This window comes from Poeciliopsis prolifica, unplaced genomic scaffold (assembly GCF_027474105.1).
Source record: "Poeciliopsis prolifica strain line A6 unplaced genomic scaffold, Auburn_PproV2 SCAFFOLD166, whole genome shotgun sequence".
Lineage (NCBI taxonomy): Eukaryota > Metazoa > Chordata > Actinopteri > Cyprinodontiformes > Poeciliidae > Poeciliopsis > Poeciliopsis prolifica.
The window spans coordinates 316648-382456 of record NW_026562541.1 but is presented as its reverse complement, the minus strand read 5'-3'; the positions used below and the strand labels follow the sequence as shown (position 1 = coordinate 382456).

At 46.8% G+C, this 65809-nt stretch overlaps 2 protein-coding genes across 3 annotated transcripts; one reads left to right on the top strand and one right to left on the bottom strand.

Annotated features, from left to right (window-relative positions):
• Positions 1-8154: 8154 nt before the first annotated feature.
• Positions 8155-30888, top strand: si:ch211-137a8.4 (neurofilament heavy polypeptide). Its single transcript, XM_055025941.1, is given in 6 exon segments — positions 8155-8285; positions 21257-21877; positions 21880-22738; positions 24729-24773; positions 25456-25923; positions 30084-30888. Coding segments are annotated over 5 exon segments (1869 nt in total). The 5' UTR covers positions 8155-8285; positions 21257-21403; the 3' UTR covers positions 30107-30888.
• Positions 30889-37068: 6180 nt separating this feature from the next.
• On the bottom strand, positions 37069-47006 carry zgc:162698 (Transmembrane protein 87A-like). Of its 2 annotated transcripts, none has more exons than XM_055025929.1 (21): positions 46806-47006; positions 46328-46397; positions 46168-46259; positions 45128-45238; positions 44979-45053; positions 44103-44150; positions 43977-44000; positions 43802-43898; positions 43603-43664; positions 42541-42724; positions 42253-42352; positions 41724-41817; positions 41509-41586; positions 39607-39715; positions 39482-39540; positions 39309-39412; positions 39161-39237; positions 38455-38516; positions 38316-38368; positions 38170-38200; positions 37069-37556 (listed from the first exon to the last, which is right to left on the bottom strand). In XM_055025929.1, the coding sequence occupies exons 1-21, from the start codon at positions 46938-46940 to the stop codon at positions 37515-37517; spliced, it is 1707 nt and encodes a 568-aa protein (XP_054881904.1). In that variant the 5' UTR covers positions 46941-47006; the 3' UTR covers positions 37069-37514. The 2 variants fall into 2 exon arrangements, with proteins under 2 accessions (XP_054881904.1, XP_054881905.1); XM_055025930.1 differs by lacking the exon at positions 41509-41586 and adding an exon at positions 41195-41263.
• Positions 47007-65809: the final 18803 nt, after the last annotated feature.

Sequence of the window (65809 nt, the reverse complement as noted above, 5' to 3'; positions counted from 1 at the left end):
GGTACCGACCTGTTGGTACTGACCCACTGGTACCGACCCACTGGTACCGACCCACTGGTACCGACTCACTGGTACCGACCCACTGGTACCGACCCACTAATACCAATCCGTTGGTACCGACCCACTGGTACCGACCCGTTGGTACCGACCAACTGGTACCGACCAACTGGTACCGACCCACTGGTACCGACCCACTGGTACTAACCTGTTGGTACCGACCCACTGGTACCGACCCACTGGTACCGATCCATTGGTACCGACCCGCTGGTACCGACCTGTTGGTACCGACCTGTTGGTACCGATCCACTGGTACCGACCCACTGGTACCGACCTACTGGTACCGACCTGTTGGTACCGACCCACTGGTACCGACCCACTGGTACCGTTCCGTTGGTACCGACCCACTGGTACCGATCCTCTGGTACCGACCCACTGGTACCGACCCACTGGTACCGACCTACTGGTACCGACCTGTTGGTACTGACCCACTGGTACCGACCACTGGTACCAACCCACTGGTACCGACCCACTGGTACCGACCCGTTGGTACCGATGATGGGTTGATGATGCACCAACCCCACTGGTACCGACCCGTTGGTACTGACCCACTGGTACCGACCCACTGGTACCGACCCACTGGTACCGACCCGTTGGTACCGACCCACTGGTACTGACCCGTTGGTACCGACCCACTGGTACCGACCCACTGGTACCGACCCACTGGTACCGACCCGTTGGTACCGATCCGTTGGTACCGACCCACTGGTACCGACCTGTTGGTACCGACCTGTTGGTACTGACCCACTGGTACCGACCCGTTGGTACCGACCCACTGGTACCGACCTGTTGGTACCGACCCACTGATACCGACCCACTGGTACCGACCCACTGGTACCGACCCACTGGTACCGATCCGTTGGTACCGACCCACTGGTACCAACCTGTTGGTACCGACCCACTGGTACCGACCCGCTGGTACCGACCCACTGGTACCGACCCACTGGTACCGATCCGTTGGTAGACCCACTGGTACCAACCTGTTGGTACCGACCCACTGGTACCAACCACTGGTACCGACCTACTGGTACCGACCCGTTGGTACCGACCCACTGGTACCGACCCACTGGTACCGACCCACTGGTACCGACCCGTTGGTACCGACCCACTGGTACCGATCCGTTGGTACCGACCAACTGGTACTGACCCACTGGTACCGACCCGTTGGTACCGACTCACTGGTACCGACCTGTGGTACCGACCCGTTGGTACCGACCAACTGGTACCGACCCACTGGTACCAACCTGTTGGTACCGACCCACTGGTACCGGTCCATTGGTACCGACCCGCTGGTACCGATCTGTTGGTACCGACCCACTGGTACCGACCCGCTGGTACCGACCTGTTGGTACCGACCTGTTGGTACCGACCCACTGGTACCGACCCACTGGTACCAAACTGTTGGTACCGACCCACTGGTACCGACCCACTGGTACCGATCCGTTGGTACCGACCCACTGGTACCGATCCGTTGGTACCGACCCACTGGTACCGACGCACTGGTACCGACCCGTTGGTACCGACCCACTGGTACCGACCTACTGGTACCGACCTGTTGGTACTGACCCACTGGTACCGACCCACTGGTACCGACCCACTGGTACCGACTCACTGGTACCGACCCACTGGTACCGACCCACTAATACCAATCCGTTGGTACCGACCCACTGGTACCGACCCGTTGGTACCGACCAACTGGTACCGACCAACTGGTACCGACCCACTGGTACCGACCCACTGGTACTAACCTGTTGGTACCGACCCACTGGTACCGACCCACTGGTACCGATCCATTGGTACCGACCCGCTGGTACCGACCTGTTTGGTACCGACCTGTTGGTACCGATCCACTGGTACCGACCCACTGGTACCGACCTACTGGTACCGACCTGTTGGTACCGACCCACTGGTACCGACCCACTGGTACCGTTCCGTTGGTACCGACCCACTGGTACCGATCCTCTGGTACCGACCCACTGGTACCGACCCACTGGTACCGACCTACTGGTACCGACCTGTTGGTACTGACCCACTGGTACCGACCCACTGGTACCAACCCACTGGTACCGACCCACTGGTACCGACCCGTTGGTACCGATGATGGGTTGATGATGCACCAACCCACTGGTACCGACCCGTTGGTACTGACCCACTGGTACCGACCCACTGGTACCGACCCACTGGTACCGACCCGTTGGTACCGACCCACTGGTACTGACCCGTTGGTACCGACCCACTGGTACCGACCCACTGGTACCGACCCACTGGTACCGACCCGTTGGTACCGATCCGTTGGTACCGACCCACTGGTACCGACCCGTTGGTACCGACCCACTGGTACCGTACCTCTGGTACCGACCCACTGGTACCGACCCACTGGTACCGACCCTCTGGTACCGACCCACTGGTACCGACCCACTGGTACCGACCCGTTGGTACCGACCCACTAACCCTAACCCCACTGCTGCAGTCACATTAATGCTTTAATTATTTAAACACACGTAAAGATGGCGGCTGCTATGAATCAATCTCAACCCAGAGTTTTCTTTAATGAGGTTTAATAATTCGTCCATTGGGTGTCAGTCATGAACCATAACTGGTCCCAGTCATTTCCAGTCCATCTGATGGTCCTACTGCAGTTCTGCTGGATTACTGGGCCGTCTTGGCGAAACGGCTAAATCTGTTCAAGCAGCAGAGAACCAGCACACATTTACCACTACCAGATTGGATCAGAGTGACCTTTGACCTCACGACTCCAGCTGACCCAGATCTTGTTGGATCACTCATCAACTGAAGGCTGACTGGGCAGTCCAGCCAGCCGGTTCTGGTTTGGCCTCCAGAACCGTCTGGAGACGTTTTTCCTTCAGTCCAGAGTAAAGGTGGCGCCTGATAGAGAAACATCAAAACCTCCCGGTTCCCCTCATCCACTTCCTGTTTGTGGTCCACTTCCTGTTTCATGTCCTTCTTTCACACTGATCCCCTTTTTCAGCTTTTCTGGAATCCAATTAGAGGAGATTCTTCCCAGCAACTGAGAACCTTAATCCCAGCTCCTCCAATAGAGGTGAGAAGGAAGATAAGTGAGGATCAGAAGCTTCACTGCTTCAGAGGATGGACACGAAAACATGGCTTCAGCTAGCGGCTTCAACTAGCGGCTTCAGCTAGCAGCTTCAACTAGCGGCTTCAGCTAGCAGCTTCAACTAATGTCAGCTTGTGGTATGAGTTAGCGGCTTTAGCGACGTTAGCTAACAGCCTTGGCCAGAGGCTTCGGCTCATGTTTTCAGCTAGCAGTCCTGTTCCTGGAATAGTCAATAGTCTATTGAGCAGCGTATTGGTAGATAATGTGCTGTTGTTAGACATTTTAATAAAACTTGCAGTGTAAGCAATCATGCTAGTGTAAGTCAACATGATGATGACAGCATTGAAGCCAGCATTATCTTTTTAGCTAATTTTGACTAAAAGGCAAAGTTAACTAATTAAACTGATTAAGTTAGTTTCTCAGCATGTTAGTGTCATTCAACATGATTATGATAGCATTTAAGCTAATATTAGCATTTAGCTAATTTTTTACATTATGATGCAGTATGATACTGACTTGCAAAAATTGCTCACTCTGCATGGAGTGTTACTGCAGATGCTGTACAGATGCTATTTTAGCTAGCTTTAGATTGTTATCTAATTTCACTTTTCAATGTTTTTTCTGCACTACATGGAGTATGTTGCTGTAGAGAACATCAGTAGTCTAGATGTTATTGTTAGCATGTCAGCTAGCTTTAGCTTCTAGTAATCACTGTTCTGCACCAGTTTCTGATAATCTTTTGGGTGGAACTTTTACATTGACTGAAAGTTTTTGCTCCAACTGTTTTTCTTTACACAATGTGCATCCTTTTGATTTCTTACATTTCTGCAAGTCTTCCAGAGACTTCAAATGCTTCTGCCATTTTCACCAAAATCTTTCAGCTTACAGCATTCACACTACTTTTAGTTTATGTTGCTGTCCTTCATCTTTAACTTAGCTGAGCTTCGTTTATCTCAAGTAGGACTTGCCTAGCTTCTGATCTGAGCAAATCAGAGGAATGAAAAAAATGCATCATCAGCAAGAAATATCCTGGAAAATCAGTAGTTTCCAAGTGAAGCTGCTGCTATTCAAACAGAACAGAGAACAACAGAAGCCCATCAAATCAGTCAACCAATTGTGCTGCAGCCGTCTTGAAGAAATTTCTCTGTACAGCTCAGCAGCAGGGCGGGTCGAAGCGCTTTACACAACAAAACCAGAAAATTAAAATTGATGAAGAAAACAACTGAACAAACATTACAGTTTGATGAGCGACATCATCGAAACCACCGACATCACCACACAAGACGCCAAGTCCATCCACCATCAGACTGAAGGAGCAACGATCTGCTGCCAGGAGGCGGGGCTACAGGGGGCGGGGCTACAGGAGGCGGGGCTACAGGAGGCGTAGCAACAGGAGGCGGGGCTACAGGGGCGGGCCTACAGGGGGCGGGTCTACAGGAGGCGGGGCTACAGGAGGCGGGGCTACAGGGGGCGGAGCTACAGGGGGCGGGTTTACAGAGGGCGGGGCTACAGGGGGCTTCTCCTCTCCTCTGTGTCTCCACCTTCACGGCGTCCTGAAGATGATTGTCCTGAGCGCTGAAGCACACGAGACCTGGAGCTCCCATGATCCTCTTTGGTTTGGGAGGAAAGCCACGTTATAAATGTAGGAACGGGAGCAACGCTAACTGTTCTAGCAGAGCTAGCGGACAACAGGACAGCAGATATTATTACATCTTTACAGAGATTCTCAACAAACATCTGCTATAGGCTTCAAGGAAACAATAAAACACCAAAAGAACTGTTTTGGTGCTGATATTATGATTTATCTTCCTTTGGTTCACTCTATGTCAGCTAATTTGGTTTAGCTAGCTAAGCTAGCTAATTTAGCTAGGGTAAATAGGGCACCTTAGCTAGCTAAGGTAGCTTAGCTTATTTTCTCCTGCCTTTAATCAGATTAGGTTAGCTGAGTTCATCTTATCATTTGTTATATTAATTTCTGTAGCTTACCTTCTGGTGATAACATAAAATGAGCTGATGTTGCTGTACGTTACCTTAGCTCAGTGTAGCTAACTGTTGTTAGCAGAGGAGGATTGTGGGTCATCAGAGCAGAATAAACTCCGGCTGAGTCAGGAGACAGAAGAGCAGCAAACGTTTCATTTGCTTTATTCTGTCTAAAACAAGGATGTTTTCAGCTCTGCAACTGCGGAACGCTGCGTGAATGCACAGGATGTGACGTGAAACAGGAAACAAGAAAATAAAAGCTTCTCCACCAAAATAAAATTTAATTCATAAACCTAGAAAAACAAATATAGATAGACAATGCAGATGGAGTGAAATATAAACATTATTGCCTACTTTAGCTGCATTTATTTCACCTTCACATCATGAGCTGAATGTTTTGTAGTTTATCTTCCTGTGGTTCATGTTAACTTAATTTATCATTAGCTTCATTTAGATTTGATGATTGTAATTAACTCCAGCTTTATTTCTCCTGCAGTTTATGACCTCATTGCTACATAATCCAGTTTATGTTTCTGCAGCTTAGCTAACTAGCTTATCGTTGCTGTTTTTCCAGTGAGTGATGAGCTGCAGCCTGTTGATGCTCCATGTTTCTGTTTTCCTTCCTGCTGTGGATGAGAAGTCAGAGGCCGAGCGATGGAGCGCCGCATGAATCAGCAGCATGGGACACGGAGGGACACGGAGGGACGGGTCAGATGGACGGGTCCAGATTGACTGCAGAATGATCTGGTGTCTCCTGAGTTTAACGCTGAGCTGGAGGTTCATTGAAACATGAATAAATATTTAGACTCTAAATATAATCCAGAGTTGGATCCAGTTCAGTTCAGATATTTAATTGGCTTCCATGAACATCACATTAATGCTGTGATGAATCTTCTTCCTCTTTCCTGGGATTTTGTGACCTGCTGGATGCCTCATGGCGACTCATTCCTGATTTCTGTGGAAAGATGGCGGAAAGATGGCAGCGTGAACCCAGAAACATCCCAGCAAACAGCAGAAGAAGAAGAAGTGACATCAGGAAGGATGTGACACCAGAGACCCTGAGGAAGGGGATCAACAGCAGATCACTGTGAGCTGTGGCAGCGCCGGCCGTTCAGGCAGACAGGAAGTGTTAGCAGGCTGCAGGGAAAACGCTGATCAGCCTCATTCTGCCAACATAACAAGAAATAAAATATTTACCTTTACAGCTAAACTACAGATGGGTTACATAAAGACTCTCTGTTGCGTAACACTGAAGAGATTAGCTTCAGGTTGGATGGAACAACAGCCGCAGCACGATGGTTCTGATCCGGTTCCGAGGCTCCGGCGCGGCCGGGTGACGACGGAATGACGGAAAATGAGGAGTGAGCGAGGAAGAGGAGATGAGGTGGAGGAAGGAGACGGTAATAACAATGATCCGGATCAATGAGCCCAGAAGCATGACGGCGGCATGATGCTGCCATCAGCCCAGAACTTTTCATGGTTCTGTTTCATAGAACCAGTCACTGGGTCCTTGACGAACTTAAAGGAACATTACAAACATCAAAGGGTTCAGCAGCTTCCAGGAGATCCAAACATTCTGGTTCTGGTTCCGGAGGCCAGTCCACTCAGATTCATGGCCGGGTGTGAGGATAACTGGACCAACAAAGTGGCTAACAGCTAGCATGGCAAGGCTGGTCACCCAGGGGTGAGTCAGACTCTCAATCAGAAGCCAACTTCAGCTCTGCATTCAACATGTTTGCGCCGCGTCTCCAAAGCTAATGCTGGCTAGCACTCGGCTTGTCATTGGCTCACGTGTTGCTAAGTGTCCTAGTGCCAGCCAATCAGAATGGACACCACTTCAGAGGAGGAAGATCTGAAACCTTCTCACTTGGATGACCTCTGACCTCCCTCCCTTCACAAGCCGTCTGCAGGGATTAATCATCCATCCACTTGGATGTTTTGCCCAACCTGTGAAGTTGGAATCAAACCTACAACCTTTGGAGTGAGCCCCAGTCTGCTATCCAGTCCAACTGGTCCAACTGGGACGGGTGACTGGTTCCAGACGGGTCAGCAGCTCCGGTTCCTCGAATCCATGTGACTCAGTGCTGAGGTCACGGCTTCCTGTCAGGCTCTTGTTCATCTGGAATAGTTAACAACTGAGCTAGCTAGAGAGTTAGCCAGCTGTTAGCCAGCTGTTAGCCAGGTGTTAGCCAGCTGTTAGCCAGCTGTTAGCCAGGTGTCAGCCAGGTGTTAGCCAGCTGTTAGCCAGGTGTCAGCCAGGTGTTAGCCAGGTGTCAGCCAGGTGTTAGCCAGCTGTTAGCCAGGTGTTAGCCAGCTGTTAGCCAGGTGTCAGCCAGGTGTTAGCCAGGTGTTAGCCAGATGTTAGCCAGATGTTAGCCAGGTGTTAGCCAGCTGTTAGCCAGGTGTTAGCCAGCTGTTAGCCAGGTGTCAGCCAGGTGTTAGCCAGGTGTTAGCCACCGCTCCTGGCTATCCTGGTCGGGTCCAGTCCAGGATCCGTGGATCTACTGCAGGAACACTGAGGGCTTTACTGGACCAGAACAAAACTCTTTGGGTTTTTCCAACTGAAGATGGGTCACACCCCCACCCTCCGTCTGCCCCCCCCCCTCCTTCTGCCCTATTGTTCCTGCCCCTCACCCCCACATGGGGCAGAACAAAGCGGGCTCCACAGGGGCACTAAGCTGTTGGCGCTTCGAGTATCTGCTGCTGGTTGCCTTTGTTACCCCCTCCTATACCCTCCTGCCCCCTTCACCCCCACCCCCATTGCCCTCCCTCATCTTGTTGTAAACTTGAAGCTTCCCTCCATTTCTCCTGTACATTTAACCCCTTCACGCCTCCCCAAAGCGGGAGGGGGGAAGGGGGGGGTGTTAAGTGTGGTGGGGGGGAGACCTTGATGGTTGCTAGGGGCAACCATACGCCAGGACGTCTGGTACGCGTGCGCGAGCGTTAAGGGACCTGCCATCATCCCGCCAATTTCGAGTCACACAATTGGCTGAGAGAGAAACAGAGAGGACGACGCACGCGCACGTGAGCGCGCAGGAGAGAGCAGATCAGAGAGGGGGAGGGGGGCGGGGGGAGGATTTAGCGCCAGCAGCGTCTTTTTGCGTCCAACACAACAAGCTCATTACCGAGCTGTGCGCGTCTGGAGACGGATTTACGCACCGAGCAGAAGGAGGTTGGTTCCGTTTTCTTCATCTATTCATCCATTCATTCATCCATCCATCATCCAACCATCCGCTCATCCATCCTGTCTGCGGCTCTTTGTTTGCGGCTCTGCGCGCGGCGGGCTGCAGGTTGACGCGGGTAATCAGCCGCTAACGGTGCGGCGGACCCGCTGCGGCGGTTCGGGGTCTCTGTCGGGTCGGTTCCACAGGTTCTGCAGGTTCCGGTCCAGCGGTTCGGCGCGCGGCTGCTCCGTGATGTGGAGCAACAGAGTCACGTGCACGCGCTCATCGGGAATATTTAGGAATATTTGTCCAGAAACCTGCCTCAGCTGGCGAGCCCGCGCGCGTGCACGTGCCGTCTGGAGAATGGGAGCCGAACCCCACGGCACCTGCGTGAAGTTGTTTACGTGCGTGGACAGAAACAATAACACCAATAACCAGGAGAACCGGGAGCGACGCGCGCGCGTGAAACCCGGAGGCGCGTGCAAGAAACACGCACGTGGCGGGATCCAACCCGGTCTGCCGGAAAGGAGGTCAGCCTGGAGCAGCGCGAGCGGCTGGGACCCGAACCGAGCCGAGCCGAGCCGAGCCTTGCCCTCCATCCGGGGATGGCGGGAATCAGAACCAGATGATGGTTTTATTTTCTAGTTATTGTTTCCGGGTGAAAACATGTCGCCATATTAGGAGGTTCCTCACCCCGAGGGGGGCGGGGGGCGGGGGGGTCATTAGCAATGCAGATTAGCTTCTGCTGAAGCACCTGCTGTGTGGCGCATGCGCTCTGGCGGCCCCCCCTGCTGGCATCGTTCATTCATCCCCCCCCCCCCCCCCCATTCCGCTGTGACGTAAATAAACAAACAAACAGAAAAATAAATAAACAAAGGACAGGAGGACCAATCACAACCTTCCTGGTGCAGGCTGCTCCAGGTTTCTCTGTGAACTTTGATCTTTGAGTCCAGATGACCCAAAAGATGAAACTCGAAGTTTCATCTGAGAAAAACGACGATAAACGTCAGACGACTCGCTGCGTTGGTGGAGGAGGTGGCATGATGTGGGCCCTGCAGACGGCGGGGGTTTGTAGAGCCTGTGGGTCCCTGAGGGCCCCGGCTGCTGCTCCTTGCTCAGATTACACATTATGACATCACTTCCAGGCAGATTAAATGTCTCTTTGCCACGGCAGGGTCACAGCCGGGTCACAGCCGGGTCACAGCCGGGTCACAGCCGGGTCAGAACTCGTCGTTTTTTCAGATCGGTTCCTATTGGAGCGAAATGAATCGTTTGTCCTTCAGTCGATCCATAAACTCCATATTGTTGCTTTCTGACACAGATGCACTCGATTCTCATCTCCTTCAGTTCTCTCTGGGATTTCTCCCATTGAGCTGGATTTCTCTGTGGGTTTCGACCGGCCAATCACAGAACAGCAGCAGGAGAACGATGGTTGCAGCATCAGAGGAAGAGAACGCAGTCGTTCAGTCGGTGTTGGCCGCATTTTCCTCCAGGCAGAGAAGTCGGGTTGTTCAACTTCCTGTTAGCTTGGTAGCCTCTCCATGCGTCACGGCTAAACGTTAGCAACAGAGGCCACGCCCCCAGGACGCAGCGGTGCGTCGAGCCGGCGCCGGTTTCAGATCCAGATGGTCTGCAGCAAGACACGTTCAGGTCGGAACCATCCAGACCCCTCAGGTCAAAGGTCAAGGCCTGGAGTCTGATTGTTAATGTAGTTTCTTGTTTTATTGTGGAGAATGAATGTGATTAGAAAAATAAACTTGCTGTGATTTCCATTTAGCATCGGAGAAGAGAAAAGGTCCCAGTGAATTCTGGGATGTTTTGTTGTAGCGATGTGTGGCCGTCTGACCTCTGACCTCTGGCAGCAAACCCTAACTGGCCTGTTGTGGATTATTTCTCCTGAACATTTGACATGAGAAAACGGGTCTAATTTCCAGCCGGTTGCAGGACGTCGCTGTCCCAGTTTGTCCAGTTTCTGGTTCTGGTTCTGATTGGCCCGGTTAATGGGCCGAAGCAGAAATGAAGACATGATGTGGGGAAAGGAAGGACAGGGAGGATGAGGACAGAGACGGGAAAACGCGGAGGATGGACAGACCAATAATTGGAAAATATGGAAAACTCGTGGAAAGGACGAAATGTGCAGCACAAGGGCCGGATTGTTGCTGTTTTCTCATCACATGTGGATCATGAGGGTCTCCTTAAATTTGCAGGTTTATCGCTGTGAGCAGGAATGTGAACTTCCAGAGGTCAGCCGTGTTTTCCTGACACGATCAGATACACAGCAGCCCACAATGATCCTCAGATTACCAGCTTACATAATCTGATCATATTTTTATCACATCAGTCACAGCGCTGGACTGAACACAGATCGATGAGTGTGATGCTCATCAGCACGGATTCAAACCGGCAACCCAGCCGATTTGTTGCTGCAGCATCATTTCTGTTGATGGCCACTCGTAATGTCTGTAATGTCTGTCAGGGAACCGGATGCTTCACTGGTCCCTGAATCAGGTTCCATGGTGGTGGCAGCATCATGATGTGGGGATGTCTGTTTGCTTTAATGGCATCTGATCTGAGCGTGCTCAGTTGGTCCAGAAAACATTTCAGTCACAAACAGTGACTTCAATGTAGATGAGCAGAAACATGACTATGGAGCGCCCACCTGTACAGGTGACCCCCGAGGTCAGCACAGGGTCACCTGGGGTCAGCACAGGGTCACCTGGGGTCAGCACAGGGTCACCTGGGGTCAGCACAGGGTCACCTGGGGTCAGCCGGACAGGCAGCAGCTCCACTCCTGACCCAAACGGACGGAAAACGACCTGCTGTTGATTTTACTCTGCTGATTGATCAACACTCAGTGCTGATGCTAGCTAGTTAGCTTGGTTAGCTCGCCTGCAGAGAGGCTGTGAACATGCTAACCTCGGAACCAGTAACCAACCAGTTAATGACCGGTTCTGACCCGGCCGGTTCTGACCCGACCGGTTCTGACCCGACCGGTTCTGACCCGGCCGGTTCGTTTCTTGGATCTCCAGAAAGTTCGATCTAAACTGATTTCTATTCAGTCTGATGTGAAGAAACAAAAACTCCAAAATGAATCTTGTTCATAATCTTCCAGCTGAAAAGAGGAAATAAATCCTGAAATACAGAGTTCAGTTCATTTTGGTTTTAGGATTATTTATCTTGAGAGAAATAATCCCAGATGCAAAACAGGAAGAAAAATGAACTTTAACCCTGTTAGTTATTGTCCTCTAAAATATGACACATTTATAACAGAAACAAGCTTTAAAAGATGTCAGTGAATTGTTCAGTCGTTCATAGAGACGCCTGCCTGATCCAGCACAGTTTGCTGGATGCGCCGCGGCGCCGTCGTTAAATTCATCTGCAATGTTTCTTTGGTTTCTTCGGGTTTTGCTCCAGATCTCTGGACGTTTATCCAGTGGTTCTGATCGCTGCTGTCAGTCAGCAGTTGCTCTGTTAGCTGGAGAAGAATTCAGGTTCATCTCTGTGGAGATGCTGCAGCCGGACGCATTTCTGAGCCAAACCTCTGCAGAACGACTTAAGAGATAACATCAAATCAGCGTTAAGCCACGGCCAGGCGACGCGGCGGCCAGGCGACGCGGCGGCCAGGCGACGCGGCGGCCAGGCGACGCGGCGGCCAGGCGACGCGGCGGCCAGGCGACGCGGCGGCCAGGCGACGCCGCGCATGCTGCGAGCCGCGAACGCAGGGAAAGCGGGTCAGGCTCAGAGCCGAGCACATGATGGCAGATAAAGGCCCGACTGTGAGCGTGAGGAGGAGGAGGGCAGCGTGATGAAGGGGCCTCTGTTGGACCCTGATAATGACGCCACTATGGAGGAAAACACTGTTCCTTTAAACTGGGCCTGATGGGAACACTGGAGCGCCGCTAATTGGTAAAAACAGGAGGAAAACAGGTGAGGGTCAAAGTTCAGAGCCACAAGCAGGAAGTGTGACAGAAAACTCTGCGCTGAATATTCAGAGTGTAATCTGGCCTAATCCAATCCCAGAGTTTTCACCATCATGTGGAAGAAGCAGTAAATTAAATGGACTGAACTTTTCCAGTCATTTTCATCACTCAAATGCTTTACACTGGAGTCACATTGACCCATTCATTCACACACAGAGACGCAGACCAGTAGGCAGTGTGGGGTTAAGTGCCTTGCCCAGAGGCACATCGACATATGGCAGGAGGAAGCTGGAATCGAACCTACAACCTTCTAATTGCAAGACGACAACGCTGACACAGAAGAGGAAATAAAGAGATTCATTTAAACTAAATAAAAACATTGAGTAAAAATCACAAGTTAAGGAAACTAATGCAGAACGAACAACGGACCCAACAGAACCTGGTCATCCGGAACCAGCAGAGATAATGGATCCCAGCGAGTCCAAAACAATCGGAACCAAAACAATCGCTGCTAAACGACAGGCTGGCCAAACCCCGTGCTCCGGAACGAGCCGGACTGGAGGCCGGACCGAACCGGACCGAACTGGACCGGACTCATCTGGACCGGACTGGACCAAACTGAACTGGACCGGACCGGACCGGACTGAACTGGACCGGACCGGACTGAACTGGACCGGACCGGACTCCGGTCATACAGGGACCCGACAGCTCGGTTCCCCAAGGGACACAGTCCAACACCGGACATTTAGCTTTACAGTCCACAAGAAGACCGGTTGGGCGAACTCCCAGAACCCTCCAGGATCCTCCAGAACCCTCCAGGATCCTCCAGAACCCTCCAGGATCCTCCAGAACCCTCCAGGATCCTCCAGAACCCTCCAGGATCCTCCAGAACCCTCCAGGATCCTCCAGAACCCTCCAGGGTCCTCCAGGAGGACCCTCCAGGATCCTCCAGGAGGATCCTCCAGGGTCCTCCAGGAGGATCCTCCAGGGTCCTCCAGGAGGACCCTCCAGGAGGACCCTGGAGGGGTCCTGGAGGGTCCTCCTGGAGGACCCTCCTCCTGGAGGGTCCTCCAGGAGGACCCTCCAGGATCCTCCAGGAGGACCCTCCAGGATCCTCCAGGAGGACCCTCCAGGATCCTCCAGGAGGACCCTCCAGGATCCTCCAGGAGGACCCTCCAGGATCCTCCAGGAGGACCCTCCAGGATCCTCCAGGAGGACCCTCCAGGATCCTCCAGGAGGACCCTCCAGGATCCTCCAGGAGGACCCTCCAGGATCCTCCAGAACCCTGCTTGTGTTTATACTGTTTTCATGATAATTTTATGATGATTTTTCTGCTCCTGTTGTTAAATCAGAACCTGAAAGAAATGTCAGATTAATTTCTAAGTTTAAAAGAGTTTTAATCTGAAATTTATCCAAAACATCTAATGAGGAGAAGAACATGAGAAGATCACATCTGGCTAACAGCTGGCGGCTAATAGCTGGCGGCTAACAGTTAAAGACGAGTCCCAATTTTGTGGCTTGATCTAAATCATGCTTGGCTGTATCTGTATCGACAGCACCTTTTTCTTCTATTAGCTTCTGTTAGCTTCTTGGCACAGCTCCGTTCTCCTGCCACTCTTTGCTTCACCGCATCAGGTCAGCGTTACAGCGGCTCACGGCCTTGTTGCTGTGATTCCAGACAGGTCAGGTGTCTGTTTTTCAAATATTACATTAATTATATCCCAAATTCAGAAGATTTGCCTTTACCTCTGCAGAGCTCTGGTTCCTCCCATCAGTCTGCAGTTTCGCATAGTGATGTCATCAAACCAAATTTCAGATCCACCATAACTGACTGACAGCTGCTGGCCTCAGGATTACAACCAGCTTCTGACTGAGAAACCAGCAACCTGCTGAAACCAGTAACCTGCTGAAACCAGTGACCTACTGAACCAGTAACCTGTTGAAACCAGTAACCTACTGAAACCAGTAACCTATTGAAACCAGTAACCTACTGAAACCAGTAACCTGCTGAAACCAGTAACCTGTTGAAACCAGTAACCTGTTGAAACCAGTAACCTGCTGAAACCAGTAACCTACTGAAACCAGTAACCTACTGAAACCAGTAACCTGTTGAAACCAGTAACCTACTGAAACCAGTAACCTGTTGAAACCAGTAACCTATTGAAACCAGTAACCTGCTGAAACCAGTAACCTGTTGAAACCAGTAACCTGCTGAAACCAGTAACCTACTGAAACCAGTAGCCTACTGAAACCAGTAACCTATTGAAACCAATAACCTGCTGAAACCAGTAACCTGCTGAAACCAGTAACCTATTGAAACCAATAACCTGCTGAAACCAGTGACCTACTGAAACCAGTGACCTACTGAAACCAGTAACCTGTTGAAACCAGTAGCCTGCTGAAACCAGTAACCTACTGAAACCAGTGACCTACTGAAACCAGTAACCTGTTGAAACCAGTAACCTGCTGAAACCAGTGACCTACTGAAACCAGTAACCTGTTGAAACCAGTAGCCTGCTGAAACCAGTAACCTACTGAAACCAGTAACCTGTTGAAACCAGTAGCCTGCTGAAACCAGTAACCTACTGAAACCAGTAACCTGTTGAAACCAGTAGCCTGCTGAAACCAGTAACCTACTGAAACCAGTAACCTACTGAAACCAGTAACCTGTTGAAACCAGTAACCTGCTGAAACCAGTAACCTACTGAAACCAGTAACCTGCTGAAACCAGTAACCTGCTGAAACCAGTAACCTACTGAAACCAGTAACCTATTGAAACCAGTAACCTGCTGAAACCAGTAACCTACTGAAACCAGTAACCTACTGAAACCAGTAACCTGCTGAAACCAGTAACCTGCTGAAACCAGTAACCTATTGAAACCAGTAACCTATTGAAACCAGTAACCTGCTGAAACCAGTAACCTGCTGAAACCAGTAACCTATTGAAACCAGTAACCTGTTGAAACCAGTAACCTACTGAAACCAGTAACCTGCTGAAACCAGTAACCTGCTGAAACCAGTAACCTACTGAAACCAGTAGCCTGCTGAAACCAGTAACCTACTGAAACCAGTAACCTGCTGAAACCAGTAGCCTGCTGAAACCAGTAACCTGCTGAAACCAGTAACCTACTGAAACCAGTAACCTGCTGAAACCAGTAACCTGCTGAAACCAGTAACCTACTGAAACCAGTAACCTGCTGAAACCAGTAACCTGCTGAAACCAGTAACCTGTTGAAACCAGTAACCTGCTGAAACCAGTAACCTACTGAAACCAGTAACCTGCTGAAACCAGTAACCTGCTGAAACCAGTAACCTACTGAAACCAGTAACCTGCTGAAACCAGTAACCTACTGAAACCAGTAACCTGCTGAAACCAGTAACCTACTGAAACCAGTAACCTACTGAAACCAGTAACCTGTTGAAACCAGTAACCTACTGAAACCAGTAACCTGCTGAAACCAGTAACCTACTGAAACCAGTAACCTGCTGAAACCAGTAACCTACTGAAACCAGTAAACTGCTGAAACCAGTAACCTACTGAAACCAGTAGCCTGCTGAAACCATTAACCTGCTGAAACCAGTAACCTACTGAAACCAGTAACCTGCTGAAACCAGTAACCTGCTGAAACCAGTAACCTACTGAAACCAGTAACCTGCTGAAACCAGTAACCTGTTGAAACCAGTAACCTACTGAAACCAGTAACCTATTGAAACCAGTGACCTACTGAAACCAGTAACCTACTGAAACCAGTAACCTGCTGAAACCAGTAACCTGCTGAAACCAGTAACCTACTGAAACCAGTAACCTGCTGAAACCAGTAACCTGCTGAAACCAGTAACCTGTTGAAACCAGTAACCTATTGAAACCAGTAACCTGCTGAAACCAGTAACCTGCTGAAACCAGTAACCTACTGAAACCAGTAACCTGCTGAAACCAGTAACCTGTTGAAACCAGTAACCTATTGAAACCAGTAACCTATTGAAACCAGTAACCTGTTGAAACCAGTAACCTGTTGAAACCAGTAACCTATTGAAACCAGTAACCTGTTGAAACCAGTAACCTGCTGAAACCAGTAACCTGTTGAAACCAGTAACCTGCTGAAACCAGTAACCTGCTGAAACCAGTAACCTATTGAAACCAGTAACCTACTGAAACCAGTGACCTACTGAAACCAGTAACCTATTGAAACCAGTGACCTACTGAAACCAGTAACCTGTTGAAACCAGTAACCTGCTGAAACCAGTAACCTACTGAAACCAGTAACCTGCTGAAACCAGTAACCTATTGAAACCAGTAACCTACTGAAACCAGTAACCTACTGAAACCAGTAACCTATTGAAACCAGTAACCTACTGAAACCAGTAACCTACTGAAACCAGTAACCTACTGAAACCAGTAACCTGCTGAAACCAGTAACCTACTGAAACCAGTAACCTGCTGAAACCAGTAACCTACTGAAACCAGTAACCTACTGAAACCAGTAACCTGTTGAAACCAGTAACCTGCTGAAACCAGTAACCTACTGAAACCAGTAACCTGCTGAAACCAGTAACCTGTTGAAACCAGTAACCTGCTGAAACCGGTAACCTACTGAAACCAGTAACCTACTGAAACCAGTAACCTGCTGAAACCAGTAACCTACTGAAACCAGTAACCTACTGAAACCAGTAACCTGCTGAAACCGGTAACCTACTGAAACCAGTAACCTGCTGAAACCAGTAACCTGCTGAAACCAGTAAACTACTGAAACCAGTAACCTGATGAAACCAGTAACCTACTGAAACCAGTAACCTGCTGAAACCAGTAACCTGCTGAAACCAGTAACCTACTGAAACCAGTAAACTGCTGAAACCAGTAACCTACTGAAACCAGTAACCTGCTGAAACCAGTAACCTACTGAAACCAGTAAACTGCTGAAACCAGTAACCTATTGAAACCAGTAACCTACTGAAACCAGTAACCTGCTGAAACCAGTAACCTACTGAAACCAGTAACCTGCTGAAACCAGTAACCTACTGAAACCAGTAACCTGTTGAAACCAGTAACCTATTGAAACCAGTAACCTACTGAAACCAGTAACCTGCTGAAACCAGTAACCTATTGAAACCAGTAACCTACTGAAACCAGTAACCTGCTGAAACCAGTAACCTACTGAAACCAGTAAACTGCTGAAACCAGTAACCTACTGAAACCAGTAACCTATTGAAACCAGTAACCTGTTGAAACCAGTAACCTGCTGAAACCAGTAACCTACTGAAACCAGTAACCTGCTGAAACCAGTAACCTACTGAAACCAGTAACCTGTTGAAACCAGTAACCTATTGAAACCAGTAACCTACTGAAACCAGTAACCTGCTGAAACCAGTAACCTATTGAAACCAGTAACCTGCTGAAACCAGTAACCTGTTGAAACCAGTAACCTGCTGAAACCAGTAACCTGCTCCCAGTGTCAGAATCTCACTGAGGAAGAAACTGCATCAGGTTTTCTATCACTTTATCATTTCTGATAAAACTGATGGATATTTGCATAGAAAATGAGTCAATAGGGTTTCATTTATAATTTCTATGTCTTCATGTCATGAGGTAGATCTCAGCCGGCTGGTGAGAGAAAAAGTAGATCTTGGTCTCAAAAAGTTTGAGCTCACCTGATCTAAATGATGGAGGTGAGTTCTGGGGTCAGAGGTCGCTATAGGCGGCCCATTAGAGTTTCGGACCAGCAGAACCAGACAAGACGTGTGGCGCTGACCGCAGAGATCGGACCGGATAGTTTTAACAAACAGTTTCCAGGACGCCAGCCTGCAGGAAGTAGATCGGGTCAGAACCATCAGCATATGGATCTGAAATATGAAGCATTTCATGACATGATTTCATCTTTGAGTTGTTTTATACAATTAAAGCTCCAGAAAGAATCACTTTATTAATATTTAATGAAAATTGAGTGGAAGGAAAAATTGCGGCTAGAGCTGAACTAGCAATGGAGAAAACTGCAGCCAATATTTCCTGCAAAAGGAGACAAGAGCAGGAAGTGATGTCAGAGACAACCATCCTGTCTGAAACATTTATTGAGTGTGTGTGTGTGTGTGTGTGTCCGTGTGGGAACAGTCCGTTGTGTCGATTCCTCCTCCAGATGTCAGCACTTGAACCACAGCAGCCTGTTGTTCTCCAGAGAACATAGAAATATAAGCGTAGATGTGCGGCAGCAACGCCAGCAGGCGGGATGTGCGACCTCCTGGACTGGGTCCAGCTGGACCGGACTGCTCTGCTGCTGCAGATTAAAGCTCTCTAATACCTTCACACTAAAAGGCCTGCGGGTTCTCAGAGGTCAATCTGCAGCATCAGGTTTAATCTGCAGCAACAAACTGTTTATCTGCATGGAGCGACACGACGCTCGTCACAGATGCACCAGCAAACCAGCGAGCAAGAATCCGTCTGCCCCAGGGCTGGGCGACTCCAGGCCTGGAGGGTTTCCCCTTATACGTCTGCACTTCAACACAGCTGACCACCAGGGGGAGCTCTAAATATGCTGCTCATAGAAAATACTGTAAAAGTTATGAAGCTCAATGCGCCTCTTCCCCCAGCCTGGTCCCAGATGATGTGCGGATGACTCCCCCTACTGGTCTGGAGGTTTAGTGGAAGATTTCCTGCTGTTTTTCTATTTGCAACATTTTGTTTCTATTTTCTTTCATTGAAGCATTTTCAGCCATTTTTACTGCGTGTTTTTGCCGTTTGCCTCAGGTCAGTAAAATCCAGCTCAGTTTGAGCCTCATGCATCCATTCATGCATCCATTCATGCATTCATTCATGCATCCATTCATGCATTCATTCAGCACTTAGCAGCTGTTAGCTGTAACATGCTCACAGTGAAAAACTGTTGGACTGGACCAGAACCGCTGGTTCATGTGGGCTGTGCAGGGAACCGGACCTCGGTACCGGTGCTGGATCTGGTTCCACCTGACCTTGCTGATCAGTTCTGGGTTAATAACGATCAAAACATCAGAGTTTCTAAGTGCAGCCCAATCGAACGGCTCACGAAGACGAGAGGAAGAGGAGGAAACCAGACAGACGGCAGGAAAACAGAGACGCTTCGCAATCAGCCCATGTCTGCACCGCTCCTCCTCTTCATCATCCTCCTCTTCATCGCCCCTCCCTCCATTTTGTCCTCTTTCTGACGGAGCTGCAGCACCTCAGGGCTGCAGCAGCCAATCACCATCTGCCAAGACGCACAACAGGGGCGGGGCCTGCTGCTTAATGACTGATTGATCACCGCTCTAATGATGTGATGCAGCTTATGGAGCAAATCTATCGCATCATAGTCTGAGTGATGACATCATCTCTGGCTCATTATTTTGTCAAATTAAATGAAATCATCCCCAGAACTGCAGCAGCCGAGGAGCTGCGAGAGTTTAAACCTTCGCTTGAGAAGGAAATGGATGGAAACACATTTCCTGTCTATGTGACTCCGCCTCTTGCCCTTTGACCCCTGGAGGCCCTAGCAGGGACAGACGTGTTGGATGAAACACTACGCCTCCCATCCAGTGGAGGAGCTGCGCCTTACCAGAGCCACCAAACCGACAGACAGGTTTAACGTCACATGACCAATCAGCTGATCCGTTTCCCCAGACGCTCCAAACCGCGTCTCCAGCAGGACCATGGCAACGCGTTCCTGGACGTCTCGTTGACGCCAGCTGCGTCACGCCAGCTGCGTCACGCCAGCTGCGTCACGCCAGAGCTGCGTCACGCCAGCTGCGTCACGCCAGCTGCGTCACGCCAGCTGCGTCACGCCAGAGCTGCGTCACGCCAGCTGCGTCACGCCAGCTGCGTCACGCCAGAGCTGCGTCACGCCAGAGCTGCGTCACGCCAGAGCTGCGTCACGCCAGAGCTGCGTCACGCCAGAGCTGCGTCACGCCAGCTGCGTCACGCCAGCTGCGTCACGCCAGCTGCGTCACTTCCTGTTTGTCCGTTTGGTGGATTCGCTCCCAACTTGGCGCTCGCCTTTCCAGCAACACGTAGATCCACCTGAGATCCTCGCTGCTGCAGGCGGCTTCCCTTTCTCGCCCCCGTCAGACGGGCGGCGCTCGCCCAGCCTGACTCATCGGGCTGAGATTCATTCATGGAAGCCGCCGCCGCCGCTCAGCGGAGCGTCTCCTGCTCCAAGCAAACGGGCCGACGGCGAAGAGACGGGCGGATCTGAGGGCCCAACCGGGAGGAGACGGTTCGATTCCCGCCATGCCAGTCCTCCAGAAAGAACCGGGACAATCTAGAACACCAGAGACCTGGAGACACTTCACATCTGAATAGAACCGACTGCAGGACTCCAGAACCTTGGACCGAGTCGGACCTCAGGCCTGCTGCGGACGGCGCCTTCCGCACCTCAGAGCTTCTGTCCTCCAGTGTTCCCAGTTTGCCAGTGACTGTGGTCCAAACTACCTTCAGATTGTTGACAGGCTGCGTAGCTCCAAACTGACCTTTGACCTTTGACTGAGGTTGTCAGGTTGCATCAGCCAATAATTGCCAGTAAAGGTGATAAACTGGCGTCCAGCTGATGTTTCCATGCTGCTCCTGAATGTTGCAGACTTGCTTTGATTTCATTGCTGAATCCGGTTTGTTCAGTCCGGGATCATCAGAACCCGGCAGGACCAGGCGGGACTCAGCGCTTCCTGCTGAGATCAGGAGTATCGCTTATTGATTAATGATCTACTGACTTGCTGTTGAGTATGTTTGCTTTTAGATCCCAATTTACTGTTGGGATCTGACTCACTGGAGAGCATCGGCTCGTCGTTCTGGGCCGGAGCGAACGACTGGCACCGGTTCTGGGTCGTAACGGATCCACCAGCACCAGCAGCACTGTGACGGATAAAGATCCTGTTTCAGTGCTGAAACCCGCTGCAGGTTCGGCTGACGGCGAGTTCACAGCCTTAACTTGTCAAAGAGTCTCTTGTCCTGGAAACATTCCCTGTCCAGATCATTCCACATTCAAAGCACGGCCCGGTCCAGACTAACTGAGTGTCCATGGTGTCATTCAGACTATTAACCATCTGTTCCTCTCTCTTCTCCACAGGAGTTCGGAGGACTAGTAGGATGCTGAGTGCGCTTCCTCCTGGCCACTGCTCTGCGTGACCTGAGGCTGCCGCAGCCGGAGGAACCCAGCACCACAACCACACAGAGGAAGGAAGTCCAGCTCTCGTTACTGTTTTCCCTTTCTGAGATGGCGGCGACTGAGGTCAGCGCGGCGCCAGTGGAAGATGGGAAATCCCCAGAAAGCGAGCCGGCCGAGGCGGAGAAGGCGGTCAGAACCGCAAACGCAGAGACTGTCAGCAGCGACGCAGTGGAGAACGACGGCTCGGCCGTCAGCAGCGAGGCGGCCGAAAACCAAGAGACTGTGAACAATGACACAGCTGCGGCCGAGGAGGCCGGCGGCGAGGAGGCCGGCGGCGAGGAGGCCGGCGGCGAGGAGGCCGGCGGCGAGGAGGCCGGAGCAGCAGCAGCTCCTCAGAGCTCAGAAAGCGCCTCTTCAGCCGAGACCAAGACCTCCTTCCTAGACTCCTTCCTCAACAAGAGCGGCCTGGGGAAAGTGATGGCGGGCAGGAAGAAGAAGGAACACGCCGCGGCCACAGGGGCAGCCGAGGAAGCCGCCGTCGAAGGAGGTGAGAAGGACGGAGAAAAGGTAGAAAAGGAAGGAGCGGAGGCCGAAGGAGGAGCCGAGGGAGAGGCGGCGACGGAAAAGCCTGCAGAGAACGGAGAGAAGGAGGAGAGAAGAAGAGCAAACCCGCAGAGACCAAATCCACCGTCCGCGATCTGATCCGGAAGCCCGTGGCGAGGATCTTCTCCCATCGCAGCACCGAGAAGAAGGACGGTGGCGCAGCGGAGCCCGAGAAGCAGGTCAAGGTCCGGTCCCGGTCCCTGGACCGCCTGGAGGACCCGGAAGCATTCAACGCCACGGCGGACGCCGCGGCAGACGCCACGGCGGCGGAGGAGGACGGAGCGGCGGCAGGAGCACAGGGGGAGCAGAAAGCTTCGTCCTCGACCACCAAGCACATGAAGCGCTGGCACTCCTTCAAGAAGCTCATGGCTCAGAAGACACACAAAAAGAGTGGCGGCGGCGAGGACGGGAAGGAGGAGGGAGCAGAGGGAGAAGCAGGAGGCGGAGACTCCTCCACCCTGGACTCCAAGGAGTCCGGTCACAAGCGCTGGAAGCTGAAACGCTCCTGGACCTTCCAGGGTCTGAAGAGGGACTCGTCCGTGGTGGGCATCAGCGGCAAGGCCAAGGGCTCGGACAAAGAGCCTGCCGACAAAACAGAGGAGGCCGCAGGGGGAGGAGAAGAAGAAGAAGGCGGGAAGGCTGAGGCAGGAGCCGAGGAAGCAAAGACGGAGGAGGAGAAGGCCGAGGGAGGCGAGGAGGAGAAAGCGGCGGGAGGCGGGACGGTGACGCAACACGCCAACGAGATCTGGACCTCCTTCAAGAAGCGCGTCATCCCCAAGAGCAAATGGGCCAACACAGAGTGCGCCCCTACTGGTGAGGAGGACGCCACTGCAGCCTCTGGTGAGAAAACAGGAACTAATGTCGTAAAATCCAACCGCTACGCGAGTTCGCAGCAGCGCTTCATATGAGGAAAGGCAGGAGATGTTAGTCAAACTAAACAGCAGCTCAGTTTGGCTGTCAGGCACGGTGGTGGAGGAGTGATGACCTGGCGGTCATGGAGTGGACTCGATGGTTTCCACAGGGTCATGGGGTCATGGGGTGCACTTAGTTTTCAGTTGCAATGTTTTTGTTTCGGACTGATTCTGTTCAAAACTCAACTTTGTCTAAAAAACTCACTCAGAAGTTAGAGGTCAGAGGTCAGAGTGATCCGTCTGTCCGAGGTGGAATTCGGTAGGTCTCCATTCGGGTTGCTCTCGTTTCTAAAGACGTCGGATCTCGTCTGACCGGCGGTTTGAAAGAGCAGGGCTCCAGGTCTCGTCCCAGAGGGACACCGCTGCAGAGCTCTGGCTCTGAGTCCACGCATTTCCAGGGAGGTCAAGGGTCACCGGCTCGCAGGGAGCTGATGTAGTTTACCGTGTTATCAAGTCACATGTTCACTGTGTTAAATTCATGAAAGGAAGGAGTGACAGACAAAAGGATGTTCCTCAGGAGGCTGAAACATCCAATCGACTCTCCGTTAACCAATCAGCTGAAAGCCTCCAGCACCGGGCAGCAGAACGGGTCGACCCGTTCAGTACCAGCAGCCGTGGCTCCATCCAACCAACAGCCAAACGTTCGAAATGTAACAAAACCGGGTGAAAGGAAAAATGAGTTGATTTCCATCTGCTGGTTAGGAGCCAATCAGCCAGGCTGAACAGCGTGATGTCATCAGAGGTTGACACTATGCATGGCTGGAATAAACAGGAAGTAGAAGTTGCTAACAGGAAGTAGAAGTTGCTAGCCAGCATGAATCAGAGAGAGTCCTGCCGTAGGCCAGGACTTTGAGATGTTTCAGAGTCTGGTGCCTTTGGTAAGGCCCACAGCCCAGCGGTCCCGGCCCGGCGGTCCCGGCCCGGCCCGGCGGTCCCGGCCCGGCGGTCCCGGCCCGGCGGTCCCGGCCCGGCCCGGCCCGGCGGTCCCGGCCAGGCGGGCCCGGCCCGGCCCGGCGGTCCCGGCCCGGCGGTCCCGGCCCGGCGGGCCCGGCCAGGCGGGCCCGGCCCGGCCAGGCGGTCCCGGCCCGGCGGGCCCGGCCAGGCGGGCCCGGCCCGGCCAGGCGGTCCCGGCCCGGCCAGGCGGTCCCGGCCCGGCCCGGCCCGGCCAGGCGGTCCCGGCCCGGCGGGCCCGGCCAGGCGGGCCCGGCCCGGCCAGGCGGTCCCGGCCCGGCCAGGCGGGCCCGGCCCGGCCCGGCCCGGCCAGGCGGTCCCGGCCCGGCGGGCCCGGCCAGGCGGTCCCGGCCCGGCCAGGCGGTCCCGGCCCGGCCAGGCGGTCCCGGCCCGGCCAGGCGGTCCCGGCCCGGCGGTGGAGGTTCACTGCATCAGAACTTATCCAGCATTAGATCTTTTTGACTGAGGAAGTCATTTTAAATTGTGACATTTCTATCAACTTTTTCTAATGCGATACGTTAAAATGTGAATAAAGCTGTTGATGGGAACACGGCTAACAATCCAGATTCACAGAACCGTCTGGATCGGCTGAAGGGCGGTTCTGGAGCTGGAGCGGTTCCCTGCTTTGGATCACGCTTCATCTTGCAGGAATAAAGTTGTCTCCAACGTTTGACGCAGCGATCGGTCCGCCCGCTGACCACTGCAGTTCTGTTTCTACAGCTTAGATTGAGTCTCTGAACTCCTGAGACTCCAAGGCGAGAAGTTCCAGGGAGGCGTCGCCACCAGGCATCATCAGCCAATCAGAGGCAAGCGTCCGCTAACGGGAGCTATGCTACAGGTTCTCTAAAGAAGCTGCAGCCCTGGTGTTTGAAAACTGCGGCTGTTTTCACATTGGGCCGTTTTCCTGTGAGCTCTATAAGCATTAAATCAACACTGAAAGTTTAAACTATTCATGAATTATTTCAAAGCTTTCTGGATTCTCCGGGTGAAACCATCATGGGTAAGAAGCAGCGGTGAGCACACTTCCATTAATCCGCTAATAGGTGAGCTAACTTTTTGTTTGGCGCTGTAGCGATTTTACTAACTTTGAAAACATCTAGCACACTTAGCTTCCCCAACATTAAAGGTTCTGCTTTCTAAGACTTTAATACTTAAAGTAGCAGTGGGAAAACGTTTGCTAATCTGCAAATGCGCTAATAGCAGAGATAATTTTTAGCCTTTTTGCTAACTTTGAAAGCATTCAGCCTACTTAGCTTCCAATAAAATACATTTTCTGGATAAATCCTAAAATGCTAATTGACTTGGCTGTTTTATAAACTGTCAGTTGAAAAACGTTTGACATCCGTGTCGAATGTTAGCAAGCACTTCAGTGTGTTCTCCTGATGTGGTGCAGAAAATGACTCATTTTCTACCCAGAATGCATTGCTGTAGAACAGTAAACTCTGCTAATGATAGCATGCTTTCTGCTGCAGTCAATTAGGCTAAAGCAGCAAGAAAGAATTTAGCGCTTTAGCATTAGCAGAGCTAGCGATTATCAGCTGTGTGTTTGGGTTAGCACAGCTAGCTGCTAAGAAGCTTGCTCTACAGAAAGGGTCATTCAAAATAACCCAGACACACTGCAGTTTCCATCCAGTCCGTTTTTAAAACGCTCGTTAATTCTGGAGTGACGCTACAGTTCCTCCATTTCCTCCGCAGGTGAGGAAGCAGCCGCAGAGGAAGGCAAAGACTCCAAATCAGCCAAGGCCAAGCGTTCCCACTTTGGCCGTGCCGTTTCCCTGAAGAACTTCATCATGCGGAAGGGCAAGTCCAGCAGCGTGGACCAGGGCGAAGGCGCCAAGGAGGAGGAGGAGGAGGCCACCGAAGGAGGAGACGGCGCGGAGGAGGGCGCCGCCGACGCAGCGACCCAGGAAAGCAACGACAAAGAGCCGGAGGAGAAGACTGCAGAGAGCGGAGGCGAGGCGGCGGAGGAGCCGGAGAAGACGCCGGTGGAAGCGCCAGAGACCAACGGCGAGACGGGCTGCTCCAACGGCATGGCGGAGGAGAACGCCACCGAGAACCACCAGGAGGAGACGAAGGACAGCAGCCCCATGAAGAAGAGCAAGGAGGGCGTGAAGGACGACGCCAACGCCAAGATCATCAACGCCACAGCGGCTGTGAACAGCGGTGAGTTCGAGCGCATCGGCCGGGACTCTGACGGGCCTCAGCGCGGCCGCGCAGGAGGAGGAGCTAACAGCAAGCGGCAGCAGCAACACAGCAGCAGGAAGCAAGGCAGCCATGTTGAATCCAAGCTAGCGCTAACCGAGAGCAGGGAGGAAGAGGAGGAGGGGGGAGAGGCAGAGTGTCCCCAAAATGGAGGCTGTGACCAGGGAGGCAGGGGGGAGGAAGAGGAGGAGGAGATGAGGAAGAGGAACCTCCGAGAAGCAGCCGTGGCTATCGTTCAAACTGTGATGTCAGCAGCTACCGTCCAATTAGAGAGGGAGCTGAGCATGGACAACGGCTTCAATGACCATTACAAAGTTAGATACTGACGACACGAACACGCTCCTTATATCCACACTTTACTGCACATTACCATCGTCACATTAAAACACTTTCCCAAGCTAAAGTTACGTAGGGAAAGAAGTTTACACCTGATCTGCAGCTTTAAGGCCAATTTTAGGCCCGTTGTGGTCACCTGTTCATAGCAGCAGCAGTGAATGGAAGCAGCTAAAAGTCAGTTTTCTCCTCAGAGTTTATTTCTGAGGGTTTGTCTGCAGTACAGACTTTAAGAGGCGTGATTTTTAGATTTCCACCACATTTCTAGGAACATCTGGTTTGGTGCTTCATCAGAACCGGAACAACTCAACAACAAAGTGTCACGAATCCATAAATCACTGTCCAGATAACAAAAAGCTCCATATGATGAGTTCCAGATCAAACAGCGGCCAGCATCACAAATCATTTCATCTCACTGTGCGTGCGTTAGCAACACGTCGTAGCCTTGAGTCCAGAGCAGAGAAAGAAAAATAATCATCTGTTATTTAGCCGGTCAAACATGGCAGTTCATTTTAGCTAGCTAGCTGAATATTTAGCTGGCTCTGAATTAGCTCATCCTTCAAGCTGCAATGTTGTTCAGGAAAAGAGAAAACAAAGATAAAGTTGTGATTTGAAAGCTGGAGTTAAAATGTTTCAGAAAACCCAGCTTTTATTTTGATAGTCCAAGTGAATCTGCACATGACCTGAATATGTGTAAGCTCAATAATTAGCTTCAGTCTAATATTTAGTTTGGAACTGTGGCATATATAAATGAATAACATGATGAAAAATGAACCAGTTATTTTCATTATGACAGGATGAATAATCCGCTCATTTTGGCTGGTAGTAACTTTAACTCCACCTCAGTTAGCTGCAAGCTTTTACTGCAGCGGTCTGAAAATATATGCTAATGCTAACGTGAGAGAGATGCATGAACCTTAAAATCAGATTTATTTTCATGTGCCGTTTGAAGTTTGTTATTTCCAGTATTTAAATTCTTTTTTAATGAGTATTTAATTATTATAGTGATACATTGTATTGCTTGTCAGAAGCATTCCACTGAGCTCAGCTGAGGGGCTGCAGCAGCAGCAGCAGCAGCAGGGGCTGCAGCAGCAGGGGCTAAAGCGGCAGCAGCAGCAGGGGCTGCAGCAGCAGCAGCAGGGGCTAAAGCGGCAGCAGCAGCAGGGGCTGCAGCAGCAGGGGCTAAAGCGGCAGCAGCAGCAGGGGCAGCAGCAGCAGCAGCAGGGCAGCAGCAGCAGGGCGACACCTTCACTGGGGGCGACCAGAATTTCAAACAGGCCTGGTTGCTGCTGGGAAGTCGGTCCTGAAGTTTTACCGGCGTTGTGTTATGCAATGGATGACACATGATTACGTTGACATTCGGCCCAGTCAAAGAAATTGTGACATAAAAATGAGCCAAAAAATGTCAGTTTATGCTTCACATGAAAGCCTCTTATTGCACCAAAACTCTGGTTTTTCTGCTTTGAAAAACATTTAATTCTGATTATTATTAAAATTTTATTACTAATTTATTATTGTTCAGGCAAAATAAAAACAAAACGTTCTTTCTGATAGTTTGGCTTCATCTTGCAAATCGAGTCTTTAAACGTAATAACTGTGAGAATATTAATTTTTTATGAAAAACTCCACAGATAATCAGACAGTGGGATCATCAATACGGGTTAAAAGGGTTTAATCTGAGCAATGCTAGCAGTTTCTCTCTGCTTCCAGTCTTTATGCTAAGCTAGGCTAACGAGTATGCTCTCCAGTCTTTATGCTAAGCTAGGCTAACCTGGACGCTCTCCCGTCTTTATGCTAAGCTAGGCTAACCTCAGAGCAGCTAAAGTTGATGGACAGAAACAGCCGCTGATGAAAGCAGGACTCTGGCAGCAGCTTTCAGACCACAGGAAGCTTTTTTCTCAGGAAGTTGTTCAAACAGAAACAGTGGCGTCTGACTGACAGCAAACGGTGTGAAAACACAAACTAGCCAAAGTTTCCGTCTCTGTGTGAGGTCTGCTGAGGGAGCGCGTTCCTTTATGCTGACTCGGCGCTCCGTTTTTGAAGCTTTTGTGTGGTTGCCACCTGCTCAGGGTGACCTCTGACCTCCTCCGTTATTCTGGCTCTCGCCTCCTCTCCATTCAGATTGCTGCGCCCGGCTCGCCGTCCAGCGGCGCCGCTTTCATCCCAAAATGCTCAGCAGGCGCAGCAGCAACGTTTCCTGGAGGCTCTTTTGGTGACGAGTTGCTAACAGGATTTATGCTTTAGCAGTTCCTGTAACTTTGTTCTGTCCCAACCTGCAGATGTTGCAACGTTTCAGGACTTATTTTCTCTATTTGAACAGCAAACAGGAGAAAATCTGCAGCATTCAGATACAAGTTATTATTTTAAATAAATGAAGAGCCTCCAGGGCTAGCAGAACTAGCAGAACTAGCTTCCTTTCGTTGTACTGACTTTGGCAGCAAAGACAACAACAGTCTGAAGGACACAAACCCTCCAGACTCAGGCACCGAGTTGATTTGGGCAAATGCTGAGTTAGTGAGTGAAGTTAGAAAAACAAGATTAAACAGTTTTTCATATTGTTGTCTGCAGATTAGCTGGTGTCCCAGACAAAAATGTAATCCAGAAATAGTTCAGATAGCTGTCGGTTATTTGTTTGCTTTTCTTTATGACAAACTTCTCTCAAAAAAACCTTTTTGATTTCTTGAAATCGTCTGAAGTACAAGTCCAGACTGTTTTTGTCGTTGATCTTCCTCCTAGAGCTTCCAGGTGCCAGTAGCTGCTAGCTTTAAATAGCTAACTAGCTGTTAGCTATTTACATCAAGCTGTCATTAGCAGTCAAAATTAAGGCTTTATTCATAATCTTCCATCAGTTAAAATGAACTGGTAGCAGTTACTAGCTAACAATCTTTAGCTTAATATTTAGCTCTATAGAAAAAAAAGATTGATAATTAATCTGAAATTAACAAAGACTTGCTAAACGTCTTATGGCTGTTGAATTTACTAATTAGCTGTTAGCTTTAACAAGCTAAATAGTTTAAGTTCTGGTGCTTCACTTTTCAATGATGCAAAGAAGATTAAAGTCACATCAACAGACGAGAAAAATCTAAATCAAGATGAAGCTTTAGAGTCTTTTAAAACCTTCCAGGCCGCGCTCAGCAGGAAGAGGTTAGCTTTCACTAGCTAACGAGTCCTAACCTATGATGTTAGCTTTGCAGTGAAGGAAACCGCGTTTCTAGCCGACGCGTGGAAACACGGCGTTCAGTTCTCGACGCGGCCGTTGCGGGTTCGATTCCCGGACCTGACGCTATTTGCAGATTGTCTTCCTCTTCCTGTCGGCCCGCTGTCACAGGACGGAGACCAAAGAGTCCATCCATGTGACATCAGTCACAGGAGCTTTTTAGCTAAACCAAGTTTCAGCTCCTAAACTTAGTTAGTAGTTAGACTGAACTAATCAGCTCATTAGTTAGCTCAGTGTTTATGTTGATAGAAGCAAGCTGGGTGATAAGGCCATCAGTAAAGAGCTAACTCGCTGCAGTCGCGTGGTTAGTTTTCAGTGAATTATTGAACAGAGTTCAGTTTTCCTGAAGTGACGAATGAAAGGAGAATCTGATTGAGACGCTGCTCTTCATGCTGATGATCCTCCATCATGTGGCAGCAATGATGCTTTTCTGTTTCCTTTCACACTAGAAAACTAACAACACTAGTGATCTGTAAAAACCACTAAACTCACATCTGATCTTTTTGTATGACTGCTTTGATTCTTCTATTTTTAATACATTTTTTCAATCTCTTTTGTTATCGTTTGCCAGACAAAAAGGCGGGAAACGTGTGAGGCCAAACAAAGAGGATTAAAACTGCCCGGGATTCGCTGAGCAAGGAGCTCTGAGCCCCGCCCCAACTCTTCCTCCTCCCTCCTCCTCCTCCTCCCGAATAATCACGTAAACAGATCACCACGGTGAGAGACAGTCGGAGCGAATGAGGGATGCAGTTCATGTAGATGAGAAGTTCAAATCCTTCCTCAGAAAGCAATAATTCAGCCGCCTTCATCCGTCTCCCTGCGCCGGGCGTGCACACGAAACATGCATCTGTTCCACTTTTTCTTTGCTTGTCTGTGAGATTTTATATTGTCTACAGGAAAAGAAATGCAGAAATGTAAATCCCTCCTTTAGCTCCTCCCCACCGCCAGTCACTGCCGCCGTCTGATTGGTGGATTTAAATGTGAAGGAAACAAAAAAAACCAAGGAAGAAAAAAGACTCTTAGTTTTATATTGATGAGCGTTTTTGTTGGTAGAGCCCCCCTCAGCCCCAGTGTTCCCACTGCTCCCAGTAGGAGCCCCACCACTGCCCTGTCTGCAGCTCTGAGTGTTTAATGTTTTAGACTGTTATATTGTGAACATGGAATAAAAAGAAAAGCAAAACGGCTTCGACGAATAAAGTCCACATGTTTGTTTTTCTTGTTTTCCTGTTTGGTTTTGATTCTTTGTTTTTTTATGCTGTAATTAATAAACAATGAAAAGCAACAATAATAACCAGGATGATGTTCTGTTGGTCCAAGTTTTCACGTCTGCTAGCAAATTGTCAAGAAAGATAGAAACAATAAAATCTAACAACTAACCTGCGAGTCACTGGTTTCTGTTTGGGGGCGGGGCTTGCTTCCCATTGGTCGGCCGTTAATCTGCGTATCGATAATCCCGTTACGTAACGGGCGGAGTGAGGCCAGAGCCTTTGTGCTGAAGCAGGTCTGTGAGTATTATGGGATGTTGCAGCAGACGCTTCACACCTTTTGTCTGCTGCTGTTTTCTTTATGCAATCAAAACAAAAGATATGAATTAGTTTGGCGCAGAAATGAAAAATGAGCCTCAGTCGTCTAAAGGATTAGAGCTGAAAAGGTTCAGCAGATTTATTTCAGACAAACATGAGGAACAATCCTTTAATCTTGCTCACCAAAACATGATGCCTGATTATAATATGATCAACAATCTGCCTGCTGGATTACCATGGATTCATGACGGCTCCGAAACTCAGCTGCAGCGTCAGTGAAGCTGCAGCTCAGCGCAGACAGTCCTGCACTTTGGAAACGTTCAGATATCCACCAAATTAAAACACCGCCATCATTTCCTGCAACATGCCACTGAGCACACATTTAAATTCATATTTTACACAATGCGTCCGGTCCAGGGGGTTCAAAGGGCGGCCCGGGGGCCATTTGTGGCTCCTGGGCTGATTTTGTGCAGTTCACAAACTTTGAAAGTGATCTAAATTCTTGTTTTTCTTTCTCCTAACTGAGTAAAAGAAGCTTCAGCTCATATTTTTAGCATCCAGGTGATCTTTATTTTAAACACTGAAAAGGTTTTAGAAAGTAAAGAGAGGATGAAGTGATGAAGACACAATGGACAATTTGAAGTGTAAATATCAGATCTGATCACATTTAGTCCAGACGTTGCACTGACAAATTGTTCAAGTTGAATTTGCAGCCAAAACAAAAATATTTTCTTATTAATGCAGGATTTCCCCCAGTGAAGCTGCTCAGCCCGGCGGTCGGGGCGCCGAGCCGTCCGCCGTGTTACAACATATTAAAAGATGTTAATTTGACTGGAAATGTACAAATATTACTGGTAATTATAAAAAACATTGACAGTGAAACAATATTTAAACCCACAATTTGTCTTCAAGCAAATGAATATTAATGATTTGCTTTTCTCTTTAATCCACATTAAGTCAGCGTTTCCTTCGGGCCCCCAGGGCTTCAGGGCCATAAATGCTGATATTTTAACACATAAATGTAACATTTATTTGTTGAGATGATCAATGCTGCTGAATTTGATTTAATGGTTTCAACATAAATTAAAAGATTTTAAATTGTTTAACATTTAGATGTAAAGTTTTAAGGAGCTGCTAAGTTTACTTTGTAACAGTTCAAACAACAGTAATTTGTTACCATAACAATCTGATGCTGTGAGTTTAATCTTTGAGTTTGAGCTGTTTGTTTCACAAATACAAATAAACTGAAATTATACGTAACTGATAGTTTTAGATTGGCCAGTTAATCTACTTTAATCTCCAGATTAAATCCAACAGAAGCTGCTAGAGGTTCTGATGTTTTAGCAGCAAGAGGGTCCCACAGTCAGGTTCTGCCCCGGGCCTCAGGCAGCTTTGGACCGGCCCTGCAGGATGAGTTCAACCTGCTGCACTGCAGAGAGGGACAACAGATTTTTAATGCTGCTAATGTGGCTTTAGCAGCTCTAACATTTCCGTCTTTGAGTTTTCATCAGAGCCACAGAAACTGTTCTGGCTGCCTGAGTTTATGGGAGGAGAGTTTAAGGTCTCTGCTTGGCCGCGCGCATTAACTCAGGCTAAGTGGACAAACGGTCGGTTTGATGTAACAGGATAATAATGATAAAATGATATCAAGCAGCGTGAAGCGCGACCACCAGGAGAACTGAAAGCTCCTCACCGGCTGAACCTGCATGATGAGCTTAGCGCTGGTTCGCTAACCGCTAACGCTCCGACCAACCGGGAACACAGACACGAACTTTACGGGGACGACAGCGCCACCCGCTGGGCAGCTGCTGACATGGAAACGCCTCCTAATTCTTTGTCCACAAAGACAAATCATTCTCACCTCAACGCTCCTCTGAGAGAAAGACGACAAGTTATTCCTGTGGTTCACATAGAGCTGCACAACTAGAGCTAACATGGTGAGATTAACCTCTGACCTTGATGTGGAGTTTGGCAAAGAAACACGATTCCTCACAGGGGCTTGATGTCAAGGTCCATCAGCCTGTGTCCAGATTGAGGCAACATGCAGAGGCAACAAGCAGAGGCAACAAGCAGAGGCAACAAGCAGAGGCAACATGCAGAGGCAACATGCAGAGGCAACAAGCAGAGGCAACATGCAGAGGCAACATGCAGAGGCAACATGCAGAGGCAACAAGCAGAGGCAACATGCAAGGCAACAAGCAGAGGCAACAAGCAGAGGGCAACAAGCAGGCAACATGCAGAGGCAACAAGCAGAGGCAACAAGCAGAGGCAACAAGCAGAGGCAACATGCAGAGGCAACAAGCAGAGGCAACATGCAGAGGCAACAAGCAGAGGCAACATGCAGAGGCAACATGCAGAGGCAACATGCAGAGGCAACATGCAGAGGCAACATGCAGAGGCAACATGCAGAGGCAACAAGCAGAGGCAACATGCAGAGGCAACAAGCAGAGGCAACATGCAGAGGCAACATGCAGAGGCAACAAGCAGAGGCAACAAGCAGAGGCAACATGCAGAGGCAACATGCAGAGGCAACAAGCAGAGGCAACAAGCAGAGGCAACAAGCAGAGGCAACATGCAGAGGCAACATGCAGAGGCAACATGCAGAGGCAACATGCAGAGGCAACAAGCAGAGGCAACAAGCAGAGGCAACATGCAGAGGCAACAAGCAGAGGCAACAAGCAGAGGCAACAAGCAGAGGCAACAAGCAGAGGCAACAAGCAGAGGCAACAAGCAGAGGCAACATGCAGAGGCAACAAGCAGAGGCAACAAGCAGAGGCAACAAGCAGAGGCAACAAGCAGAGCAACATGCAGAGGCAACAAGCAGAGGCAACAAGCAAGGCAACAAGCAGAGGCAACAAGCAGAGGCAACATGCAGAGGCAACATGCAGAGGCAACATGCAGAGGCAACATGCAGAGGCAACAGCAGAGGCAACAAGCAGAGGCAACATGCAGAGGCAACATGCAGAGGCAACAAGCAGAGGCAACATGCAGAGGCAACATGCAGAGGCAACAAGCAGAGCAACATGCAGAGGCAACATGCAGAGGCAACAAGCAGAGGCAACATGCAGAGGCAACATGCAGAGGCAACATGCAGAGGCAACATGCAGAGGCAACATACAGAGGCAACAAGCAGAGGCAACAAGCAGAGGCAACATGCAGAGGCAACATACAGAGGCAACAAGCAGAGGCAACAAGCAGAGGCAACATGCAGAGGCAACATGCAGAGGCAACAAGCAGAGGCAACAAGCAGAGGCAACAAGCAGAGGCAACATACAGAGGCAACAAGCAGAGGCAACAAGCAGAGGCAACAAGCAGAGGCAACATGCAGAGGCAACATGCAGAGGCAACATACAGAGGCAACAAGCAGAGGCAACAAGCAGAGGCAACAAGCAGAGGCAACATGCAGAGGCAACATGCAGAGGCAACATGCAGAGGCAACATGCAGAGGCAACATGCAGAGGCAACATGCAGAGGCAACAAGCAGAGGCAACAAGCAGAGGCAACATGCAGAGGCAACAAGCAGAGGCAACAAGCAGAGGCAACATGCAGAGGCAACATGCAGAGGCAACAAGCAGAGGCAACATGCAGAAGCAACATACAGAGGCAACAAGCAGAGGCAACAAGCAGAGGCAACATGCAGAGGCAACAAGCAGAGGCAACATGCAGAGGCAACATGCAGAGGCAACATGCAGAGGCAACATGCAGAGGCAACAAGCAGAGGCAACAAGCAGAGGCAACATGCAGAGGCAACAAGCAGAGGCAACAAGCAGAGGCAACATGCAGGCAACATACAGAGGCAACATGCAGAGGCAACAAGCAGAGGCAACAAGCAAGGCAACATGCAGAGGCAACAAGCAGAGGCAACATGCAGAGGCAACAAGCAGAGGCAACAAGCAGAGGCAACATGCAGAGGCAACATGCAGAGGCAACAAGCAGGCAACAAGCAGAGGCAACATGCAGAGGCAACATGCAGAGGCAACATGCAGAGGCAACATACAGAGGCAACAAGCAGAGGCAACAAGCAGAGGCAACATGCAGAGGCAACATACAGAGCAACAAGCAGAGCAACAAGCAGAGGCAACATGCAGAGGCAACATGCAGAGGCAACATGCAGAGGCAACATGCAGAGGCAACAAGCAGAGGCAACATGCAGAGGCAACATGCAGAGGCAACATGCAGAGGCAACATGCAGAGGCAACAAGCAGAGGCAAATCAGCAATATTAGTCAACATTAGAAAATGTTGGATAAAATAAGTTCATTTTTAGCTTATGTCATTTTAATTTTTTTCAATTAAATTAAAATCATGCATAAATTGCACAATGACTAATAAACAATAGATTCAGACCAATAATGAAACTGGACCAGAGACCCGGTTGGTCACCTGATGAAGTGAAAACATCTTCACACCTCGCATCGTGTGGTCTCCATAGCAACCTTCTAAGGTCATCGGGAGGTCAGGTTCACAACTTTCTGTCCTACCATCACAAACATAAACGTAGCGTCTGCTAAACTACCTCCATGTTCCAAAAGGTTTTACAGACAGCCGTCTAGCAGGGGGTGTCAGACACACTGGGCTTTATTGACAGGTGGCAGAGTAAAGGGGGAAAAGGTTGGCGTCCTCAGAGCCGAGCTAAAATGAACTTTTCCCTCCTTTGTAAATTTTTGCCAGTATTTTTCAGATCAATTTTCTCTTTGGACATAAAAACAAAATGGTGTTTCCGGCCACAAAGTTTCTGCCTGCTTCCTGCCGTCGGGCCGGTCCCGTTCGGGTAACTTCTGTTTTTTCATGAGTTTCATTTTCCCAGGCGCTCTGATGATCCGCCAGGAATCTGCAGTGTGTCTGGATTAATCTGGATTATGTGGAGCTGGTGGCGGACGCCGTGTTGGTTTGGGTCAGGCGGGCGGCCATGTTTAGCCTGACCAGAACCGGTTCTGTCCAGAGGAAGAGGAGGCCGGATCAGTGTATCGCCCCCCCCATGACATAAACCTGCACAAGTCATCTTTAATTAAAGCATCAATATAATAAATGTACATATATGTGAATAAATTGCTGCCTACAGGACGTTTAAAGAAGAATTAAACAACAAACAGGGCAATATTTCAGAGCCCCTCTGGGCTGCAGCTCTGAGCCATTTTGTTAGCATGTGTTATATTATTATTATAGCTGATATGAAGCCTGATCCAAACCACATTCATAAAATGGTGAAATAATAGTGAGCACAAAACATTGTTTTATAAAAGATATCAAAGTTTTTCCTGCACAATCCGAACAAACGTTCCTAATGTTGTAAAAATAAAGTTTCTCTTCACAAAACTAATTAATTATGAATCTATGTTTATGACTTGTGGTTTAAGTTGCCATTGATATTATTTTGGGTCTCAGGGTGAGTGAGGGATGAAGAGACTGGTTCTGGTTCTGTGGGTTCTGACGGGTCAGCGGTTCCTGTCCTATTCAGGTCCCCAGACTGTTTAGCTGAACTTACTATCATGTTTAGGGATTATTATCGCACTTATTGTTGAGATGTGTGTGATATGAGTGTCTATTGGACATTATAGCAATAATGAATAAATGGCGTCCCGTTGGTTCAATACGGAGCGGAAACAACAAGCAGCTGCCATTGTAGCCTAGCTTAAGCTAACCCAGTTTAAGCTAACCTAGCTTAAGCTAACCTGAACATCTACAGCTCCTGTTGATACATGGACTTTACTCACCTTCTGTCTTTCAGCCACTTTGAAAGCTTTTCTTCGTCCCTCCTCCTCTTCCGTTTTGTTCCGGAGATTTCCTGCCGCCATCTTTAGCTTCCTGCAGTTCATGACTACAGTCACATGTAGAGAGAAAAGCGAGAAAAGGGCCCCAGCTCGCTGCATCAGTGCTGATCCTCTGCTATTGATCATTTCACACACAAACAGCTGTTAGCTCAGAAATGCTGACTAGAAAAAAAATACCCACATCGTTTTAGCGCCCCCTGTGGGCTGCATGCAGTGCATCGCCACTTTTTGCACCACTGGGCAGGATAAAGCTTCAGCACCAATCAGGTGAAAATAAAACTTTATTGGTTGAAACAGACAAACTTTATAAAATAAAAGTCAATAATTCCTCGTGAGTTCTCTATCTGGTTTGTCCCTTTGGCTTTTAGAGAAGGAAAAATATCCAAACACCAATTCAAAATGCAAAAAATATAAAAGATAACCAGACAAACGTCCAGCAGGGCGGCGCCGCTGCGCAACAACAATGGAAGCAGAAAGCAGATCATTATTATAAATACACAGAATGATTGGATTCAGCTCCCAGTGAAACGCTTACAAAGTTCATAAAGCCAGGAGAGAATCAGAGGAAAACCAGAAAAACTCTTCACTCCTCCGTTCTCCATCCCTCTATCCCATCCTTCCGTCCTCCATCTTCCATCCTCCATCCCTCTATCCTCCACTTCTTCATCATGTCCAGTTAGAAACACCAGCTGTCTCTCCATCTGCCCAGTTACTCCATCTTTGACATCTCCAGCTTCGTGGTCTGGGTTTCCTGAAACAGAGATCAATATGATTCATTGATTTGGTTCAGAGTGAGCAACTTTAACATTCACCCAGGGTGTTAGCCTGTATGTTGACTCACATGTTAGCACTCTCTGCCGTCCCGCAGAGCTGACAGGAGCCTGGACGGTTTGATCGTTTTTAATAACTGGCGTTCAAACCTGACAACGTTTCATGATTGGCACATCTTCATCAGATAACTTGTAATAACTTTATGCTTTACACTAAACAATAGCAGAGCAGAGAAGCTAATCAGAGTCTATCGTACTACCTTTAAGCTTTAAAAGAGCTCCGTTTCATCATCATGATCTGGAACATAAAGTGCCTGTTTGGAGGAATGAGCAGCATGAAGGACGGTTTGCAAATAAACCAGGTTACAGGTTTAATTCAGAAGAAACCAACATGGAGGACAGACTGATGGAATCAGGATCCAATTGGAAACGATGACATCATCGACATGTAAACGCAGTTTACGCTCCTACAGACGAATTCATCTCATTTCATAACCCGAGGGGTGACAAGAGGTTAAAGTGACTCTACTGAATATTGATCACACTGGAAAACCAGAACCAGGAAGTGAAACCAGGAAGTAAGCAGGAACTGACCTCGTCTGAGTCCAGCAGAGGGGGCAGCGCTCTGTGGAAACAAGAGGAGCCAGTTAGCTGTAGGCTAGCTTGATGTTAGCTGTAGGCTAGCTCAAGGCTAGCTTGATGTTAACTCGGTTCGGGCTACTGAGCTGGCTCTGACTCACATGTCGGCCATCGATGACGGGATGTTCTCCTCCACCCACTTCAGATCTTCATCCTGTCCCGACACAGCAGAACCGCCTGATTAGCAAACAGCTGAAGCTGATGAAGATGGTGGTGATGAAGATGATTTACAGAGCTCACCACTTTGTTGGGTCTGGCCGTCCCGTTGGTCTCCGTCTTTGTCCCCCTCATCTTCATCCCCTCTGATGGGAAACAAACAGCAAAGCTTCAACATGTCAGAGTTCCTGGACCAGCTGAAAGTCACTTCCTGTTCACTTCCTGTGTGGGCCGAACCGCTCAGTAATACATCTATAGGAACTGTGACGACCAGCAGCTGCAGAATCTGGTCTCCATAGGAAAAATCCAGAACTACAGAACCAGATGAGACACGTTTACAGTCTGACCCGGATGGAAACCACAGAAACTGTAAAGCTATCATTCCAAACACAACGTGACGTCAGCTGGCCTGAACATTTTTACTTTTTTAAAGCTGATGAATGATTGCTGCAGCAGGAGCCAGCCAATCAGAGCTCGCGCTTTAGACACGCCCACTTCAAGTCTGCAGAGAAACTCGACTCAATCAGACGGTCAACAAGCTTCAACATATTAGAAACACACTCAGCCTCAAGACTTTAGTCATCTGCTGCTTTTATAAACACATTCACTACTTAATAAGGATTATTATGGGATGTCCACTGATTTCTTATTAAATACTAAAACCAGTGATCCCCTGAATCAAACAGGAAGCAGTTAAAGGGGAAGCTAGAACTTCACTTCATAACAAACTGCAGCTTCACTGGAGGCTGCCAGGAAGGCCTGAGGAAGACGAACGATGAAGGTTTCTGACCAAAAGCCTCGTTCATCATGGGCTCCTTCTCCTCCTCGTCCTCACTGTCCGCGTCCACCAGGGGGCTGAAGGCGTACCTGACACACACAAACACAGTCCACTTAAAACCACAGAATAAGACATGAAACCAACACAGAACGCCTCTTACATCTGATTATTGGCCGACGGTCGCCATAGGAACATGATGACCAATAGGATGACAGAAAACAGGAAGCGCCAGAAAGCGTCTTGGATCCAGACTTCCCTCCAATCCTGAACCAGCAAGGATGAAAACGTGAACGATGTGATGACGGAGAGACACGAGGGCGTCTCCTTACTTACAGAGCGACACTTGGACATGGTGAAGTTCTTCGCCGTCCAGATGATGAAGATCACAGAAGCTGAAAACGACACAGAGTTTAGAAAGGCAAGAGGAGGAAGAGGAGGAAGAGGAGGCATGCACGCACCGATGACAGCGAAGATGAGCGTGTTGCTGAAGTGTCTGAAGAGAGAGAGCTTCACCACGTTCCTCCTCAGCTTCAGCAGCTTCATCGTCTGAGCCAGGCTCACGAAGATGTGGGGGCAAAGGTCAAGGAAGCTTCAAGAAACCGAGAAGCTCCAGCTAACCCGGACCAAATGCTTCAAGTAGACATAACAGAGCGCGATCATGGAGGACACCAACATGGAGGACGCTAACATGGAGGACGCCAACATGGAGGACGCCAACATGGAGGACGCCATCATGGAGGACGCTATCATGGATGATGCTAACATGGATGATGCTAACATGGAGGACGCTATCATGGAGGACGCCAACATGGAGGACGCCATCATGGAGGACGCCAACATGGAGGACGCTATCATGGATGATGCTATCATGGATGATGCTAACATGGATGATGCTAACATGGAGGACGCTATCATGGAGGACGCCAACATGGAGGACGCCAACATGAAGGACGCCATCATGGAGGACGCCAATATGGAGGACGCCATCATGGAGGACGCCAACATGGAGGACGCTTTCATGGATGATGCTAACATGGAGGACGCTAACATGGAGGACGCTATCATGGAGGACGCCATCATGGAGGACGCCATCATGGATGATGCTAACATGGAGGACGCTAACATGGAGGACGCTAACATGGAGGACGCTATCATGGAGGACGCCATCATGGAGGACGCCATCATGGAGGACGCCAACATAGATGATGCTAACATGGAGGACACTATCATGGAGGACGCTAACATGGAGGACGCCATCATGGAGGACGCCAACATAGATGATGCTAACATGGAGGACACTATCATGGAGGACGCTAACATGGAGGACGCTATCATGGAGGACGCCATCATGGATGATGCTAACATGGAGGACGCTAACATGGAGGACGCTAACATGGAGGACGCTATCATGGAGGACGCCATCATGGAGGACGCCATCATGGAGGACGCCAACATAGATGATGCTAACATGGAGGACACTATCATGGAGGACGCTAACATGGAGGACGCCATCATGGAGGACGCCAACATAGATGATGCTAACATGGAGGACACTATCATGGAGGACGCTAACATGGAGGACGCCATCATGGAGGACGCCAACATAGATGATGCTAACATGGAGGACACTATCATGGAGGACGCTAACATGGATGATGCTATCTGGAGGACGCTAACTTGGAGGACACTAAGATGGAGGACGCCATCATGGAGGACGCCAACATGGACGATGCTAACATGGACGATGCTAACATGGACAATGCTAACATGGATCGCCAGCACAGAAACGGCAGCAACAGGTTGATTCTCTCCAGCAGTGTTTCCCAACCCTGGTCCTCAAGGCTCACTGTCCCACGCGTTTTTGAGGTCTCCCTGCTTTAATGTGCCTGATTCAACTGACTGCAGTTCAACAAACACCTGTTCATCAGTCATCAATTGAAATCATCTGACTGAAGCCAGGAAATACCTAAAACATGCAGGGCACTGAGCCTTGAGGACCAGGTTGGGAAACACTGCTCTAAAAAGGAAAGATCCAGTAGCGGATATCCACCAGCAGAGGGCAGAGTCGAGCACAGCCAGAGGAATAGCAGCCAGAAGAACAACATCATCTTCAGCCTGAAGACAAAGGGAGGAGGAGGAGGAGGAGATGAATGCAAGAATAAAGGAGGAAAAAAAGGAGGATGAGAGAAAATAAATAGAAAGAAGTTAAATCAGCAGCTAACTGGTTCTCAGAGGCTTTTTCTTCTTCTGTGTTTTCAGATTAGAACTCTGAACCTGGAGTTCAGTCCAGGCACACAAAATGAATCAAACGGTAAAACGAGATTCAATCATGACTGAAGGTTCTGACACTGTAAGGATATCCACCAGACAACGCAGGAGTCGGTCAGAGCCAGAACCACGTCACACACTATCAGGCTCCGGTCGTCGTTCCCCCGATCCTGCAGAACACACGGTTTAGACTAGGCCGGAACCGGCCCAGAACTGATCCACAACTGGGCTGGAACAGGTCCAACAGAACCTGGCCAGCGGGTTAGAACCTGAGCCACTGGAACCGGGCCGGCAGGTCAGAACTCACCGTGTGGACCCGCAAGACTCCCTCGATGATGGAGAAGAGCAGGTAGAGCAAGCCGACGCCGACCACTCTGTGCAACAGGGCACCCAGCCTTGGCCTGACAGAAACAGGGGGGGAGAAGGTCACAGGGGTTAAAGGTCATGATAGCTTAGAAACAAAAAAAACCCCTACAAATCTGGAATCATGAAATTTAAAGCATCCGTAACAACTCCGGATGCAAAAAACCAAGTTTGTTTTTCTTAAGTAATAAGACGCATTAAAACCGACGTCAGTTAGTTGTCAGAGTGAGACATCTCGCTGCAAAGATCCTCTTCGCAGGACGAGAGGATGTTCAGGAGGGAACCCGACGGATCTGTCAGCAGTGTTCTCGATCATTTTAATATTTGAGACATGTCAATAAATATAAATGCTGTAAGAACCTTGAACCGTCTTGGAAGTGATTTGTGGTTCTGGCCGACCCGTTTTCTCCAGGCCTGGTTCTGTTACATTACTGGGATTACTATTCTCTGATAGCGACAGCAGCCGGACTCACTTGACGATTCCGTATCCCAGACTGGCGATGATCACCAGAACTCTGGCCAGCGTCCGCTTCACGGCCGAAAGCACCTCGGCAAACACCACCGCCCCCTGGACTGTGGGAGGACACATGACAGCTCAGCAGGTAGAACCAGGAGGAGGAGACACTGGCTAAAAGGGATAATATTATACCTGGCTAACACGCTAACATGTTACCTGACTGACATGCTAACACGTTACCTGGCTAACACGCTGAAATGCTACCTGGCTGACAGACTGACATGATAAATGGCTAACAGGCTACCTGATACGCCCTCATAGCTGATGCTCTGGAACTCGGCGTAGTACACGGCTTTCTCCAGCATGCCCAGAAAGATGACGCCACCAATCCAGAACTGGATCCGAAGCAGGCTTCTCCAGTAGCAGGCGGACAGAACCAGCCACAGCACAGCTAGCAGCACATACCCGATGCACATCACCATGTAGAACTGCAGAGACACGGACAAGTTAGCAGGATGTTGGAGTTAGCAGGATGCATTAGCAGAAGATGTTAGCAGGAGGCATTAGCCAGAGGAGTTAGCCAGTGGAATTGGCAGAAGGAATAAGCCAATGAAGTTAGCACGAGGAGTTATCCAGTGGAGTTAGCTGGAGGAGTTAGCACAAGCAATTAGCCAGCTAACTCAGGATGAGTTAGCCAGTGGAATGGGCAGGAGTTAGCACCCATGTCCATGTGTACAAAACTTTAATTTGAGTTTTTACTGGAGCAGCAGCATCTGACACGAGGTCAGAAAGAATCTGCCTTCAATTTGAAGGAAAGCCAAGAAAATGGCTCCACCAGTCTGCAGGGGGCATATCTGGTCTAGTTAAAGGCCCACACGAGCTTAACAATGTCTACATGTTCCTATTTGTGTAGGCCAAGCTGTAATCTCTCATGGTTGCTATGGATGCCCCTCTTTGCTCCAGCGGATCTGCTCCGGTTCGGTCCGGTCCAGTGATTGGCTAACCCCTTTCTACATGCGCTCCTGTTTTACCCATTTTGAACATAGCTCCAGGTGAAGCAGCCCTCTAAGGTGAGTCAGGTTCATAAGCCAGACAGGAAGTCTGATGACATCATGTTTCATATCTTAACTCTAATTCTGATTTATAAACTAAAACATGATTCAGGCAGATTTGCTTCATTCTGTTCACTCTGGCATGTGGACTTTGTAAAAAGAAACAAATGTTTTCAATCTTCTGCTAAATAAATTAATAATAAAACAATAAATTAAGATTTTATACACATCTTAACCAGGAAACATGTTTAATGCTTGTGTGTGTGTTAGTGTGTGTGTGTTAGTGTGTGTGTGTGTGTGTGTTGGGCTCTCACCACCATCAGAGGCCACTCAGTGGCTGAGATGAAGCCATGAGGTCCCTTCATGCTGACCTGAACTGGAAACAAAACCACAGAACCAGTTCAACCAGGAAGAGATCAAACTCTCTCTGTGTGTGTGTTAGTGTGTGTGTGTGTGTGTGTGTGTGTGTGTGTGTGTGTGTGTGTGTGTGTGTGCGTGCATCAGTGTACGGACGCTGCAGTCTCCACGGCCTGGTTCCGGTCTTCTGGACCTTGATGATGAACATGTAGGGTCCGTCTTCCCAGGACTGGGCCACGATGTCAAAGTCGGTCTGAGGAACAAACAGGGTCAACTCCCTGACCTTTCACCCCACAACAAACCCTGGCCCGGTTCTGGTGACCTGACTGACCTGATTAGAGGAGCCACCAGCACCCTGAGGACCAGAGAAGAGAAGAAGATCAGTCGAGTTCACATGAAGGTTCTGGACCATAGACCCAAACGGCTCTGACCGGAACCGGACAGAACCGGACCGTACCTTTGGTTCTGGTTTCTTAGCTTCTCTCTTCTTCCTCCCAGTCTTTTCCTTTGAGTCAGAATGGAGAGACAACATTAGAGTTCAGAACCAAAACTGGACCGGCTGATTCGGCCGGACCCGAACCACACCCAGCGACGATGCGTTCACTGACCACAGGTAAAAACCGAACTTGTTGACCTGAATTGTGATCTGGTCCAACAGGTCCGGTTTCAACTCCAAGGCTAAAGTATTGATCAATCCAGAACCGGGTCAGGTCCAAACACGAGCCTGGGTTTCTGCTCCCTCCAGTAGCTCAACTTCAACCATTTAAAAGGTCGATTCAAGGTCACCGTGAGATACTTTAGAAGTCACAGAATCTATCCTGCTGTTCTCCAGTCCTAACGAGTCCATGTGTCGAGTCCCGGTGCGGCTCGGTTCTGGTCGTGAAAAGGCATCAGGAGAAGAACAGCAGAATGATTCTCTCTCTCCTGGCTGGAGGAAACCAGATTCACTGAATGTTGTAGACAGAAAAACGCAGCAAAGCGTCATCCAGGCAGCCGAGTTGCTCCTCCAGCTGCCGGCCGGTTTTACAGTCTGTGAACTCCTGGCCTCCATAACTAATTAATTATGATTTCAATGATTAATCAATTCGTATGGATTGGCTACGGAAGTGAGCCGGCCAACTGCTGGTCAGGGGTTTTAGTTTGTACATTTAATGCATGTTTAATTAAATAACTTCAGGTTTAATTTGAGTATTTTTGTATATTTGGAGGGGAAAAATCTATTTGAGGAATTAAAAAAATAAAATAATGAGAATTAAAGTTTCTTCCCGTTTCTCCCAGACAGAACGAGGCGTTCCTGCGGTGACGTTATTAATGTTGCTGCTTTTGGACCCACCGGCGCAGACGAAGATGTTGAAGGTGGAGGCGGGTTCTTCAGCGGGGTGGGCGGGTCGAACTGCGCTACGCTGAACTGAAACACCAAGCAAACACCTTTAGTTACGTCTTGGTCTCCGACTCGGCGGCTGCTCATCCGGCGGTCCTCACAATGTGGGGCTTTATCTGGCAGCTGATTGGCTCGTGGGTGTGCTTCACCATGGCCCCCGACCGCCCCTCTGTTGCCACCAAGTCTGAGTTGAAGTAATTCTCTGGGTTCAGCTGGATGGAGACACAAACATCAACTGAGCCATAAAAACCTACAGAAACACAGGCACTTGAAGGCAACACACCTGGATAACAAGATTAAAGCAGCAGGAACTTAATAAAATGTTTTACAGATAACTGTCACCATGTTCTGGAAACAGCCAATCAGAACCATGAGGCGGGTCTTAGTGCTGTCAATCACAAGCTTGTGTGGCGCTGTTCGTCCCTTTGCTCTCTGCTACGCTGCAGTTAGCATAGCTAGCTTGTTACAATCATCAACTAATCGCATAAAAAATTAGAACTACCGCAATAGTTCCCATTTGCATGACTTGATGTTTTTCTGTTCCGATCAAAAACCGGATGATGGAGTTCTCAGCCGGGCGCTTTGGCCTCAGTTAGCAGAGAATTCATTATTTCATTTTCTCCTGTTTTGTTGATCTGAATATTTAAAATGTCTTCCCGTTCCAGTGTTAAATGTTTTTTAGAATAAAGTTCATTGATCTTCGAGAATGTTTCCATTTCAGGAAAATGGTCTCAAAGGAACAATATTGTCGTTTATCATGATAACTTCTGGAACAATTCATCATCCAGCCAAATTTGTTACAGTGACTGGGCTAAGCAAGGCCTGTGGCTAATGCTAATGCTAGCAAGCACAGTCACCAATGACAGCAAATAAATGGTTTCCTGTAACAGCAAGTTGTTTCTCTGGAATTAACACAATTAGAGAGTACATGAGGATGATTGACAGCGCTAAGATCAATCTTTTCATAGATTTTCTGTTTCATATCAAACTGTCACAACATGGAGGTAGTTTGACAGGAAAAAAATTATCTTTAGAATAGTTTCATGCTGCGGTAGCAATCTGCAGCGTTTCTGCTCCAAATGAACCGGAACCCGGCGGTACCACCAGGACCCGGCGGTACCACCAGGACCGAGCCGCTTACGTTCTTGTTGTAGACCTCGTTGTAGCAGTGGGAGTTCCTCAGGTACCAGGAAACTTCCATTTTTGAGGACATGGAGCAATTCTGAGGAATAGCTGAGACAAACACAGAGGTCAGGGCTCAGAGGCCAGGCTGAGTTGGACCAGACCGGGTCGGAACTCACCTCGCAGGTGGATGGTGCTGCCATTGAACAGCGTCTTCCTGAAGACGAAGTACTGAGGCTTCTGGTTCTCCTGAAACACAACCAGAACCAGAGGATCCGACTGAACCAATCTCAGCAGCAGAGGTACAGCAGAATGGCCTAGTCAAAGCCCATACCTAAACCTGATGTTAAGTTCTGTCCAGAAAACTCAAAGATCAAAAGTTCAGTTCCTGTCAATAGAATAAGGAGGTTCTGGAGGCTGTAAACCGTCCATGAGTTCGGCAGCTCTCTTAGTGACGTCACACACGAGTCTAACTATTAGAGGGGTTAAATTGTCATTAATCTGCGTTTTGCCACGTTCGCCATGAATCAGTTCATGTCCCTGACTGGGCTTTAATGACTGACCCAAAATCAGCTCCATGGAGCAGTAGAACCGAACCGGAACCACCTGAAACCGAACCTTTTAGCATCACTAACTTTTAGCTAACAGGAAACTCACACCAACGTCCACCGTCCACTTCCCCGGTTCCGACACGGCCCGGACGCGTCCAGGTCCGGCCGCCAGCAGCAGCAGCAGCACCGCAGAGCAGCAGAACCCAGAGCCGGTCCGACCCGGACCCACAGAACCCGCCATTCGAACCAGCAGGAAGAAGAACGGACCAACGGAGAGACAGTTCACAACAAGCGGGACACTTCCGGATTCCGGGTGATGACGACACATGCAGAAGAGGGCGGCGTTCAGGGACTGTGGGACTTTTTTAAAACAACACTTGAGAAGGTTCTGGGAGATTATCTGACCCGGTGTAGGTCCAAAGCAGGTTTCCACGAGAACATCGAATTTTTAAATCGTTTTCTGCTTTATTGTGTCACTTACTGTCAAATTATTGGGGCCTGCCTAGCAATGCATAAGGAGAGCAGTGACTGACTTGCAAAGCAAGTCAGTCACTGCCTCCATGCATTGCATGGCAGGCACCTATTAATCTTCACCCAATAGAATGTCTTTATTGGGGCCTGCCTAGCAATGCATAAGGAGAGCAGTGACTGACTTGCTTCGCAAGTCAGTCACTGCCTCCATGCATTGCATGGCAGGCACCTATTAATCTTCACCCAATAGAACGCTTCTTTATTATAGTTCTTTATTTTTCTTCCGTAGACCGGAATGCGGCTCGCACCGCTGCGAGCCCACCCACAAAAGTGGTATCAAAACGTGCGGCTTGTTCCCGGCATTGGAGCTATTACTTTTATGGGGAATCGGCGTTACGACGGCGACATAAAAAGCGAAAAACGAGCAAAATTTCCAACTGCCGAAACGCAGAGCATAACTGCCACCAACTGCCGCTCCGCTAGAGTGAAAAATGAAGTGGATTTCTGACCCCAAATAAATTTTGAAATCGCCGCCACGCCCACATATATCGTGCTATCGGTATGAAACTCAGACATGACATCGATACGAATGTCTGCTCCGGTAAAATGTTTTCAAAATTTTTCTAGGGCTTACGGTTTTCTGTCAAGGTGCTTTAGAGCAAAATCAAGTTCCAGCCTAACTGACGCTCTCCACCATATATTTTCATACTTTGATGGAAAATTTCAGACCTCAGCACACACCATTTTTATCTCATCGCTGTAATTACTGTGAATGAGCTACAGATTTGATTTGCAGGACTATCGGAGACAAAAAATAGCTCTCTCATACGCTTCAAACGGTTTTCCGATACGTATCACGGTTTCCGAACGGCAAGGAGTTGTTCGGGCTGCTTTTTCCATTATAACTGACTGAGCTGTCTCACAAAGATAGAAATCTGTCTCTGCCTCACACACATGACAGTTGACCTCTTTAGAACTACAATGACTGCAGGTTAGAACTACAACATGGCGGAACACTCAGTGCCTACAAAAGAGGTCAGAGCTGATTGTCAGAACTACAACATGGTGGAACTGTCAGTTACTACTGAGGAGGAATGAGCTGGCCTTTAGAATTACATTGTGTTTGGGCTTTTTATCACTGATTTTAACCAACCATTGTTACACACAGGATTAGTGTGGACATTTTAAATTAAGCTTAATGAAAATTTCAAAATAAAAGCCCTGAGATTCTTTATATCACGTAATTGCTCTCTTGGGCATTATGTGACTTTTTTAACAGAACCACTGTTAAACTTTGGATTATTTTGGACATTTAAAATTAAGCTGAATGAAAATTTAAAAATAAAACCTTGAATATTTCTCTCAGGCCTGTCAGAAAAACTAACTTCTTCAAGCATTTAGAATTAAGCCGCTCCTTGTGTGTCACACTGACATGACAGTTGACCTCCTCTTTAGAACTACAATTCCTGAAGGTTAGAACTACAACATGGCGGAACACTCAGTGCCTACAGAAGAGGTCAGAGCTGATTGTCAGAACTACAACATGGCGGAACTGTCAGTTACTGCTGAGGAGGAATGAGATGGCCTTTAGAATTACATTGTGTTTGGACTTTTATAACTGATTGTAAGCAACCATTGTACAGACAGGATTAGTTTGGCAATTTTAAATTAAGCTTAATAAAAATTTCGAAATAAAGCCTTGAATATTTCTCTCAGGGCCTGTCAGAAAAACTAACTTCTTCAAGCATTTAGAATTAAGTCTCTCCTTGTGTGTCACACTGACATGACAGTTGACCTCCTCTTTAGAACTACAATTCCTGAAGGTTAGAACTACAACATGGCGGAACACTCAGTGCCTACAGAAGAGGTCATAGGTGAATATAAAAACTACAACATGGTGGAACTGTCAGTTACTACTGAGGAGGAATGAGCTGCTCTTTAGAACTACAATTCCTGAAGGTTAGAACTACAACATGGAACACTCAGTGCCTACAGAAGAGGTCATAGGTGAATATAAAAACTACAACATGCGGAACTGTCAGTTACTACCGATGAGTAATCAGCTGGCCATGACAAGTACTTGGTTTTTGGGAATTTTAGAACTGATTTCAAAACTCCATAGTTACACATGGGATTAGTGTTACCATTAAAATTAAGCTTAATTAAATTTCAAAATAAAAGCCTTGACAATTTTTCCATCAAGTAATTGCTCTTTTGATCACTATATAACTGATTTAACCCAATCAGTGTTAAACATGGGATGAGATTGGCCATTTAAAATTAATCTCAATGAAAATTTCAAAATAAAAGCCTTAAGATTCCTTTCTGGCTCATGCATATTTTAAGGAAAATGGCTGCCTCAAACTGATAGAATTATGTCTCCCCCTGTCTGACTCACAGCTGGCAGAGGATCCATTACCATGGCAACGGAACACAAAGGGGCCAGCTGATTAGGACTACAAAAACGCATCACTGTAGTTCTAACTATGGCAGAACTCAGAGAAAAAAGCTGGACTTTAGAACTGCTTGTGTTTTGGGCCTTTTATAACTATTTTTAACCAACCATTGTTACACATGGAATTAGTGTGGAAATTTTAAATTAAGCTTTAAAAAAATTTCAAAATAAAAGCCTTGAGATTTTTTTATTAAATAAGTGCTCTTTTGACCATTATATGTCTGATTTAACCAAATCACTGTTATACATGGGATTACATTGACCATTTAAAATTAAACATTCTGAACATTTTAAAATAAAAGCCTTAAGATTCGGCCGTAGCTAATGCAGCGCCGCAGGCGCTGCAATGATATTAGCTTGCATTATCTTTTCCTCTCAAGTTAGGGCACTGTCTTGCATAGCAAGACAGTGCATTAGCATTTAGCACAAACATTAGCATTTCTCTGTTCCCCACCAGTGCACTGCCATAGGCAGTGCAATAAGATTATCCTGCATGATCTTTTCCACTAAGGTTAGGGCTCTGCCTTGCTGCGCAAGGCAGCGCATTAGCATTAGCCTTTTACCTTGCATTAGCTATTTCCCTTACTTATTACCCATATTTAGTTTCCTGAATGCAGTAAGTCATGCTTGTGACTCTCCACATTGTATTGATGACATTGCAGCTTTCTTTAGCATGGATGCTAATGTTTAGCATCAGAACGCTGGGTCAAAATCGACGGGCACACTTTGGCAGGGCCCGGTTAAATTTCTTCAGGAATTTTCTAGTTATTATTATTATTGGGGCCTGCCTAGCAATGCATAAGGAGAGCAGTGACTGACTTGCGAAGCAAGTCAGTCACTGCCTCCATGCATTGCATGGCAGGCACCTATTGTTCTTCACCCAATAGAATGCCTCTTTATTATTGGGGCCCTGCCCATAGCAATGCATAAGGAGAGCAGTGACTGACTTGCGAAGCAAGTCAGTCACTGCCTCCATGCATTGCATGGCAGGCACCTATTAATCTTCACCCAATAGAATGCCTCTTTATTATTGGGGCCTGCCCATAGCAATGCATAAGGAGAGCAGTGACTGACTTGCGAAGCAAGTCAGTCACTGCCTCCATGCATTGCATGGCAGGCACCTATTAATCTACACCTAATAGAACGCCTCTTTATTATTATTATTGGGGCCTGCCCATAGCAATGCATAAGGAGAGCAGTGACTGACTGCGAAGCAAGTCAGTCACTGCCTCCATGCATTGCATGGCAGGCACCTATTAATCTACACCTAATAGAACGCCTCTTTATTATTATTATTGGGGCCTGCCCCATAGCAATGCATAAGGAGAGCAGTGACTGACTTGCGAAGCAAGTCAGTCACTGCCTCCATGCATTGCATGGCAGGCACCTATTAATCTACACCTAATAGAACGCCTCTTTATTATTATTATTGGGGCCTGCCCATAGCAATGCATAAGGAGAGCAGTGACTGACTTGCGAAGCAAGTCAGTCACTGCCTCCATGCATTGCATGGCAGGCACCTATTAATCTACACCTAATAGAACGCCTCTTTATTATTATTATTATTGGGGCCTGCCCATAGCAATGCATAAGAGAGCAGTGACTGACTTGCGAAGCAAGTCAGTCACTGCCTCCATGCATTGCATGGCAGGCACCTATTAATCTTCACCTATAGAATGCCTCTTTATTATTGGGGCCTGCCCATAGCAATGCATAAGGAGAGCAGTTACTGACTTGCGAAGCAAGTCAGTAACTGCCTCCATGCATTGCATGGCAGGCACCTATTATTCTACACCCAATAGAATATCTCTTTATTATTGGGGCTGCCCATAGCAATGCATAAGGAGAGCAGTGACTGACTTGCGAAGCAAGTCAGTCACTGCCTCCATGCATTGCATGGCAGGCACCTATTAATCTACACCCAATAGAACGCCTCTTTATTATTATTATTATAACTTCTTCTTCCGCTACCGTTAATGCGGCTCGCACCGCTGCGAGCCCACCCACAAAAGTGGTATCAAAACGTGCGGCTCGATCCCGGCATTGGAGCTATTACTTTTATGGGGAATCGGCGTTAAGACGGCGACGTAAAAAGCGAAAAACGAGCGAAATTTCCAACTGCCGAAACGCAGAGCATAACTGCCACCAACTGCCGCTCCGCTAGAGTGAAAAATGAAGTGGATTTCTGACCCCAAATAATTTTGAAATCGCCGCCACGCCCACAAATATCGTGCTATTGGTATCAAACTCGGTCATGACATAGATACGAATGTTTGCTCCGGTAAAATGTTTTCAAAATTTTTCTAGGGCTTACGGTTTTCTGTCAAGGTGCTTTAGAGCAAAATTAAGTTCCAGCCTAACTGACGCTCTCCACCAGTATTTTCATACTTTTCTGGAAAATTTCAGACCTCAGCGCACACCATTTTTCTCTCATCGCTGCAATTACTATGAATGAGCTACAGATTTGATTTGCAGGACTATCGGAGACAAAAAATAGCTCTCTCATATGCTTCAAACGGTTTTCCGATACGTATCACGGTTTCCGAACGGCAAGGAGTTGTTCGGGCTGCTTTTTCCATTATAACTGACTGAGCTGTCTCACAAAGATAGAAATCTGTCTCTGCCTCACACACATGACAGTTGACCTCTTTAGAACTACAATTCCTGAAGGTTAGAACTACAACATGCGGAACACTCAGTGCCTACAAAAGAGGTCAGAGCTGATTGTCAGAACTACAACATGGCGGAACTGTGAGTTACTACTGAGGAGGAATGAGCTGGCCTTTAGAATTACATTGTGTTTGGGCTTTTTATAACTGATTTTAAGCAACCATTGTTACACACAGGATTAGTGTGGCAATTTTAAATTAAGCTTAATGAAATTTCAAAATAAAAGCCCTGAGATTCTTTTATATCACGTAATTGCTCTCTTGGGCATTATGTGACTTTTTTAACAAAACCACTGTTAAACTTTGGATTATTTTGGACATTTAAAATTAAGCTGAATGAAAATTTCAAAATAAAACCTTGAATATTTCTCTCAGGCCTGTCAGAAAAACTAACTTCTTCAAGCATTTAGAATAAGTCTCTCCTTGTGTGTCACACTGACATGACAGTTGACCTCTTTAGAACTACAATTCCTGAAGGTTAGAACTACAACATGGCGGAACACTCAGTGCCTACAAAAGAGGTCAGAGCTGATTGTCAGAACTACAACATGGTGGAACTGTCAGTTACTACTGAGGAGGAATGAGCTGGCCTTTAGAATTACATTGTGTTTGGGCTTTTATAACTGATTGTAAGCAACCTCTGTTACAGACAGGATTAGTTTGGCAATTTTAAATTAAGCTTAATAAAAATTTGGAAATAAAACCTTGAATATTTCTCTCAGGCCTGTCAGAAAAACTAACTTCTTCAAGCACTTAGAATTAAGCCTCTCCTTGTGTGTCACACTGACATGACAGTTAACCTCCTCTTTAGAACTACAATTCCTGAAGGTTAGAACTACAACATGGCAGAACACTCAGTGCCTACAAAAGAAGGTCAGAGCTGATTGTCAGAACTACAACATGGCGGAACACTCAGTGCCTACAGAAGAGGTCATAGGTGAATAAAAAACTACACCATGGTGGAACTGTCAGTTACTACTGAGGAGGAATGAGCTGGCCTTTAGAATTACATTGTGTTTGGGCTTTTTATAACTGATTTTAAGCAACCATTGTTACACACAGTTTTGTGTGGAAACTTTAAATTAAGTTGAATAAAAATTTCAAATAAAACCTTGAATATTTCTCTCAGGCCTGTCAGAAAAACTAACTTCTTCAAGCATTTATAATTAAGTCTCTCCTTGTGTGTCCACTGACATGACAGTTGACCTCTTCTTTAGAACTACAATTCCTGAAGGTTAGAACTACAACATGGCGGAACACTCAGTGCCTACAGAGAGGTCATAGGTGAATAAAAAACTACAACATGGTGGAACTGTCAGTTACTACTGAGGAGGACTGAGCTGCTCTTTAGAACTACAACATGGCGGAACACTCAGTGCCTAGAAAAGAGTGAGAGCTGATTGGCAGAACTGTCAGTTACTACTGATGAGTAATCAGCTGGCCATGACAAGTACTTGGTTTTTGGGAATTTTAGAACTGATTTCAAAACTCCATAGTTACACATGGGATTAGTGTTACCATTAAAATTAAGCTTAATGTAAATTCAAAATAAAAGCCTTGACAATTTTTCATCAAGTAATTGCTCTTTTGACCACTATATAACTGATTTAACCCAATCAGTGTTAAACATGGGATGAGATTGGCATTTAAAATTAATCTCAATGAAAATTTCAAAATAAAAGCCTTAAGATTCCTTTCTGGCTCATGCCTATTTTAGGCAAAATGGCTGCCTCAAACTGATAGAATTAAGTCTCCCCCTGTCTGACTCACAGCTGGCAGAGGATCCATTACCATGGCAACGGAACACAAAGGGGCCAGCTGATTAGGACTACAAAAACGCATCACTGTAGTTCTAACATGGCAGAACTCAGAGAAAAAAGCTGGACTTTAGAGCTGCTTGTGTTTTGGGCCTTTTATAACTATTTTTAACCAACCATTGTTTACATGGAATTAGTGTGGAAATTTTAAATTAAGCTTGAAAAATTTCAAAATAAAAGCCTTGAGAATTTTTAGATTAAATAAGTGCTCTTTTGACCATTATATGTCTGATTTAACCAAATCACTGTTATACATGGGATTACATTGACCATTTAAAATTAACATTCTGACATTTCAAATAAAAGCCTTAAGATTCGCCGTGGCTAATGCAGCGCCGCAGGCGCTTCAATGATATTAGCTTGCATTATCTTTTCCTCTCAAGTTAGGGCACTATCTTGCGCAGCAAGACAGTGCATTAGCATTAGCACAAACATTAGCATTTCTCTGTTCCCCACCAGTGCACTGCCGTAGGCAGTGCAATAAGATTATCCTGCATGATCTTTTCCACTCAGGTTAGGCTCTGCCTTGCACAGCAAGGCAGAGCATTAGCCTTTTTACCTTGCATTAGCTATTTCCCTTACTTATTACCCATATTTAGTGTCCTGAATGCAGTAAGTCATGCTTGTGAAGCTCCATATGCTATTGATGACATTGCAGCTTTCTTTAGCATGGATGCTAATGTTTTAGCATCAGAACGCTGGGTCCAAACCGACGGGCACACTTTGGCAGGCCCCGGTTAAATTTCTTCAGGAATTTTCTAGTTATAACTTATTCTTCCGTAGACCGGAATGCGGCTCGCACCGCTGCGAGCCCACCCACAAAAGTGGTATCAAAACGTGCGGCTTGTTCCCGGCATTGGAGCTATTACTTTATGGGGAATCGGCGTTACGACGCGACGTAAAAAAGCGAAAAACGAGCGAAATTTCCAACTGCCGAAACGCAGAGCATAACTGCCACCAACTGCCGCTCCGCTAGAGTGAAAAATGAAGTGGATTTCTGACCCCAAATAATTTTGAAATCGCCGCCACGCCCACAAATATCGTGCTACCGGTATGAACTCGGACGTGACATCGATACGAATGTCTGCTCCGGTAAAATGTTTTCAAAATTTTTTCTAGGGCTTATGGTTTTCTGTCAAGGTGCTTTAGAGCAAAATCAAGTTCCAGCCTAACTGACGCTCTCCACCATGTATTTTCATACTTTTATGGGAAATTTCAGACCTCAGTGCACACCATTTTTCTCTCATCACTGCAATTACTGTGAATGAGCTACATTTGATTTGCAGGACTATCAGAGACAAAAAATAGCTCTCTCATACGCTTCAAACGGTTTTTCCGATACGTATCACGGTTTCCGAACGGCAAGGAGTTGTTCGGGCTGCTTTTTCCATTATAACTGACTGAGCTGTCTCACAAAAATAGAAATCTGTCTCTGCCTCACACACATGACAGTTGACCTCTTTAGAACTACAATTCCTGAAGGTTAGAACTACAACATGGCGGAACACTCAGTGCCTACAGAGGTCAGAGCTGATTGTCAGAACTACAACATGGCGGGACTGTCAGTTACTACTGAGGAGGAATAAGCTGGCCTTTAGAATTACATTGTGTTTGAGCATTTTATAACTGATTTTAAGCAACCATTGTTACACACAGGATTAGTGTGGCAATTTTAAATTAAGCTTAATGAAAATTTCAAAATAAAAGCCCTGAGATTCTTTTATATCACGTAATTGCTCTCTTGGGCATTATGTGACTTTTTTAACAAAACCACTGTTAAACATTGGATTGTTTTGGACATTTAAAATTAAGCTGAATGAAAATTTCAAAATAAAACCTTGAATATTTCTCTCAGGCCTGTCAGAAAAACTAACTTCTTCAAGCATTTAGAATTAAGTCTCTCCTTGTGTGTCACACTGACATGACAGTTGACCTCCTCTTTAGAACTACATTTCTGAAGGTTAGAACTACAACATGGCGGAACACTGAGTGCCTACAGAAGAGGTCATAGGTGAATATAACAACTACAACATGGTGGAACTGTCAGTTACTGCTGAGGAGGAATGAGCTGGCCTTTAGAATTACATTGTGTTTGGGCTTTTATAACTGATTGTAAGCAACCTCTGTTACAGACAGGATTAGTTTGGCAATTTTGAATTAAGCTTAATAAAAATTTCGAAATAAAACCTCGAATATTTCTCTAAGGCCTGTCAGAAAAACTAACTTCTTCAAGCATTTTGAATTAAGCCTCTCCTTGTGTGTCACACTGACATGACAGTTGACCTTCTCTTTAGAACTACAATTCCTGAACGTTAGAACTACAACATGGCGGAACACTCAGTGCCTACAGAAGAGGTCATAGGTGAATATAAAACTACAACATGGTGGAACTGTCAGTTACTACTGAGGAGGAATCAGCTGCTCTTTAGAACTACAATTCCTGAACGTTAGAACTACAACATGGCGGAACACTCAGTGCCATGTTGGGTGAACGCTGGGTGAATATAAAAACTACAAACATGGTGGAACGGTCAGGTATACTAAGGAATGAGCTGGCCATGACAAGTACTTGGTTTTTGGGAATTTTAGAACTGATTTCAAAAACTCCATAGTTACACATGGGATTAGTGTTACCATTAAAATTAAGCTTAATGTAAATTTCAAATAAAGCCTTGACAATTTTTCCATCAAGTAATTGCTCTTTTGACCACTATATAACTGATTTAACCCAATCAGTGTTAAACATGGGATGAGATTGGCCATTTAAAATTAATCTCAATGAAAATTTCAAAATAAAAGCCTTAAGATTACTTTCTGGCTCATGCCTATTTTAGGGAAAATGTCTGCCTCAAACTGATAGAATTAAGTCTCCCCTGTCTGACTCACAGCTGGCAGAGGATCCATTACCATGGCAACGGAACACAAAGGAGCCAGCTGATTAGGACTAAAAAAACGCATCACTGTAGTTCTAACTACAGTGAAAAAGCTGGACTTTAGAACTGCTTGTGTTTTGGGCCTTTTATAACTATTTTAACCAACCATTGTTACACATGGAATTAGTGTGGAAATTTTAAATTAAGCTTTAAAAAAATTTCAAAATAAAAGCCTTGAGAATTTTTTTATTAAATAAGTGCTCTTTTGACCATTATATGTCTGATTTAACCAAATCACTGTTATACATGGGATTGCATTGACCATTTAAAATGAAACATTCTGAACATTTCAAAATAAAAGCCTTAAGATTCGGCCGTGGCTAATGCAGCGCCGCAGGCGCTGCAATGATATTAGCTTGCATTATCTTTTCCTCTCAAGTTAGGGCACTGTCTTGCACAGCAAGACAGTGCATTAGCATTAGCACAAACATTAGCATTTCTCTGTTTCCCACCAGTGCACTGCCGTAGGCAGTGCAATAAGATTATCCTGCATGATCTTTTCCACTCAGGTTAGGGCTCTGCCTTGCGCAGCAAGGCAGAGCATTAGCATTAGCCTTTTACCTTGCATGAGGTATTAGCTATTTCCCTTACTTATTACCCATATTTAGTATACTGAATGCAGTCAGTCATGCTTGTGACTCTCCACATTGTATTGATGACATTGCAGCTTTCTTTAGCATGGATGCTAATGTTTAGCATCAGAATGCTGGGTCAAAATCGACGGGCACACTTTGGCAGGCCCCGGTTAAATTTCTTCAGGAATTTTCTAGTTATAATTTCTTCTTCCGTAGACTGGAATGCGGCTCGCACCGCTGCGAGCCAACCCACAAAAGTGGTATCAAAACGTGCGGCTTGTTCCCGGCATTGGAGCTATTACTTTTATGGGGAATCGGCGTTATGAAGGCGACGTAAAAAGCAAAAAACGAGCAAAATTTCCAACTGCCGAACCGAAAAGCTCAACTGCCAAAACCTAGAGTGTAACTGACGTTTCGTTAGAGTGTGGGAAGCAGTGCGATTCTGACCCCAAATAAATTTTGAAATCGCCGCCACGCCCACAATATCGTGCAATCGCTATGAAACTCGGACATGACATCGATACGTATGTCTGCTCCGGTAAAATGTTTTCAAAATTTTTCTAGGGCTTACGGTTTTCTGTCAAGGTGCTTTAGAGCAAATCAAGTTCCAGCCTAACTGACGCTCTCCACCATATATTTTCATGTTTTTATGTAAAATTTCAGACCTCAACACACACCATTTTTATATCATCGCTGTAATTACTATGAATGAGCTACAGATTTGATTTGCAGGACTATCGGAGACAAAAAAATAGCTCTCTCATATGCTTCAAACGGTTTTCCGATACGTATCACGGTTTCCGAACGGCAAGGAGTTGTTCGGGCTGCTTTTTCCATTATAACTGACTGAGCTGTCTCACAAGATAGAAATCTGTCTCTGCCTCACACACATGACAGTTGACCTCTTTAGAACTACAATTCCTGAAGGTTAGAACTACAACATGGCGGAACACTCAGTGCCTACAAAAGAGGTCAGAGCTGATTGTCAGAACTACAACATGGTGGAACTGTCAGTTACTACTGAGAGGAATGAGCTGGCCTTTAGAATTACATTGTTTGGGCTTTTTATAACTGATTTTAAGCAACCACTGTTACACACAGTATTTGTGAGGCAATTTTAAATTAAGCTGAATGAAAATTTCAAAATAAAAGCTGGAATATTTCCTTCAGGCCTGTCAGAAAAACTAACTGCTTCAAGCATTTAAAATTAAGTCTCTCCTTGTGTGTCACACTGACATGACAGTTGACCTCCTCTTTAGAACTACAATTCCTGAAGGTTAGAACTACAACATGGCGGAACACTCAGTGCCTACAAAAAAGGTCAGAGCTGATTGTCAGAACTACAACATGGCGGAACTGTCAGTTACTGCTGAGGAGGAATGAGCTGGCCTTTAGAATTACATTGTGTTTGGGCTTTTATAACTGATTGTAAGCAACCATTGTTACAGACAGGATTAGTTTGGCAATTTTAAATTAAGCTTAATAAAAATTTCGAAATAAAACCTTGAATATTTTTCTCAGGCCTGTCAGAAAAACTAACTTCTTCAAGCACTTAGAATTAAGCTTCTCCTTGTGTGTCACACTGACATGACAGTTGACCTCCTCTTTAGAACTACAATTCCTGAAGGTTAGAACTACAACATGGCAGAACACTCAGTGCCTACAGAAGAGGTCATAGGTGAATATAAAAACTACAACATGGGTGGAACTGTCAGTTACTACTGAGGAGGACTGAGCTGCTCTTTAGAATTACAATGACTGCAGGTTAGAACTACAACATGGCGGAACACTCAGTGCCTACAAGAGAGGTCAGAGCTGATTGTAAGAACTACAACATGGCAGAACTGTCAGTTACTACTGAGGAGGAATGAGCTGGCCATGACAAGTACTTGGTTTTTGGGAATTTTAGAACTGATTTCAAAACTCCATAGTTACACATGGGATTAGTGTTACCATTAAAATTAAGCTTAATGTAAATTCAAAATAAAAGCCTTGACAATTTTTCCATCAAGTAATTGCTCTTTTGACCACTATATAACTGATTTAACCCAATCAGTGTTAAACATGGGATGAGATTGGCCATTTAAAATTAATCTCAATGAAAATTTCAAAATAAAAGCCTTAAGATTCCTTTCTGACTCATGCCTATTTTAGTGAAAATGGCTGCCTCAAACTGATAGAATTATGTCTCCCCCTGTCTGACTCACAGCTGGCAGAGGATCCATTACCATGGCAACGGAACACAAAGGGGCCAGCTGATTAGGACTACAAAAACGCATCACTGTAGTTCTAACTATGGCAGAACTCAGAGAAAAAAGCTGGACTTTAGAACTGCTTGTGTTTTGGGCCTTTTATAACTATTTTTAACCAACCATTGTTACACATGGAATTAGTGTGGAAATTTTAAATTAAGCTTTAAAAAATTTCAAAATAAAGCCTTGAGAATTTTTTTATTAAATAAGTACTCTTTTGACCATTATATGTCTGATTTAACCAAATCACTGTATACATGGGATTACATTGACCATTTAAAATTAAACATTCTGAACATTTTAAAATAAAAGCCTTAAGATTCGGCCGTAGCTAATGCAGCGCCGCAGGCGCTGCAATGATATTACCTTGCATTATCTTTTCCTCTCAAGTTAGGGCACTGTCTTGCGCAGCAAGACAGTGCATTAGCATTAGCACAAACATTAGCATTTCTCTGTTCCCCACCAGTGCACTGCCATAGGCAGTGCAATAAGATTATCCTGCATGATCTTTTCCACTCAGGTTAGGGCTCTGCCTTGCGCAGCAAGGCAGAGAATTAGCATTAGCCTTTTACCTTGCATTATCTATTTCCCTTACTTATTACCCATATTTAGTATACTGAATGCAGTAAGTCATGCTTGTGACTCTCCACATTGTATTGATGACATTGCAGCTTTCTTTAGCATGGATGCTAATATTTAGCATCAGAACACTGGGTCCAAATCGACGGGCACACTTTGGCAGGCCCCGGTTAAATTTCTTCAGGAATTTTCTAGTTATTATTATTATTATAACTTATCTTCCGTAGACCGGAATGCGGCTCGCACCGCTGCGAGCCCACCCACAAAAGTGGTATCAAAACGTGCGGCTCGTTCCCGGCATTGGAGCTATTACTTTTATGGGGAATCGGCGTTACGACGGCGACGTAAAAGCGAAAAACGAGCGAAATTTCCAACTGCCGAAACGCAGAGCATAACTGCCACCAACTGCCGCTCCGCTAGAGTGAAAAATGAAGTGGATTTCTGACCCCAAATAAATTTTGAAATCGCCGTCACGCCCACAAATATCGTGCTATCGGTATGAAACTCGGTCATGACATCGATACGTATGTCTGCTCCGGTAAAATGTTTTCAAAATTTTTCTAGGCCTTACGGTTTTCTGTCAAGGTGCTTTAGAGCAAAATCAAGTTCCAGCCTAACTGACGCTCTCCACCATATATTTTCATGCTTTTCTGGAAAATTTCAGACCTCAGCGCACACCATTTTTCTCTCATCGCTGTAATTACTATGAATGAGCTACAGATTTGATTTGCAGGACTATCGGAGACAAAAAATAGCTCTCTTATATGCTTCAAACGGTTTTCTGATACGTATCACGGTTTCCGAACGGCAAGGAGTTGTTCGGGCTGCTTTTTCCATTATAACTGACTGAGCTGTCTCACAAAGATAGAAATCTGTCTCTTCCTCACACACATGACAGTTGACCTCTTTAGAACTACAATTCCTGAAGGTTAGAACTACAACATGGCGGAACACTCAGTGCCTACAGAAGAGGTCAGAGCTGATTGTCAGAACTACAACATGGCGGAACTGTCAGTTACTGCTGAGGAGGAATGAGCTGGCCTTTAGAATTACATTGTGTTTGGGCTTTTTATCACTGATTTTAACCAACCATTGTTACACACAGGATTAGTGTAGCAATTTTAAATTAAGCTTAATGAAAATTTCGAAATAAAACCTTGAATATTTCTCTCAGGCCTGTCAGAAAAACTAACTTCTTCAAGCACTTAGAATTAAGCCTCTCCTTGTGTGTCACACTGACATGACAGTTGACCTCCTCTTTAGAACTACAATTCCTGCAGGTTTGGACTACAACATGGCAGAACACTCAGTGCCTACAAAAGAGGTCATAGGTGAATATAAAAACTACAACATGGTGGAACTGTCAGTTACTACTGAGGAAGAATGAGCTGCTCTTTCGAACTACAATTCCTGAAGGTTAGAACTACAACATGGCGGAACACTCAGTGCCTACAGAAGAGGTCATAGGTGAATATAAAAACTACAACATGGCAGAACTGTCAGTTACTACTGAGGAGTAATCAGCTGGCCATGACAAGTACTTGGTTTTTGGGAATTTTAGAACTGATTTCAAAACTCCATAGTTACACATGGGATTAGTGTTACCATTAAAATTAAGCTTAATGTAAATTTCAAAATAAAAGCCTTGACAATTTTTCCATCAAGTAATTGCTCTTTTGACCACTATATAACTGATTTAACCCAATCAGTGTTAAACATGGGATGAGATTGGCCATTTAAAATTAATCTCAATGAAATTTCAAAATAAAAGCCTTAAAATTCCTTTCTGGCTCATGCCTATTTTAGGGAAAATGGCTGCCTCAAACTGATAGAATTAAGTCTCCCCTGTCTGACTCACAGCTGGCAGAGGATCCGTTACCATGGCAACGGAACACAAAGGGGCCAGCTGATTAGGACTACAAAAACGCATCACTGTAGTTCTAACTATGGCAGAACTCAGAGAAAAAAGCTGGACTTTAGAACTGCTTGTGTTTTGGGCCTTTTATAACTATTTTTAACCAACCATTGTTACACATGGAATTAGTGTGGAAATTTAAATTAAGCTTTAAAAAAATTTCAAAATAAAAGCCTTGAGAATATTTAGATTAAATAAGTGCTCTTTTGACCATTATATGTCTGATTTAACCAAATCACTGTTATACATGGGATTACATTGACCATTTAAAATTAAACATTCTGAACATTTTAAAATAAAAGCCTTAAGATTCGGCCGTAGCTAATGCAGCGCCGCAGGCGCTGCAATGATATTACCTTGCATTATCTTTTCCTCTCAAGTTAGGGCACTGTCTTGCGCAGCAAGACAGTGCATTAGCATTAGCACAAACATTAGCATTTCTCTGTTCCCCACCAGTGCACTGCCATAGGCAGTGCAATAAGATTATCCTGCATGATCTTTTCCACTCAGGTTAGGGCTCTGCCTTGCGCAGCAAGGCAGAGAATTAGCATTAGCCTTTTACCTTGCATTATCTATTTCCCTTACTTATTACCCATATTTAGTATACTGAATGCAGTAAGTCATGCTTGTGACTCTCCACATTGTATTGATGACATTGCAGCTTTCTTTAGCATGGATGCTAATGTTTAGCATCAGAACACTGGGTCCAAATCGACGGGCACACTTTGGCAGGCCCCGGTTAAATTTCTTCAGGAATTTTCTAGTTATTATTATTATTATAACTTATTCTTCCGTAGACCGGAATGCGGCTCGCACCGCTGCGAGCCCACCCACAAAAGTGGTATCAAAACGTGCGGCTCGTTCCCGGCATTGGAGCTATTACTTTTATGGGGAATCGGCGTTACGACGGCGACGTAAAAAGCGAAAAAACGAGCGAAATTTCCAACTGCCGAAACGCAGAGCATAACTGCCACCAACTGCCGCTCCGCTAGAGTGAAAAATGAAGTGGATTTCTGACCCCAAATAAATTTTGAAATCGCCGTCACGCCCACAAATATCGTGCTATCGGTATGAAACTCGGTCATGACATCGATACGTATGTCTGCTCCGGTAAAATGTTTTCAAAATTTTTCTAGGCCTTACGGTTTTCTGTCAAGGTGCTTTAGAGCAAAATCAAGTTCCAGCCTAACTGACGCTCTCCACCATATATTTTCATGCTTTTCTGGAAAATTTCAGACCTCAGCGCACACCATTTTTCTCTCATCGCTGTAATTACTATGAATGAGCTACAGATTTGATTTGCAGGACTATCGGAGACAAAAAATAGCTCTCTTATATGCTTCAAACGGTTTTCTGATACGTATCACGGTTTCCGAACGGCAAGGAGTTGTTCGGGCTGCTTTTTCCATTATAACTGACTGAGCTGTCTCACAAAGATAGAAATCTGTCTCTTCCTCACACACATGACAGTTGACCTCTTTAGAACTACAATTCCTGAAGGTTAGAACTACAACATGGCGGAACACTCAGTGCCTACAGAAGAGGTCAGAGCTGATTGTCAGAACTACAACATGGCGGAACTGTCAGTTACTGCTGAGGAGGAATGAGCTGGCCTTTAGAATTACATTGTGTTTGGGCTTTTTATCACTGATTTTAACCAACCATTGTTACACACAGGATTAGTGTAGCAATTTTAAATTAAGCTTAATGAAAATTTCGAAATAAAACCTTGAATATTTCTCTCAGGCCTGTCAGAAAAACTAACTTCTTCAAGCACTTAGAATTAAGCCTCTCCTTGTGTGTCACACTGACATGACAGTTGACCTCCTCTTTAGAACTACAATTCCTGCAGGTTTGGACTACAACATGGCAGAACACTCAGTGCCTACAAAAGAGGTCATAGGTGAATATAAAAACTACAACATGGTGGAACTGTCAGTTACTACTGAGGAAGAATGAGCTGCTCTTTCGAACTACAATTCCTGAAGGTTAGAACTACAACATGGCAGAACACTCAGTGCCTACAAAAGAGGTCATAGGTGAATATAAAAACTACAACATGGTGGAACTGTCAGTTACTACTGAGGAAGAATGAGCTGCTCTTTCGAACTACAATTCCTGAAGGTTAGAACTACAACATGGCGGAACACTCAGTGCCTACAGAAGAGGTCATAGGTGAATATAAAAACTACAACATGGCGGAACTGTCAGTTACTGCTGAGGAGAAATGAGCTGGCCATGACAAGTACTTGGTTTTTGGGAATTTTAGAACTGATTTCAAAACTCCATAGTTACACATGGGATTAGTGTTACCATTAAAATTAAGCTTAATGTAAATTTCAAAATAAAAGCCTTGACAATTTTTCCATCAAGTAATTGCTCTTTTGACCACTATATAACTGATTTAACCCAATCAGTGTTAAACATGGGATGAGATTGGCCATTTAAAATTAATCTCAATGAAAATTTCAAAATAAAAGCCTTAAAATTCCTTTCTGGCTCATGCCTATTTTAGGGAAAATGGCTGCCTCAAACTGATAGAATTAAGTCTCCCCCTGTCTGACTCACAGCTGGCAGAGGATCCGTTACCATGGCAACGGAACACAAAGGGGCCAGCTGATTAGGACTACAAAAACGCATCACTGTAGTTCTAACTATGGCAGAACTCAGAGAAAAAAGCTGGACTTTAGAACTGCTTGTGTTTTGGGCCTTTTATAACTATTTTTAACCAACCATTGTTACACATGGAATTAGTGTGGAAATTTTAAATTAAGCTTTAAAAAAATTTCAAAATAAAAGCCTTGAGAATATTTAGATTAAATAAGTGCTCTTTTGACCATTATATGTCTGATTTAACCAAATCACTGTTATACATGGGATTACATTGACCATTTAAAATTAAACATTCTGAACATTTCAAAATAAAAGCCTTAAGATTCGGCCTCGGCTAATGCAGCGCCGCAGGCGCTGCAATGATATTAGCTTGCATTATCTTTTCCTCTCAAGTTAGGGCACTGTCTTGCGCAGCAAGACAGTGCATTAGCATTAGCACAAACATTAGCATTTCTCTGTTTCCCACCAGTGCACTGCCGTAGGCAGTGCAATAAGATTATCCTGCATGATCTTTTCCACTCAGGTTAGGGCTCTGCCTTGCGCAGCAAGGCAGAGCATTAGCATTAGCCTTTTACCTTGCATGAGGTATTAGCTATTTCCCTTACTTATTACCCATATTTAGTATACTGAATGCAGTAAGTCATGCTTGTGACTCTCCACATTGTATTGATGACATTGCAGCTTTCTTTAGCATGGATGCTAATGTTTAGCATCAGAACGCTGGGTCAAAATCGACGGGCACACTTGGCAGGCCCCGGTTAAATTTCTTCAGGAATTTTCTAGTTATAACTTATTCTTCCGTAGACCGGAATGCGGCTCGCACCGCTGCGA

Bases quoted from the DNA above. Each gene is read 5' to 3' on its own strand.
- zgc:162698 (XM_055025929.1), bottom strand. From the start codon at position 46,940: ATGGCGGGTTCTGTGGGTCCGGGTCGGACCGGCTCTGGGTTCTGCTGC. The intron at 39,716-41,508 runs ATATCCTTACAG...CTTTGCCCCCAC, and splicing joins ACTCCTGCGTTGTCTGGTGG to ATCTTCGTGAGCCTGGCTCA. The intron at 39,541-39,606 runs GTGCGTGCATGC...TGTCGTTTTCAG, and splicing joins GCTCATCTTCGCTGTCATCG to CTTCTGTGATCTTCATCATC.